This window comes from Sinohyriopsis cumingii, chromosome 15, assembly GCF_028554795.1.
Source record: "Sinohyriopsis cumingii isolate HCF-2022 chromosome 15, ASM2855479v2, whole genome shotgun sequence".
NCBI classification, from domain to species: Eukaryota; Metazoa; Mollusca; class Bivalvia; order Unionida; family Unionidae; genus Sinohyriopsis; species Sinohyriopsis cumingii.
The window spans coordinates 35,207,186-35,279,274 of record NC_142975.1 but is presented as its reverse complement, the minus strand read 5'-3'; the positions used below and the strand labels follow the sequence as shown (position 1 = coordinate 35,279,274).

The 72,089-nt window shown below is 35.9% G+C and overlaps 1 protein-coding gene across 1 annotated transcript; it reads right to left on the bottom strand.

Moving 5' to 3' along the window:
* Positions 1-27,875: 27,875 nt before the first annotated feature.
* On the bottom strand, positions 27,876-61,913 carry LOC149781591 (uncharacterized). Its single transcript, XM_089935644.1, has 7 exons — positions 61,758-61,913; positions 53,782-54,057; positions 48,328-48,501; positions 46,669-46,998; positions 46,080-46,142; positions 43,435-43,513; positions 27,876-37,935 (listed from the first exon to the last, which is right to left on the bottom strand). Exons 1-7 carry the CDS (start codon positions 61,813-61,815, stop codon positions 37,500-37,502), a joined length of 1,416 nt encoding a protein of 471 aa, XP_089791770.1. The 5' UTR covers positions 61,816-61,913; the 3' UTR covers positions 27,876-37,499.
* Between the last annotated feature and the right edge of the window lie 10,176 nt (positions 61,914-72,089).

Sequence of the window (72,089 nt, the reverse complement as noted above, 5' to 3'; positions counted from 1 at the left end):
ATGGCAGCCAGTATTAATGGTGGAGGAAGAACCCGGGAAAACCCCGGTAAGAACCACCGACCCACGAGAAGCTACTGGCAAGCTTTCGCACATACTCACATTGGCTTAATCCGAGACTCGAACCCACGCAGACAAAGGTGAGATAGCAGTGATCCGTAATGGAGAGCGCTGTAGACCATTAGGCCACTCGGGGCCCCGATATGTTTACAGCGCATACAGTATGTATTGCTTACAAGCTATGGTATGTTTACAGCGCATACAGTTTGTACTGCTTACAAGTTTTGGTATGTTTACAGCGCACTCCTTCTATATTGCTTACAAGCTTTGATATGTTTACGGCGCATACAGTTTGCATTGCTTACAAGCTTTGATATGTTTACAGCGCATTCAGTTTGTATTGCTTACAGGCTTTGATTTGTTTACAGCGCATACAGTTTGTATTGCTTACAGGCTTTGATATGTTTACAGCGCATACAGTTTGTATTGCTTACAGGCTTTGATTTGTTTACAGCACATACAGTTTGTATTGCTTACAGGCTTTGATATGTTTACAGCGCATACAGTTTGTATTGCTTACAGGCTTTGATTTGTTTACAGCGCATACAGTTTGTATTGCTTACAAGCTTTGGTAGCAATAAATAATATTCATTCGCTAGATGATTGACTATGTTCATTAAATGCATAACCAAATCACGAAGTAAGAACAAATACCACACGATTCTAACCTTAACCTAACACAGCTTTGTATAACAAAAACATTGAGCAACATAACACGTGAGCAATATTTTTAAATACCAATTGACCGGCTACGTCCATGTATCTTACCAGGTATTTGTTATGTCTCGTTCGATATTACGATACAGTAAGCTAATAATAATTCATTAGTATCCACTGTATGACGTCCATCGATTTGTATTTACATGTTTCCGACCAATAGAAATGAACAAAATAGTATGAATGATACCTTGAGATCAGGGACCGGGAATGCATACAGTCTTGATGGTACATCGATACACTGCATGTGAGAAATAAAGGTGCAGCAAGGGGAATCCATTTACATATCTCGCCTCGTAGTTATTGATCTTTCTTCTGTTTTTATTTTTTCTTTTCTAAAACAAATAAGGAATGCAGGTCAAATGCGATTAAAGATAGAAGATAAAACTTCGAACAGTTATATTTACACGCGGATTTGAATAATTGTACTGAGAGTGAGAAGAACCAAAATATCCTGAGCTATTTAAATTCACAATACAAGTTTTGAATTGCTGTTTGCACGTCTTGTTTTGCCAAATGTAGGATCTTTGGAAAGTAAATATTAATCCGGATTGTTAAACAAAGGTATTAGAATCACAATGACTTTTCCGTAGCAAAGAATGCATCTACGGAGTGGATTATTTGGCAGCATCAATGAATAACCTGTGGACATGTGCTTTACAGAAGTAGATCTCATAAACGCCGTATATAATATAAAAGTGGAATTGGTAGGCCGATTGTGAAGTGTAAAGCAACCAAAATCAACCAAGGTTAATGGTAGACTCTAGCTACAAAGTATGAAGGCGGGTTTTGTGATCTAAACTTAACATTTGACATTTTTACAAATAAAAAAGATGTTTACATATCGACTTACCAGTTTATAGTTATAGGACACTAGGTACTAATTATAAGAAAGAACTGAGAACCAGTCTAGAAATGGGTGAATAAATAATAGAGTATATGCTGGTTTGGTGGTCCAAAATTGCTTAATTACGAAAATTAAAATTTTAGTAAAAATATCTTTTGAGAGCTTATCCTATCTGAAATTTCAAAAAAATATAGACAAAATTCCATTGATGCAATTTTAGTATTTTTACAGGCTTGCCATCGGAGTAATCAATAATGAAAGTAGCACCTTATTCATTTGGTGCAGAATCAATAACACGTGTTTCATGCACATATAGATTCAACAAAATTCCGCGGAACATGTGGTGTTCTCCACACAGAAGCTTGCACCAAGGATAGTTGTGCATGGGGAAATTTAAGTCTGATCATCAGCACACAGAAATTGTAAGTTAATGAATTTTGAATATGATGGTGTTTCCATATGTTTACTATGGGAATTGAATTAGTACCGTGACTCCTACATGTGACCTATACCATAATAGGAGCCTGTTGTTTCTATAGCTACCATGTGCATCCAGAGTATCATTTTGGTGGTTTTTGCGTATGACATTCATAATGGAGTCTTTTTTCATGGTTTGCATGTGATTTTGGAGAAAAAAATCTATTCAAGACAGATGGGAAAGGTTTTATACACTGGACAGTGGCAGTAGATAGCTCAGGATATGGGGAAAAGAGCGTAGTATGGCCTGATGGCAGAATTTCATATGATGGTGCCCACAGACTGGCCTATATAGTTAAATACCATTTAACACATGCAACAATTCCCCAAAAGGGGTGGTGGAGAGATTTTAAATGTAAGCCACTTATGTCACAATCACTTGTGTATCAATACTGATCATTTAACTTTAGAGACACATTCAGTAAATCAAAGCAGAGAACATTGTAAAAATCAAGGACTGTACACAAAACTGCACATGCTGCAGTGTCTCAACCTGTAAATTGCATTAGTATATGTCGAGTCACATTGAATATCAATTATATCTGTCTTATTTCCTATCATAGATTTAAACTCCTTGACACCTTTTCTATGTTCAGCCATGACTCTCATATTGGTACATTCAATTTTTTGGCAAACAGTATTGGAACTTTTCTGCATCCCTTTTGTTGAGGGAGCAGGCAGGGACATTTTCACTTAAAAGAATAGTTTTCAACCCTTCATTCACAATCGAAGTCTGCAAAAGTCCTGTTTTTCTTTTGTGTAGCATGCATGCCATAGAAAGATAACATGAAGATACAAAGGCAGAAAACAATTATTTTAATAACAAGAATAAGCCACTAATAAGTACAATTCAACACAGCAACATGTAATGCGGATGCAGTTTAGCTATAGACAGTGGTATCATATAAAATCTATTGCACTATGTTCCATGCACAAGCATGGCCAATTCTTTCTTACAATTATGCGCCAAAATCAATGAGCAAAATACAACTTTTTCTAAAAAATTTAAATCTGGTTATAGGACACACGGTACTAATTATACGGAAGAACTGTGAACCAGTCTAGATATGGGCGAACAAAAAATAAAGTATATACGGGTCTGGTGGTCCATAATTGGTTAATAATGAAAATTAAAATTTTAGTAAAAATATCTTTTGAGAGCTTATCCTATCTGTAATTTTAAAAAATATAGAGAAAATTCTATTGATTCAATTTTAGTATTTTTACAGGCTTGACTTAGGAGTAATCAGTAATGAAAGTAGCACCTTATTCATTTGGTGCAGAGTCAATAACATGTGTTTCATGCTCATGTAAATTAAAAAAATACCGCGGGTCACATGGTGTTCTCCACTCAGACGCTTGCACCAATGATAGTTGTGCATGGAGAAATGTATGTCTGATCATCAGCAACCAGAAATTTTAAGTTATTGAATTTTGGATATGATGTTGTTTCCATATGTTTACTATGGGAGTTGAATTAGTACCGTGACTCCTACAAGGACAAACGTGCATTCAAATCATATCTGCAAGACTTCGCCGATTGACGTGTTAATCATGCACGTGTACTTAAAATTCGATGATTTTCTTTTATATCTGGGCGCAATGGCAGACACGCAATCAGACAGTTATGATATGATATATTCTGTTTTTAAATAAGAGAAACGAGTTTTTCTTACGTTGGAAAGGTTGATCACACGAGCTGGTGCACTTTCAAAACAAACAGTTTGTAAAGAGAACAACTGCATCAAAATATAGTTTAAACTTTGTAGAGTTATTCCCCTTGCACTGGTAGTGCCACAAACTTCTCAGAGTGGGTTACGTCCCAAGTGTTGATAATGCCTCTCTCATTGCTATAACGGTTGTAATATTCCCCTTGGAGAAAGCAGTAGACTTTGATAACTGCATCACATTCAAAGTAGATTGTGCTTGCTACAGAACGGGAAGATCTTACAATAATACGTATGACCAAAAATTATGGAATTCTTTAGTTGCAGTGATGGGAGCATGATACTGGTATTTCAAAGTAGCGCGCAGGAGACGGAAAAAACATATTGATTACGTAACAATTAAGATTATCTTTATTTTGTCTTGTGACAAGACAATTAAGGTGGTCGCACTGACTATTTTAAATGAATGTTGTGGACAAGAATTATAGTGTCCTGACTGGCTGTTTTAAATGAATGTTGTGGACAAGAATTATAGTGTCCGGACTGGCTGTTTTAAATGATTGTTGTGGACAAGAATTATAGTGTCCGGACTGGCTGTTTTAAATGAATGTTGTGGACCATGACGCTGTAATATAGTCAAGCACAAGTCTTATTAAATCGCAGACAAATGTTCGTATTTGAGAAAATATGCATTGGCTGATCGGAATAGGCTATAATTAGGTAATTGAAGGTACGATTATAAACATAGACAGGTGACCATGCGAGTAATCATTTTAACCTAGATTAGTATTCAACAAAACTTACATTGTGATACTAGTACGCATACTGTTTATAAGGGCCACGAGGTCCACGAGCACGGTGCACGTCTACAGTAATAAAGCCGTAATATTGGAAATATATATCAGACACAATCTTTGAACATATGCGCATACCGAACAATATTTGCATACAGACTTGGTGCTTGTAGACTGATCGATATTTACATACAATGTTGAGTCTGTGTTATTTCCTAATATGTCTTGGACTGGCTCTTATATAAGGATGAGTTGAATTATGTTATATGCATGGCATTCAATTCTTAAAAGAAAACACATACTTAATAACGAAATCAGTTGTTCTGGCTTGCCTACGTCACATGATAAATGTCTTGTCCCTATACAACATCCAGCCAAATAGATAATCGCCAATGTGGAGACTACTCATATTATTGTCTGGTGGATCTGCTAGCAAGTATTTGAGAGACCTAGAATTATTGCTCAACGTATGCTTCTCATTACACGGACCAACTATGGACATGTATATAATTAGTCATGCAATAGTAATGAGTGAATGAGTGAGCATTTTTCAATCAGATTCTTAACTTTCAAGTATGGGTTTTTCATTCACTTAAGTGTGCTTGGTGACCTAGATACTTGCTGTGTTATACTGATAAGCAGGATACACTGGACAACAAATTTTTACAAAAGTCATGTTACTGAAATAAAATTAGTCAATTCTTATCAATTTTTATGTGCTGAACACGAATATGACAGTCAAATTGCAAAATTGGCTCTAGTTTTTTTTGTAATCTGCAAGAAATTAATGTTTACATAACGAAATGCATTCCAATAGTAAAAGGTCAACTGTAATAGCCTACCTATAAAAAATCAAGTCATTGACTACATCTTAGATTTCTTCGCCTGTCTCTTGTACAGCTGTTCGGGAGCATCTCTGAGGAGTGTCCAGCAGTAGTCAGCCAGCATTGTAGTGGACCATTTTCCCTGGTATCTTTGTTCCATTGTTGCGATATCTTGATGAAAACGTTCGCCGTGTTCATCACTAACAATACCACAGTTGCTAGGAAAGAAATCCAAATGGGAATGAAGGAAGTGAATCTTTAGAGACATATTGCAGCCAAGTTTCTTATACTTCATCAACATGTCTTCTACTAGTTCCTTATAGTTTTCTGCCCTAACATTTCCGAGGAAGTTTGTAGAAACTAGACGAAAAGCATTCCATGCTTGTTTCGCGTCACCTTCCAGCAAGTTGTTGAACCGGTCATCTTTGAAAAGCTCTCGAATCTGAGGACCCACAAAAACTCCCTCTTTAATCTTTGCTTCGCTGAGTCGAGGGAATTTTTCATGCAGGTATCGGAATGCTGGCAAAGTCCGGTCAATGGCTTTCACGAAGTTCTTCATCAAACCTAGTTTGATGTGAAGGGGTGGTAGCAAGATTTTCTGAGCATCAACCAGAGCTGGGTGTTGGATATTCTTCTCTCCAATGGCTACATTCTGCCTGTGAGTCCATTCCTTCCTCATGTAGTGCATTTCCCTTGCTCGGCTATCCCACTCGCATAAGAAACACATGTATTTTGTATATCCTTGCTGCAGTCCCATTAAAAGGGCAACTACCTTCAAATCACCACAGAGGTGCCAGCTGTACTTGTTATACTCAATGGAATTCAGTAGCTGCCTTAAGTTATCGTATGTCTCTTTCATGTGGACAGCATACGCTACTGGAATAGATGGAAGAATGTTTCCATTGTGCAAAAGCACAGCCTTGAGACTCAGTTTCGAAGAGTCCACAAATAGTCTCCATTCTTGTGGGTCATGAGTGATTTTTAAAGCATTCATGAGGCCCTCAATATCGGAACAGAATATCAGATTACTTTCCTTTCTGAAGAAAGGCTCCAATTGCTGGTGGCGCTTTCGATATGCAGTAATTGTGACATCTTCTTCTAGAAGATTCCATTGTTGGAGTCTTGATCCTAGCAATTCTGCCTTGTTCTTTGATAAGTCCAAATCAAGAATCAGGTCATTTAGTTCTTCCTGTGTTATTCTGTGTGGGGTTGATGATGCACCACAGTGAAAATCTGGATCACTGCATGCTGATGGACCAGGAGAAGAACAGGTCGACTCACCTTTGTCTTCGTCAGATGAATCAAGAAAATATTCTGCTGGAGGTTCTGGAATAGGAAGTCCCTCACCATGTGGAACTGGTCTCAATGCAGACGGAATGTTTGGGTAGACTATTCTCGACTTCTTTCGCTTCGTTATTCCGCCGGAAAGAGGAGGAACCAAGCAGAAGTAACAGTCATTTAGGTGGTTGCTTGGCTCTCTCCACACCATTGGGACTGCAAACGGCATTGATGACCTTTTGCAATTCAACCACTGTGAAAGCTGTGTTGTACATGTAGCACAGCATATATGCGGAGCCCAAGGCTTGTCTTGGTCACCAACCTTGCATCCGAGGTAAAGATGATATGCCTTCTTCACTTGAGAATTGATACTTTTCTTCTGGTTGGCAAATGTCACTTCCCCACAAATATAGCAAAAATTGTCCGCGGTATTAACACACTTTCGAGGCATTACTGTTCTTTATTGTACGTAAATGGATAAAATAATAAGTTTTATGTAACAGTAGCTTGAACTGTCTCGCACAACGTCTAAAATATTTTAAATGCTGAACCTATCTGATTGGGCTTTATATAGTACACTGCTTACGTCAGCTTCAGCAGCCGCCTGGCATTAGTATAATAGGCCTACACATGTATAGTACACTGCTGACGTCAACTTACTTCAGCAGCCGCATGGCATTAGTATTGCATTGCATCAGAAAATGATGCAATCAACTGTGGATGATGTGAGCATGATGGTATTATGCAATGTTACATCATTATTCCGGATGTTGCTGCAGTCCTACTGGAGAAATTTACACAGTGAAACATAGAAAATGAGGTATATGAATATCTTCAAAACGAGAGCCAATACAAATTTTTCACGGTTATATTCGTGTTCGGCACACCAAAATACTACAGATTAGGGCCTTTTCAAGTCAGTAATGATTTCACTGTTGACCAGTGATATTGTTGGTTTGAGTACCACTGGCGGAACAAAAATAGTTTTCTTAATATTGTGAGAATACATCGAAACTCGATGTCAAGTACAAGTACGATGGCACGCATAATTCTTTGAGACGTACCTAAATTAACCAACCTTTCCGCCTTCTAATATATTGTTTGACACGCTAGGGATTCATCTGGGATTGCATTCTAACCGCCATATGGACACGGACTATGCACATTACCTTGACCGCAAGCACTTTGTGTGTATCAGCGTACAATCGGTAGCGTACATATTATCTCATAGATACTGATTCGCAAGCACAACTTGAGCTTAATGTTTCCTTGCATATTGAAAAATTACTAAGGTATATAATATAATGGTAAAAAGTTGAATGACTGGTGTGTAAAATATTTCCTACCAAGATAGTGACTACGTCACCAGTGATAATGCATATGAGGATCATCACAATTAGAAAGAAACATTCAGCATTGATATAATGTTATCCCAGTGGGAGAGATTTTTCGAACCCTTTCCATGATCCAGAGAAGCGAAAAATATATCCCAGATATGCAAACAATGCAGAACATTTTGAATGATTGGAGTTGATGATACTATGATATTTTCTTTTTTTCTTTAATGATTTGATTACACATTTGAAGCTCGGATGCAATAGAGAATTATTTATCTCAGAAGATATTGATGACATTTCATAATACGTCTACGCTAATGCTGATGCTAATTAAGCAGATACAGTAAAATGCATTCAGAGCTTTTGTAGACATGAACAGAATCCAAATAACTCAATCCATTTGGCAACAGGAAGGTATAAAATATACCTAATAAATGTGTATAACGGGCGAGTTAATGTTTCCACCCAAAGTCAAATTTGTTTTCAAATTAACACCTTCTTTGCAATCGGTTTGCAGCGTTTTACATTTGGTATGTATGGAGAGGTCTCTTGGAATTAACGTTAGCCTTTTGCCGGTATAATGCGTTGTTGTTAATGTAATGTTAGTCAATTGATCCACCACACTTCTAACTTTTAAAGCTTTTTGTTATCTTCGATAAAGAACGTCAACATCTCAATTGCACGATGAATTGATATTTTCATATTTTAGTAAGAATTAGTGACAGTTGTGGCATGTCTGTATCTTAATTAATAAAGTTATAACACACTTGCATATAATTGACATTTAGTATTAGCAGTATGTTTAGTTAGTTTATCTCTTGACAGCGTGTGGACCGGCAGTGTAAACACACAAATCAATTTGTTACCGACAAAAATAGTCATAGCTGTTATTATTATTTCATGCCCCAGTGAATTGGAGTGAATGAAGAAATAACGAAGACTGGGTTAACAAAAGAGATAAAGAGAAGACAGTGAGGTTTAATTTCATATAAATAGATGAGCCATATATGCGCTGTTTACTTAGCAGGATCAAACTTAACCAGTCACATTTGTATCCAAAATGAAAGATCCCGAGAATAAAATGAGAAAGTTTAAAGATATATGTAAACATATGCTACCTCAGTCTGTAGGTTCTGGACAAAGGTTAAATGATACTGGGGAACAAATGCCTGATGAATATACAGTCGAACACAAATACTACCGTGACTGTTAAAAAATGTTGACAACGAGCCTGTTCGATTGAAAACATCACCTGCCCTGTCAAAACTTACACCACGTGCAAATCGAACTTTATGCATTCTTCTGGTGAATTAGAATAAGATTCTTCATAATTCGCGCTGCATGTTTTGCAGCAAAGATAGACGAATGAAACAGAATGGGGTTTGGAAAACATGGGGACTTCACAGTTTATATATGATGAACGGAACTCAGTCTTTGAGAAGATATAATATAATCTGACTAAATTTGATAGAATGCATCTTGGCTTGAAGTGTTTTAAATTTGTATGCGTGAATGTTTTCTCATAAATTCTTAGCACTGCTGTTTTCCATGACCAGAAGGAAACTCAGAGAGCGAGAGAAGAAGACGAAGTTCATGCACTCTTAAAAGAGGTGCCACTCATGACGGTGTAGATGTGGCTGCATCTTGGGGAATATGACAAGCGGAGGTCCGGTAATCGCTGTAACGATACAATCCTCTTTGAGTTCCGATGAAACGGACTAATTTCATTGAAATACTATACATATAAAATTGCATTCCAATATCAATCTACATAACTAAAATTACCGATATAAGAAATGCATATAAAACTACGACATTCCTTCACTTACCAACATCATACATTTGTATAATTTCTGCCTTTTAGAATATAATACAGATAATTAAATATCGAATAGATTCACGATAGCTAAAGAATCTAAAATTCAATTTTTCAGACTAATACGCAATCATTTAGTAGAATTATATTTTACTGAATTTAATCTAAAATGCCAACAGATTAAACTCTATGATTTAAAGAGTATTTTATTTTTTAATTAACTGTTACTGAGTATGAAGTTGGTAGCGACGTCGTCTTTTCCTATAATCAATAATATAATTACAATTAAATATAAGATCTTCAAACAATTAAATTTTTCAATACATTATATTAAAGAATAGTCAAGAAATATTTAATAATTCAATGTTGCAAATGTACCTATGTTAGATTAACATCTTAACACTAAAAATCCCTATACCATATAGAAAATTGCACAGAGATGGTAGCTTGCCTGTAAAGATATAAGCCTCTTTGAGTTCCGACGAAACGGACTAATTCGCCAAGCAAATCTTCTCGTTTTTTGTACAAAGTTTCTTAGGTCGCAGCCAAATATGGTCATTCGTCTAGTTCTTGTGTTGCGCCAGAATCTCAAAGTGAGGCTTCATCCTTTTAAACAGACTATCGTCTGGGTCTATGTACGTCATTAGACAGACAATTTTGCTACATCAGCTTCTTACTCATTCAGGAAAAAGATTTGGAATTCGTTAGTCCCACAACCTCCATAACGTACCAAATGTAATTCTTGCTGACTTTACGATGCAAGAGAAATGTATAGTGCAAGAAAGTTTTGCCTTTGTTCCTAAGGGCGCAATCTTTATTAAAATAGTATATAAATGTAATACCAAAATAAATGAATTTAATCTCAATATATTTTAGTAGAAAATTACTTTCAATATAAATAATGAAGAATTACTTTTAATACAATTTAGGGAAAAATTCAATCGTATTACTTTTACTAAAAAATTATGTCCTAATAATACCCTCCGGGTCGTTTGAGCCGAGTGCTCGATGCTCAAAAGAAACAAATTACATTCAGAAAACAAAGTAAAAGGTGAAAAATGAAAAAAAAATGGTAAAAACATTGCGAGACATTTTGTAAAGTTTAAAAATACAATGAGAAAATACTGCAAAATACTCAGTAAATATAATAAATAAAATGAAAAATACATTGCAAAATATCAAGTAAAATTCAGAAATAAATGCAAAAAAAAACACTTCACGACATTCAGCAAATTCAAAAATACAATGAAAAGAGCATGGCACGACATGAAATAAAAAATTGAAAGAATACAATGACAGAAAAGGTTGTAAAAGATTTCAAAAAATTCTACGCAGTCTACTTCTACGACTAGGCTTGTCAAATAATTATAAACACTAATAGTTTTATTATCTTACTGTGTATTTGTGTTGCGTGCAGGGATAGTTTGAATATCCTTAAGTACTAAATATGAGAGTAACGCGGACTGTTGAGGAAAGAGACATATTCTACCTGGGTAAGCAAGCTGGGGTGTACATGTGTTAGAACATGGTCGAAAACGTCGTGTGCGGTATTGAGTGCACTGGAGACACACACTACGTGGTCATATATAACTCGTTTGGCCAACTATTCGTCAAGATTATGGGCATTTCGTCATAACCTTTTGAATTTGTGATAAGGAATTTGTGGGTTTTGTAACAATGAAAGGGGTAATTTAGCGGTACAAATATATAATTCGACCAGTCCAGTGTAAGTATGGGTTAGAAGTTGATGAGAAAAAACCTAGAAAGTTCGGAATCATAACAGAAGAAGGCAAAATACCCATGAGCAATTGTGCTTATGTTTCGTCAGTGAATAAGAGGTATGCTGCAATATTGACAGCTTGAATAAGGAATTTGGATTATCATATAATATCGTGCCTTTTTCAATCGATAAAAATAAATGCCTTCCCACCTCTGAAGTGAATGTAACACCGGCGAAAGGTCAACCACTTTTTTGAGTACAGAGGATCACAGAACAATACACTTGTTCGTACCAAAAATTAATGTGATTGACTCTTCCATCCTTCACCCGTTGCCTTTGGCTGATCCTTTTCAAGAATATCTTGCTTTAGAAAATTACCAGTAACTGTCTCCCATAGCAGTATCCCTTCGGGGATATGTCCAGTGGTACAGTGCTAGTCTTAACAAAGACATAACGGATATAATTTGTGACCTAATTATTTTCTTATAGAGAAGTCTATTCATACAAAAACATAGTTATCCAAAACAGAATAAGTACGTGCCTTCTATTTTAATTGTCACGCGTGTTTTTTATAGCGGTATTGAATAACCGTACGAGGAAAAATATGTCCGCCTTTATTGATAAGAAGTAAAACATGGACACTTAGATGTGTATTTACGTTAAAATATTGTATGGTGGTAAAGAAGGGTGTGCTTGAGGAGAACATTCTGAAATACTTCTGTCTGAGCGTTGTGGAAACGCAAAATCGTGGCGATGTCCAAATAATATGAACACAGAAGGGCTGGTTAAATATTGAACGAAGTTTGTATGCAGATGCAAGATCAATACTGAACGAGGTTGGTATGGTTAGTTCAGAGTTACTATTTATTTTGGTGAGCTTAAAACCTGTCCATCTGACATGTAATCGAGGTCGAAGATAACTCGTGACATGACGGTTATCAATCATCGATGATCCAGTAATGTTCCAATATGAAGAACATAGACAAAATTGAAGAATATCAGCCATTACACGTTGAAATCCCGTTATGATTTCAAGACGAAGTTTAGTTCGAGCACTGGACTGTGAAATCTATTTATAGATTTGGACGAGGGCAATTGTAAACGTCATGATTGAAACTGAAAAGATCAAATGATCCGAAATGAGTACATCAGAAACAGTAGTAAACCTATCAGGAGGAAAAGTCGTAGGTGCAATGGTATCGACTATTCTTAATGAGATCTTCATGAATATTAAAGTATCGCGAAAACGAGGCTAAGCTAGGCAGATCGAGAAAATATTTGGCGTCCTACTGTACATCGAGTAACGATCTGAGCTGTTTGCCAGATATTTATTTTGCATTCGTTGAGAATTTCATCACAGGTGTCACCAAAAGAAAAAATAAACCAAGAGTTAATCGCAATAATTAGGTGTAAAAAAAAACGAACAATTATTTCAGCAAAGGCCATTGAAATTATATCACTGTTGTAACTAAAAATGCCAGAATATGCAAGAAAAAAGGAAGGAAAAAATCGTATATATATATATATATATATATATATATATATATATATATATATATATATATATATAATGCTTCCCTTTTGGGGGGATTCTCTGACATTATCTTACTACAATGATAGAATTTCAATGGCCTGAGACTTAAGTGTGCATTTTTCCTTACGTTTGCACACATCAATATGTTTGATCAACAGTTTTATTAAGTCTTATCCAGTCACGTTCTCTCTCTCTCTGTCTCTCTCTGTCTCTCTCTCTCTCTCTCTCTCTCTCGTAATTTCATTCAACTTGTCCTCTCATCGTTTTCATTTTACTGGTGCTATCTCTTTTCTCTATCGTGGTCATTTTCATTCTACTGTTTCTATTTAATTTTCGTCGGGATAATAAAGTTCACTTTTTCTGTAATTACTACTCGTACATAAATTCATAATCGCTGATATAAATGCGCTGCGTGGAGGTACGCAGAGATTTCGATGACTCCGTTTTGTGGAATGGCACTAGAGGTAACATTTTTAGAAACCTACCATTATAAAACACACATACATACAATCATTTGCCTCGTCGACAGAACCTATTTTGCGTTTGGATTTCTCTTTATAACATCATTTAGTTGCAGGAAAATACAAACACACCAACAATCATTCAGTTCTTACCTTAAAATTCGGCCCTTCATCACGACGTATTGCATACAACAATCATTTTTTTACGAAGCTCCATCTTCTTCACTGATGGAATATGGTGGAAGCTTAAATCAATGTGAATTCTAGCATTGCCATTGCACAAATGAACACAACAATAATCGTCACGATTTTTTCCCTTGCCAGTATTAATTGTAGCAGCCATGTTTGCGAGGTAAAATGAAGCTGGTGCCTAGCTTAGCCTCGTTTTAGATTCGTTGACCCAGGGTCATAGGAATACATGAATACATTCTGAGAATGGTATATACTGGAAGTGAACTGTAGATTGAGCTCTTGTCGCATGTGAAAGTAACAGTGCAGTCGACAATGCTCTAAAACGCCATATGAGCCAAACAATTGCCAAAGTATTAAGAGAATCGATAAGGAAAAACTAATTATATTCATAATATGTAGGGAATCAAAACAAGAATCGCTGTCAACGATTTCACCACTTAACATTGTTTCTCCCTATGACGAAAAGATGCTTTGATCGCTTTTAGCACGAGCAGCAACTTTCTTAAGAGTTACTTTTATGTGAATGTTTTCTCATAAACTCTTAGTAATGCTGTTTTTGCATGACCAGAAGGAAAGAGAGAGAGGAGAAGAAGAAGAAGTTCAGGCTCTCTTAAAAGATGTGTCACTCATGACGGTGTAGATACGGCTACATCTTGGGGAATATGGCAAGCGGAGGAACAGGAATCGCTGTAATGATACAAGCTTCTTTGAGTTCCGGCTAAACGGATTAATTTTATTGAAATACTCAACATAGAAAATTACTTTCAATATAATTTAATGAAATATTATTTTTTATACCATTTAGAGAAAATTTCATTCTTATTATTTTTACTACAATATTCTGTCCTAATAATACAAATGATGATAATCTTTTATCAAAATTGTTGCAACTAGTGAAAATATAAAACAAAAATTTGTAATAAAGTTTTTCAGAAGAAAACAAAAGTTAAACTAACTTTGACCAAATTTAAAGAAAGTGTCACACCTTAAGGCCTTTCACATTTCATGACACCATCCATACTAACCATCGTATATAACTACTGTTCCTAGATTTAGTGGCATAAGTGTAACTCAGAAAACCACATAACATAATCTGACCAACATTTTCAGGAAGCGTCTTGGCATTTAGATATTTGAACTCTGTACTAGACAAATCGTGATATTGTAGCATCAAATATAGACGAAGATATAAAACGACAAAAAACCTTGAAACATTACTTTTATAACATGAGAAATGAAATTTCATGATTTCTCTGTCAACCGTTCTGGTTCATAGCTCTTTGCGTATACTACATGTAGACTTTTGAACTACTGATCTAAAATGTATACCTAATATAAAATTTAAACAGGGGGATAGATCCAATTTGTATTCGGATGTATAACTAATGAAAACAAATATAAGTTCCAATACTGATAAAAAAGAGTTTCTGTCTTTAGGGTTGACAGTTATGCTCTGTAATTAATGTGCAGTAACTGCAACCTTTCTGTTTTATTTTAAATAATTTTACAGAGCTCTGGCGTCTTTCTCCTTTTACCTTTTAAGAAAAGATATTTATGTTTATATGGAAGGTTTATCTTTCTAAAATTGTTAGCAATTATTAATATATTTACAGCCTTTAAAGATGTTTGTCATTTAATTTCATAAGATTACACATTTACGTTTATTTGGAACGTTTTATATTTTTTTACGTTTTGCACGAATTTTACATTAATATTGTTAGAAATATAGTTGTAATTGGCACATAATATCCGCGATTGTGCAGACATGCAATTAGGTTGGCTTGTTGGTCAAAAATGAAACATGCCATGAGTTGTGATACTGTTGAGTAAGTCAACCTTCTAGCAATCTGCAGTTTTGAGATAACTGTTCAGTTTCATTCAGTTGTGATAATTGCTGGTATAATTTTACCCAATATCTGTAATCAAAAAGTAAGTGCTCAATTCAACTTGGTAGGACATATATCAGCTGCAAAAACGCAATCTTCTCAAGTCACTCTGTGGCTTCGTAGCAACGTATATTATTCCACTGCTACTGAAGCAGTAGTATAGAAATAAGGATTTTGTATTTTTTCTATTGATCTAAGTCAAAGACTTCTACGCCCAATGATCTTGCCTTCATATAACAGGCATGCTAACCCATGCTTCAAATCTGAGTGCGTCCCTCATGCAATAGAAAATGGGAATGGGACAGAAGACGTCAACCTAGATCACTTACTGTTATTACCAATCACTCGATTGCTAAATATTACAAACTTTTACTCGGTTTTGTCCACCTTTAAATCCGCTTCTTGTTTTAGTTCGCCTGAGTTACACGTATGTGCCCAGAGTTTCTGGTGATGTTCCATTTCTACTAATACAATGTTGAACTGATCCGTGCTAATCGTTTTTAATCCTATACCCATAGAGTACAGCTTGTTAATTGTATCGAATATACACGTATTCGTTAATGCAGCCTATCTAGGTTATTTTACTAATGCCGCAATTTAGGTCGCTTACTATTAGTTGCCGTTCTGATTTCCTCAACACCAACGGCAACAGGAGTCAAAGCGACGAGTCGGTAGATAACAACAACAAACGCACACATTTCACAGATGTTTTTTCCATTTCAGTTGATTTTTTCAGGTCGATCAAATTTAGGGTCTATCAGAGTTCTATTGAGAATGAGATTGCAAAGTTTACCTGCTCGACAGTCTTGCCTTCTTCATATGCCAAAGGTACGAGCACTTCTAACCAATTATTCTCTTTTTCAGCTGTCATAAAGATATAGAAACTATCTTAATGGGCAATTCAAATTTTTGTCGATTGCACGTTTTTGATGCCTGTCATTACGTCATATAAAACCGTACAGAATGCGATATTTTATTATGTCTGAAACGATTCTTCTTGTCTTCATCCAAGCCACGAACAACAGCATCCTTTGTGAATAAAAGTCTGTCGTTTTCTCTTTTTGGTTAAAAAAAAAGAAGATGCAGGTGCAACATAGATGCCAGAGAATGTAACCCGAGTTTATTTATCGGTGAATTCCACCTAATTGTTGTACAAACAAATCCTAAGTGTTTTTATAACTGGCGTTCCAACAGTTGAGTTGTACATCAATATATTTATTGTTGAATGATATCGACATACCAGAATCTATGATTCCTCCGACTACGTTTATTGAGGTCAGTGTGTTTGCAAAACTTCTCACAGCTTTAAAATAACATAATGAATGTCCACGTTAGGAGTTTTAAGTTTGATCGTACAAAATCACAAATTCCCTCGTGTCAAGGTGAACAACAAACCGGCTGCTAAAGTCAATCAAATCCACTTTATATCGCAAGCCTTATCAGATCCTCATCAGGAGCGCATCATCGCCTAGTTGAGCGTCAGTAAATGTCAATAGGTATCTACTTTATTATTAACCGTATTTTTTCTAACTGACAATGCAAAATCCATAAGCGTTAGCTCGCTTTCAAGTGCACGCAACGCTTTAGTAATAAGACGCACACATATGGGACCATCCATACAAAGGTAGGGTAGAGTAAAACAGAGGCAGTTGTGCAAGCCTGTACAAATCAAACCATAAAAATATCCAAGGGTTACCACGTATGCGACCCAATAAATTCAAGATCATGTTATGAAATCTAGGTTGATAATTTGATGATGCCGGTTTCCCTTGTGGGGGGATCACTAATGTACGTTTCCACCACATAAAGAAACTTATGAAATCATTTACTAATTTTAACATACCTTGCAAACCAGAATTAGTCAAATGCAAGATCACAACTGGAAACCGGGTCTGTTGTTAAGGCCAGGGGAATAAATCGAAGACCTTTCCGTTTCGCTTAATTCTTCCCTATGTCGTCTCATAACTGCTGTTTAGGCACAACAGATGCATTTCAGACGGACCCTAACGCAGCCACGTTTTCAACCGCTTGAGCTGCAGCCACTAACACTGCTACGAAGACTGCAATTGTGCCACCTCTGACTTTGACAACATTAATGTTAGCAAGGTGTCCGTTTGCTTGGTCTCATTCCTCTGATCAAGCTGAGTTTGGGGACAATGCTATATAATTTTGTCAGAGAAAGCCCTCAATATGATCAACAATCGTATCGTATATCCGCTCTCCATTTGTACAATCTGCCATGGGCTAAGGCCAATCCTAACTTCGTTTCTAACCATGTTACGATTCCATGAATTATATATTGACGCTTCAAGGACCCTCACTGTGCCACCCTCACCATTCAGAGACAGAAACATTTCTGATTGAACGACAACAATGCATCTGTGACCACCTGTAATTGGGAGAGCAACAGCTGCATTGTTGACAAGAATGGGTCCATTTACACAGAAATGAAAGTACATATCTACCATGGACATTTTCAACACTTCCAGGTGGTCCAACTGAAAGAGGTAAATCGGGTACAACGTGGGACAGTTATGCAACGCTGTGTGGATGCCAAATTGCACCGTTGGTGCTGCCGTACAGTTTACTTCGTTGTGTTTTGTCCCTAAAATAACCTTGAAAACATCTCTGCAAAATTCAGATATGTGACTCACGGAATTACAGGTGAAAACATCAATACGTTTTCAACAAGTTTTTGTCTACAAAAATCCTAGGATGAAATTTTGCATCACAGATCAGATTCACCTGCGTTATAGTGTAGTGATATCCTGAATATATAGAGGTGCAAAAATGTATCACGTGTGTAAGATTATATTATCCTCTGGAATCTCATGAATGTCTTCAGGCCAACCAAGTACTGTTATCGGCGACTACTGTGTAATAACAACATCGTACGTTGGAGATTAAATCGAGATCGCAAAGCTGAGTTTGGGCTCGTATACGCATTTGTAAAGTTTATAATCTTTACCGGTCATCAATGTGATCATCGATCAAATCTAATGACTTACTGAATCAAGATGCGCCAGTGGGACGTCCAGCAACGTTCCAGGTGTTATCACAGTCTGATGAAAATACAAATGTGTTATTCCCACTGAAGGCCATAGTTTATATTCCGTGGTGGATATACCTTCGCAAGAAAATGACAAATAAAATACCTCGTTCAGTAGTAAATGAATTTCGGTTAGTTTATCCCAGTCACTCGTATACGGATTAATTCCTTTACGAATCAGCAGGGTAAACATTCCATTACTAACGGGGCCACTGTGCTGACAACTGACATAAACACGATCATTGCCGTTCGCTCAAGGCTGCTCATGGGTTTGTGGAGACTGGAATTCAGAAACCCCAGCACGTCAATATACTGCAGCTGACCTAGTCTAAAATTTAGACTAAATGTTATCTATTAGTACATGTTGGGGATTATGCTTATGGCGCATATGATGCTGCCTCGACTCTTGCATAATCAGGTGAACACCATACCACTCAGGTTACGAAGCAAAACAGTGAGTTTGATTTTACTTTGGTAAATTCACAGTTGTAGATTGCATGAGCTGTGAGCGGTACTATACATTCAAGTAACGTGACAGTTATCGCAAGCGTTTTAATAGGTACCAAAGTGGCCGTCACAGATCCAGCAGTGAGTGGCTGTGAAAACCTTCTGGGTATCGTCAATAGTTAAAGTCATGTCTGCAGTTAGGAGGAGTTGTTCGCTGCTAATACGTGTAATTTAATGAATACCTCTACCAAGTTTGGGACTATAACGCCCTGGTGTAAAATCATCATTGGTGGCTCAGTTTTCCAGTCGCATCTGGCTACATGAAAACAAAACCAGCATGGGTATTTCACACAATTTTCGTCGCATTTTTTTTAATCTCCTTAGCGTCTACTGGAATGCTAATACATTAGACATACATTACATATTGTAAATTCATAATAATTTCATAATGTTTTAACTATTTTCGGGCATAATCGTACTCGTGCTAATTATGGTGTTTGTCGCACTTGCCGTTTATTTCTTGAAAATGCTTTCGGTTGCAATACACGCACCATACATCAGATAATGCAGTATGCTATAGTTACGTATTTCACATAGGCTTCTTTCAGTTATAAATGGATAAGGAAAATACTCTTCTATTTAGTGGCAGTAGTATAGTCAAAGTCAGAACAGCTTATTTCAGCTGTAACCTTGGTTTTATCTGAAAGTTGAACTCTAAGATCATTCTTCATTTGTACAGTTACCTTTCCGGTTGATTTCCAGCATCAACAATTTACTTGCTTAATTTTCAACAATTTCCGTCCATATTGGAAAGGAATTAGCAGTTAATGAATAGACGACTTTAACACTAATTGAAAATTATTCAGCGAGAACTTGCTCAACTTTCTGTCACTCTTTCATCAAGTCTTTTTTCAGGATTAGTTTATCTTCAAACTTGTGGAAGATGAAAGTAACATAATTGCAGCAGTACAGTTTGATTGAAATAAAGAATTTATATTAAATTGAGATCAAGGCATGCCAAAAATGTAACAGTAAAAAGTTATTAATATTCACCTGCTCCTAATGAAAGCCTCAAGATAGGTCATACAGTGTTGGGAGTGGATGCTCTTCAAAGAATGCAATATAAATTCATATTATTTATTGTATTTCTACAACATGGTTATCATTGATTTCTCAACGACACAAAAATTAGACCCAGTCAAACATCATCCAGCACTACCAAATGCCATCAGAGCAATTAGCATAGGTCCATCTGGGTCTGGTAAGACGCAATTCTTGAGCAATCTGATAAAGAGATGGCTCAAGTGGGATAAATTATATTTAGTGGCACCATCCGTAGATGATCAGCGATTGCTACGATGTGCTTAAAGAATTCAATGAAAATGCAAAATTACTGGACGAGGATAGTAATGATATTATTGATTTTAACACCGTTATTGATGAAGCCTCGTCCATAGACGACCTCGATGGATTTATTAATAATCTAGTATATTTTCTAGAGACAGACATGAAAACACAGACTTGATTTATGTTACTCAGCGATACACACAAATACCTAAAGTGATCAGAGATAACTGTAATGTTTTAGTTATGTTTAATAAAGTTAATACACATACTCTGCGAAACATTCATCAGACTTGGAGTTCAGGGGATATGGATATAATTAAGTTCAAAAACCTATTTTCAACAGCGCAAGCTACTCTACACGGATTTATGACAATAAATTTGCATCATCCTCGGTCACAATATCATGTAGGTCTTAATGAAAAATTTGGAGAGAAAAAAAACAGCAGCAGGGAGGGTGCAACCAGTAGTAAGTGTCCAAAAGGTAAACAAAACACACAAATACATTTGGAAACACGATCGACAAAGATGAAGTAATAAAATGAACTAACCCAGTAGATAAAATCTTGGTCAGTTAGAGGCCTCGGTTTGGTGTTATTGACCTTGTATTTTTCATTTTCATAGGAAGTTTTATAATTTGTGAAAAGACTCTTCTAAAAAGAGTTATATTCACCCTCATTGTTGCTATTGGTTTTACAACACTTTGAAGAGTATAACAGTTCATCTCCTTCTATTATTTTTTTTTGTGTGTGTGTATAAAGTGATCACAAACACCTTACTTTTATGAACTTAAGGAAAAAGAAAAATCTGAGATTTTTAAGAGGTGTTTGATGTCGGAGATATACAACACTGACATTATGCATATGAAGAGAAAAGATAATCTGGCATTCACAAAACATCGTTCTGCATAATTTTCATTATTATAGTATCATATCTGTGCTTGATATTCATGTTACATTTTCATTTTATAATTAAAAAATAATAATTTTTTTTGAATTTTAATAACCTTGTTTGTTTGCTTTTGGTGCTATTTAGTTAAATACCAAATATTCGTAATATATAGCATTAGAACGCCTGCATATACATCAACCCTTGCAAGAAAATTAATTGCAGTGCAAGCAAAGAATTAAACAAATCCAGAATGAAGCATTTGTAAAGTTACCACGTCTGACAGACATAAGCTGTAAAACTCCTCTAATCAAAAATAATTAATTACGACCTAAATGACTAATGTTAAACAAATTCAAGTATTCCACCAAAATCAACTGATATATTTAATGAACAGTTTGAACAACTACGTATTATTACTCAAATACTGAAATCTGTGGAGGATAATACGTTTGCAAGATAATAAAGCACACAGAGAACAGTTAAATAGCAAAGTATATTTTTTTAACGGAATGGTACCGACATAAGTAACACAAGAAAAGAGTTTCAAAATAGGCTGATGGTGACAACTGAAAAGATTTTGTGTGCACAATACTAGTTTGGATACATATTTAATATGATGCAAACATTTCAAACTGTTGGATAAAGGGTACAGAAAAAACCAATCGTTAAACAATACTTGTAGCCAAAACTAACAAGATAAACAATGTATTAGATAAGGGATTTGACGTAGATAAAATAACAGACATATCTCGTAGAATAAGGGAAAATATTATATTTTACAAATAAAATTACTGCAGATAAAGAACTATTTGATCAATAAAAATGAGGATAATGTTGCAGATGATAAAATGTGTTTTAATGATTGAACAGATACCGTTGAAAAAAATTAATATAATTCATAAAAATAATACTTTGCTAACAGATAACATGAATTATAACAAAACGTTATAACGAAAACAGTTGGAATTAAACTCTAAATGGATAGGGAAACGACTCATATATTTAGTGGCAGTAGTATAGTTAAGTCAGAACAGCCAGAAACACAGAGGTATACTATAATGAATTAAAAAGAGATGGGTTCAAATCCTAAAGACTTTAGTTCTAAAATGGGAATGTAAACGGCAAATCAATTGACTAAAAAATAAGCTGGATGACAAAACACAGAGGATACCTGGATACAGAGTACTTTATACATTTGCCATTCTTTCAAATAAGGAATGTCCAGGTGGAATAAAATAACTGATAGTGAAGCAAGGGAATCAATTTAAAATAAAAATACGAATAATTATACTAATCATGTAGAAGCAAGTGTTTCATAGGTTTATTGTCATGCGCATTCTTATATATATATATATATATATATATATATATATATATATATATATATATATATATATATATATATATATATATATATATACAAATATCATGCGCATTCTGTTAAATTTAAACAGCTAGAACTTAAAAGATATGGTTTGAAAAAAACTTTGACAACGTGGGATTTTTTGAACTGCAGGAACTGCAGGATAAGGAAATCATTGAACACATGCCATTTTACGCCGAGAAAACTAACCAAACTGAAAAAACGGACAGAAATAGCTCAAGCTCTTTCTGGGTTTCTCTGTCCGCTGATATCTTGGCCAGCTCTTGGTCCGCTGCTATCTTGGCCAACACTTGGTCCGCTGCTATCTTGGCCAGCTCCAGCTCTCGGTCCGCTGCTATCTTGGCCAGCTCTTGCTCTCGGTCCGCTGCTATCTTGGCCAGCTCTTGGTCCGCTGCTATCTTAGCCAGCGCTTTCTCCGCTGCTTTTTCTGCCTTCCATTCCTTGATTCTTTCTTCAATAAATGCTGCCAGGCGATCTCCCTCGTATCCGAGATCTTCCGAACCCATGGCACGGTACTCCTTGATCATTTGCCTTTCTGTAGCCATATTGTTATACTAATAGGAAGTGGCACCTTGTCTCGACCTTACTAACAATGGACAGATATGACGAGTTCCCAGCCAAATACTTACCTGTCGACAGCAACTAATTTCGTTCAGGTAAGATATTTGCTCAATATTTGCTTCACAGTTACTGCAAGTAATTAAAGATCTACCAAGCATGCAAATATCAAATATAACAAACACAAGATGAGAAAATCATAAAAATTCAAAATACACAGGATGGAAAATATCTCACAACTATTTCACACTGTTCACTAATACTCCTAACAAATAAACTTTAGGTCGTAAAAAAATAGTTATGTCTAATTCAAATCCCAGACGAAGCGCCCACTGTGACGGTTCCACGCATTGGGGTGTCACGTTTACCCCGACCCAGAGTAGGCCCAGTTTGAAACATGTATAATCAAGGTAATTCTGACAAGCCATTGTTTGATGTTAAACATTGCCGCAGGCTAGCACTAATCCCTTACGTAAGATTGCCGTAGCTAGAAGTGGAGAGCCAGACCTAGGAGCTGCGAGGCCGCCAGATAATCAATTATCACCTAGATGTGGAAACGTTTGTCCAGATCAAAAGAAGTTGCCAGAAGAAGTGGGAGTGCTTAACTTCTTTTCCCTGCAGACAGACAGCCAGATTGAACTGGCCGCTAAGACGATTGGACAGGGTCACAGCGCCACCCAATCAGAATCGAGATAGGGGAGAGACCCTGATTTGGCCTGAATGATACCTCCGCGTCTTCCGGCAAGAGTTAGTTCGCTAGAGAGATTGGCCAGAGGAGGATAGAGTAAATCCGAACAGCCATTCGTTATTGGCGGGAATATCTTAGAACAGGAAATTCTAAGTACAGACAGCTTCAAATAAGGTCAGTGAGCTAGTTGTTCGGTCTTTGCGGAATGCGACTGCATTTTTAATTGTAGGTCGAATGTATGCTTTATTATTACTAGAATCGTAGTACGAAGAATTATTTTGTGGTGTTAATATGTTTGCATATTTTCAAGAAATGAGTTGATATTTGTGAAGAATTATATAGCTTGTTAGCCGTCGTAAGAGTTAATACTGTAATTTGCTATGTGGGTATTTTATAGTAGACTAGCACATGTGTTCATGTGATTATAGATTTTGCCATTGTTTAATATTTGTGTACGCTTGTGGGAGTGTAATGTACAGACATGCGTCTGATTGTTGTCAAATTGTAGTACAATGAAATTAAATATATATGTGTATATACTGATGTGACGCAATGTATTGATGTCTGTATGACAATTCGCTGATACCGTGTTATTACGTCATTGTTTACTCAGCAAGAAGTGTGTGGGAATTTCAATGTGTACGCATGCGTGACAGAAACCTTAATAGCCTTATCTGATGATTAATTGTTGATCTAGAGTGAGGTGAGATTCGATAAAGCATATGTTAACGCCTTGTGGTTTTTCACAGGAAGCTTTGAGGGACAGACCAGTTACAGTTTGGTCCCGTAGTCTCAGATAGAGAGACGGAGGAAAGGAGAAGAAAGGAGAATAGTCAGGAGAAGTTGAAGTCTAGGAGGAAAAGGGGAGAGAAGGAAGGAAGAGGAAATTGGGAGCGAAATTGGAGGCGGAGATAGTCGAGAGGGAAACGGAGTCGAAGGAGGTGTTGGAGGAACGGAAGGAAGGAAGGAATTAGCGGGAAAGAAAGAGATGAGTAGACGCAAGGACAGGGGGAAAATCGAACTCACACTGTAAATCACGGGATGAATTAGGCTGTCACTTGGTCGAGAGAAAGACGGGTGATTGAGAGTTTATCGTTTTAAATTATCGAATTTATTAAATTGTTATTAATTGAATTTCATCTTCGTGTTCTCTATAATTTAACCGTCGGCATTGCTGACTGGGGGTTCAGAGCTGTAAATCTACCTCGTCACTAATTTAACTTTCTAACCCCACCCCAATGCGTGCAACCGTCATAAGGATAATAATTGATTAAGTACCGTTGGAGAAGGAGCTTTTAATATGAAAGACATTGGAGAGGATTTATCTGAAAGACATTAAAACATGGAGAGAAAAAGCAGGCCATAAATAAATAAATTTTAAACAGAATGGTACCGAAAGAGAGAAAATAGTTGCAGAACTCTTAACAGATTGATGACAAAATACTAAAATTGTTGAAACAGCGATTCGACATGTCTAATACTATACAAGCCTTCTAACAGTAAGACAAAGAGCAGATGAAAATAAGTTGTCTAATAACTATGTAAGCCTTCTAACAGTTAGACGAAGAGCAAATGAAAACATTGTCTAATACTATGCAAGCCTTCTAACAGTGAGAAAAAGAGCAGATAACACCACGTCTAAGAATATGCAAGCCTTCTCACAATAAGACAAAGAGCAGATGAAAACACGTCTAATACTATGCTTCTGTCAGGAAAAATGTCAACATTCTGGTCGTTGATAAAATTAACTATTTCTGTGCGCTTTTCCGAAGGTCCTACTGACTGGGCATTGAATAATGTAATGCGCAGAGATATTTCTTGGATAGTTGACACAAAAGTTGACTAATTAATAGGGATTTGAATTAGGTTACCTAAATTAACGGTCGAATTTTTTTTAATGGTTGTGCCGAAATAAGGGAGATAACATAGATTCTTCTTCCTGTTCTACGCCGGCCAGCTTTGAAACAACGTTTCTTTTTTCGCTTCTGTTTACATTTAGGTAGTGATGCATGTAGTCCCAGTTCGTTTAGTCTAGAGCACAATGTAGTGTGGAGAGCCAAGGAGTGGTCATTTAAAGCAATTAATGAGGGTCCATCGTAGCATAAACGGGTTACGTGATGGCGGTTTGTTCAAAAACTGTGGAGCAAGACAGCTGAGAAAAAGTCTAATTGTTCTCGTTTCCAAAACAAGGAGATGAAGAAACACATACGAATTTAACAGCCAATACATAATGAGCACAATAACGATGATGAAAACATGCAACAAGCACAAATATCATGAAAACGGCCCTAAAAAACGGAGCAGCTGCTTCAAGCCGGTTAAGCGATTGCGGCCATCTTGTCTAGGAATGAGATGACACAAAAGTGACATGCACATGATGACTTTTTATTATCTCAGTTGGAAGAATTACACAACAACCTATATAGAAAAAGCAATACAATCAAACAAATTGAAAAATTAATGAACAATATTAACACAAGTACAAAACTGAGCAACATGATAACTAAATCAATACCATCTCAGAGTTCCAAAAAAAAGAATAACTGGGAAAAACAAAAGGTGACATCAATAAGAACATAATAGATACGCTAGTATTGTAAGAGCCTTGGAAACAACAACATATCATTACTGGTGTGTGTGTGTGTGTGTGTGTGTGTGTGTGTGTGATTTGGTTTTTAATGTAGCTTTAACAATTTTTTAGTCACATCGCTATGATGTCTGTAGTGTGGCAGTTTATAGTGATGCCTAGCACTGGGGCATCATGTCACAGACATGTAGCATGATGTCCCACCCTGTCACTCCAGACCAACCAGTCTTAACACTAACCTCCCTTTACCTCATGCAAGCGTCTTTGGACGCCTCTACTCCATTCACATGGAAGCGCCTTTTGACGCCTCTAATCCATTCGCATGGAAGCGCCTATTGACGTCTGCTGTAAATATCAGCCATTTTGAGCCGGTTTTCCTAGCGCCACGTTCGGGGGAATCCACCCCACCCCCACCCCATTAGATACTACATTTATTTCCTCGAATGACAATTACGTCCGATCACGTGGTTACTGTTTAGGCACTGGTCAATATCTGCTATTTAAAGTAACTGGGTCATTGTCTCCTCTCTCCAAAATGGCGATCGCGGATTTCATTCAGTACTTACGAAGTTTTCACGCTTAGAATCACAACTATGTAAGATTAAATAACTTAGATAAAGGCTCTGATATTGATGTAGGCAGCAATTAGTTTTATAAATTATCAAATTCAGATGACTTAGTGATGTACACGCAGACTAAAAACTTGTAAATTTCTAGTATGAGAAATGTCACCACGGTTGGTCACGCGGCCTCACTGACATGATGGGGAACGAGTTCTCTCAAGATTTTAAAGCACATAAAAAATTCTTCCATGAAAAATAATTACACAGCTAAAACAATCAGACTTTACTCTTGTATTTTTCCACATATAATAGATGTGTACCAAAAATGTAAAATGGTTAAAATTGCTGTTAAACGTAACATACACTACATTGCTTAACAGTTCACAGGCAGGCCTAGGCAAATGGACTCGAATAGGTAATAGGTGTTCTATTTATAGCGCACTGCACTTTGTAACTCTGCTCTATGACGTAAAGGGTTAATGCTGAGCGCCAAGCGAGGCAGCTGTTAGTGCATGCACTATTTTTGTTAGTCTTCGGTATGATAGGGCGGGGATCGAACCCACGACCTCCCACATCCGAGTTGGATGCTTTAACCACTAGGCCACCGGAGAGGTCACATTACTGATTTAAAAGATAAGAACAAAATGATGAAACTTTAGCATTAAGGGGTTAGTCATGACTATACATAATGAAACCTCAGGAACAGTGAGGTTGATGATATTTATTTCATACATATCAAGAACTCATCACACAATGATAACGTTAAAGCAGTTTATTTATATTCAGGCTATATGCTGTATCCAAAGTGGAACAGCCATTTTTTGTTTTACACAATATTAAGAGGCAAAAGAAAACATGACGAGAATATCAGATCAGATTTCTCAGACAGGTCTGTGTCTTAAAACAGGTAACAAATTCTACAATATTAATATTACAGTGAAAACCTGTTGACAATAATAATATCCTGCACACACACACACACACATACACATATATATATATATATATATATATATATATATATATATATATATATATATATATATAACCTGTATCTATAACTGTCAATTACAATATAAATGCATTACTATGGATAGGTTTACAAATCAATTCCATACCATATGGTTGACATTTCATCTATTAAAAGCACATATGAAAAAGTACAAAGTTAATTTCTATTCAGTTTCTACCATTAAGACAGCAAACTAAAATAAAAAATAATCCAAGAATTAAGAATCCTTCCCATATTTCTTTTTCCTCCTCTGGACATGGATGGCATCAAGAGCATGACACCACATTTGGGCAATTGTAATTGTGGATATTGTTATAGGTCCTGTTGGTGGGGTTAGGGTCATGTGATCGGTCAGTACATTGTCTGTCAGTGTTTTTATATATTCTGATTTGTAATAAATATCAATTAAAAAACATTTTAAAAGTTATATCCTCTAATTTTGGTACAGCAAACGTTTTCTTAATAAAAATTTAAAAATTGTTGGAAACTAAGAAAAAAAGACCGATTTTGTTACAAACAATTAATTCCACACCTAACACAAAAATAACAAGAAATCTTATTTAGGTACTATATATACTAACTTATAAGTCACTTCCAACTTAAACAACATAGACCCTGATCTGTCATTGCATAACGCACCAGCAGATCACGGTCTATGCTAATTTTCTACTGAATATTCTTTACAGACTGCATAAACCAAGCTCTATCAGCACATTATGTGGTGGCAGTTCTGGATCTATACAGCTGGCCTTGACTTACAAGCACACACACACACACACACACACACACACACATATATATATATATATATATATATATATATATATATATATATATATATATATATATATATATATATGCATATACATACATACACACACACATTTCACTCTTCCTGGTGGACACTGCAGTCAAATGTACTTTACTAAACTAACAATGTGAGATCTCCTTATTCATTTTTTGCCAGGTGCAATTAAATTACAACCATGATGCATGCCTAATTTTGGTTAAATTACAACCATGATGCAAGCCTAATTTTGGTTAAATTACAACCATGATGCAAGCCTAATTTTGGTTAAATTACAACCATGATGTGTGAAAACTTGGGTTAAATTACAAAAATGAAGTGCGACAAATTTGCTTCAATGCAACCATGATGTGTGCCAAGTTTGGTTAAATTACAGCCTTGATGTGTGCCAAACTGGGTTACATTACAACCATCTTAGGTAAAGCAAAGATGCACAAACCAAAGTTAGTTGGGCAGGCAATCAGGAGTAGTAACTCCAACTTAAAAAACAGAATGTTGAAAATAGCCCATTCAATGTCTCAAAATGTAGCTGAAATCCACCAAATACTTCCTTAAGTAAAGCTGCAGAAACTTAACTCTGGTTGACCACCAGGGGCCATAACTCCTTAAAATGACGCTGTTTAACTCATTCAAGGTTTTATCAATACAATGATGTGTTTAATTTGGTTGAAATAAAATTACTTCTAGCACAGTTATGCCGCAGAAAATGAAGGGGACAGAAATCAGGGGCCATAATTCTAAAAGATTGGCAATGCTGAAAAGCAAAACCATTTACTATTTCATCGATAAAAAGCTGCATATCAATATGGTTGAAACCGAGCAATAATTGGTACATAGAAACCAATATCAAGAAGATGGAAAATTATCTGTGGGGAAGGTGGAGAAGAAAAGGGGACACAACTCATGCATGTGATGTTACAAACTATTTTAAATCAGATTTATTAAAGTCCCATCAATATAAAACAGCATACAAAGTTTGAATAAATTCCAAATGAACATCACAAAGTGATGCTGTGGAAACCAAAGACAACTAAAGCTGATCAAGGGGCATAACTCCTCTTAATGATGTTCAAAATGCTGAAATTTATTCTGGATCAATACAAGGGTAAAGTTAACTTGCAGAAACTAAAATTAGGAGAACAATCAGATGCCATAGCTCACCTAAATGACAATGGGCTGGAAAGAAAACACTGTCAAGATCTCATCAATATAAAGTTGAACATCAAAATTAGCTAGAATCCAGCAATTCCCATAATTTGCAGAAATTACATGGTTCCCACGCTTTTCTAAAGATAAATTTCCAGGTCATTTCCAGGATGAAATTAATTTTCTCAAGGTTCACATATGACCATTACTGAATGGAATTAAAGAACATTTTAGATTATAAAACATGCCTTTTCTAAATCTATACATGGTTCTCTTTCAAGACTCTCCAAAACATCAAAGCCAGAAAAGATGATCGTGTACAAAACCACAAAATGTATCACACGAAACAAGTTTGATTATATTCCTGTAAATTGGCATGTAAAGTCATTTCAATGTACAAAATAAAAATTCTAACTTTATTTTGCTGACCTGCATTATGTTGCTAAGTGGGAACAACATAATGAACATGAATTAGTTTTGTTTCCTTTCAAACCTTTAATTTTAAAGAATTCTATAGCAACATATATATTTGCATCTTATAGAAAGTAAACATTTCCTACTACAGTATTAAAAAACAATAAATGCAAATAATCAGAATCATGTCTTGTAACAAAGAGAGTTTAACCAAAAATTTATCTGTGCCAATAAAATCACAAGAAAGATTTTTCAAACAAACTAATCTCCTTAAGATCATATGGTTAAAAAAATATTTTCAAAAGAGTTGATTTAAATTTTGACAAAAGACCTTCAAAATTATATACTGTTGTATAAACAAGGACTGAATTTTCTGTAAAATAAACTTGTCTTCTTGCAATTCATTAAACCAATCCCCAAACTTGTATTGACACAGGGGCCTAAATCATTTTTTAATATATAATGCAAGGGACGACAATTTCTCATTTCAGCTGAGATTCAACAATTTGGACTACAAATTTGGTTTAAAAGAAATAGCAATCCATTTTCTAATCGGGCTTCCTCCAAATATTCCCACTCCATTTTTCATATTTGGACATTTAGGTTGGTGTGTGTGGTCGTTGCAATTGCATATCGAAAATTTCGAATTTGCCAGAACAATGCAGTAGCAACACATGGTAGTCACTTACCAGTGGGTCTAGAAAATTTAAACTTATGTTATATTAACTAGTACCTGCATGAAATCGATAAGAAAATGGCAAGATTAGAATCATTATGTCTTTAATAAGCTGAAAGACTACATGAAACTATGGCAATGATGAACCTGACCAAGTACTTGCCATTTGCATTACTAGTCATTTCATAAATCTCAAATGACATTGGAAATCCATTAGTCCTGTGATGTCAACAACAAACTCCATTTTAATGTTGTTGTAGAGAAATTCAATTATATTAAATGAAAGTCAGATACTTTTTGTAAAAACTAGTAATCTAGCCAGTCTGATTTATCAAGCAGAGAGCACATGTCAACGTGGTAGTCACGTGTTACAACAAAACCAAAGAAGTTGTTCTCAGAATATATAAATATGGAAAATTTTGTGTTCTTTCGTTTTTGTATTTTTATTACAACCAGTATACGGCTTTCATTTAATTTTTTTATTTTTTATTTTCTCTACATCTGAAAGTGTTAGATTTGTATACTCATGCAACTAGCAATGCAAATAGAGAGTACCAGGTCACATTTGATCAACACTGTAGTTTTATCTTGTCTTTCAGCAGATTATAGACATTACGATTTTAATACTAACAATTTCTGAGAAAATAAGTCATTTTCATATCCATTTCATGCAAATATCACTTTATCTAATAACGTTTAAAGTTTGCTAGGCCAACTGGTAAGCGGCTACACTTTGCCACCATGATGTTTGCCTCTTATGATGCTAGAGTAATGTTCATACCTTCCACGTAAGGAAAGATACAGATATCGAGCGGACTTTTAAAAAAAAGTCTACTAGATGAATCTAATCCAAAGAGCATTTGGATTGACTCAGCATAGATATTTATTGCAAGCACCCAAATGACCCATACTACACCCTTCAAATATTCTGGTTCGAACTCAACAAATTCATCTCATGATCACTTTAGTTAAGACTCAACTATGTGATTGTTTCAGGCGTCAAGTAGTGATGGAAAATTCCTGGGGTTTTCCCGACTTTAATAAATATTTACGAAATTTCAGAACTTTACACGATCGGGAAAAATGTATCATTTCTCCAGATTTTCCGGTAGCGTGGGAACCTTGAAGTTAAACTGTTGATGGATGGACAGATAAAACAGGCAGATGGATGAAGTGAAAATGTGATTATCATCTGGTTTCACCAACTTTGCTGAACAAGACCCTATTTATATGAATTGTCACAACATACAAATAGTATATCATAAGCATTAACATTATTCAACCTGTAATTACTATAAAAAAAATTAATTGGTATTGATCATATAATTTATACAATTGCACATTATATTATTGGCAGTAATCACAATATAGTAGATACTTTGGCACAAAACTTACACTATGCTATATATACATGCTGGGTAAATTATCAGCATATCATGTAAATGAATACAAAAAGACTAGAATAATAAGCCTAGCACATTATACACACACTATATCAATTTATTTTCTTGGGAACCATTGCTCTTCTTTCAGTCATTATAACCTCGATTTCTCACCAATTGAGCCCAAAATGTACATGTACCATCCTGGTATCAAAATGCAAGCCTTGTACAAAGTTTATTCACGGTTTTGCTGAACAGAACTTACTTTTGTGAAAGCCATTTTTCTTCTTGGTTTCCAGCTGACCTGCATCTTTGACCAATAAAGCAAAATCAATGCAACTTCCTGGTTTCAAATACAAACCATCCAAAAAATTTACTCAAGGCATGATGTACGGAACTTAAGTGGAGCTTTCGAAATTATTTTTCCTTCTTTCAGTTCAAGTGACCTTGATCTCTAACCCCAAAATGAATAGGCTTCTTCCTAGAATTTAATGCATACCATCCATAAAGTATGGTAAAAGTACAGTCAAGATATCCTTCTAAAACCTTCTTCTACAAGTCACTGTAACCTTAACCTTTGACCAATGGTCCAAATATCATCAGATTTTTATCCAATCTAATATACAAACAATTTATAATCCTGTCAAGGCATCTAGTATACAAGTGAAGTTATTATCTTGAAACAGTTATCTTTCTTTTGATCCCCGTGATTTGATTGACTGTCTGCCTAACCTAAAAAGCAAGCTACTATCAATGTTTCATATTATCAGTTCATGATAAAAATAAACAGGTAACAAAACTGATGGAGACAGACATCATACTATGGTATGAACAAATTATGTTGGGCATATAAAACATTATGACAGATGGGCATATGAACCACCTTATGCTGGGCATATAATAATATATATGACCAATGAAAATAAGAACCACCTAATGCTGGGCATATACAAATTTATGACAGTTGGACATATGAACCACCTAATGCTGGGCATTACAAATTTATGAGTTGGACAAATTAACCACCTAATGCTGGGCAAATAAAATTGTATGACAGTTGGGCATATGAACCACTTTATGCTGGGTATATAAAAATATATGACCAATGGAAATAAGAACCACCTAATGCTAGGCATATACAAATTTATGACAGTTGGACATATGAACCACCTATGGCTGGGCATTACAAATTTATGACAGCTGGACAAATTAACCACCTAATGGTGGGCTTTACAAATTTATGACAGTTGGACAAATTAAACACCTAATGCTGGGCATATACAAATTTATGACAGTTGGACATATGAACCGCCTAATGCCTGGCATATAAAAATTGATGATGGATGGACATATGAACCACCCTATTCTGGGCATATAAAAATTGATCGATGGACAAATGAACCACCTTATTCTGGGCATATAAAAATTATGATGGATGGACATATGAACCACGATATTCTGGGCATATAACAATTATGATGGATGGACATATGAACCACCTAATGCCTGGCATATAAAAATTGATGATGGATGGACATATGAACCACCCTATTCTGGGCATATAAATATTGATAAGGGATGGACATTTGAACCACCCTATTCTGTGCATATAAAAATTATGATGGATGGATATATGAACCATCCTATTCTGGGCATATAAAAATTAATGATGATTTGACATATGAACCACCTAATGCATGGCATATAAAAATTAATGATGGCTGGACATATGAACCACCTAATGTATGGCATATATAAATTTATAACATTTGGACATGGGCAATGTATAGTAGTACAAGTCTGAGAAGATGAAACATAAAATTAATGACAGATTATTTGCCTCAATGCAAGATCTATACACTTATGCGAAGCAGCTTCCATTGTGAAATCAATATCTAAATAACAGTTGTTAGCCTTTCGCCTTATGTACATGTACCTAATGGAATGAAACTTTCTCAAGGAAATGTGTTGAAATGCTGTAAATAATGACACTATTTACTGCTGAAACTTACCATTTAGAAGTACAAATTTCAATGGATTGATGCTTGCAACAAGCCAGTAATTTAAAGACCCAACCATAATAAGAGGCACATAAAAAAAGAACCAATGCAATTGATTAAAAAATAAACAGACATTTTGTCAATGGCATTATTTTGTATAAAACAACATAAGATACCAACACAGTAGTTCACAGTTCTCTTTTTGGAAGAAAACAATAAAATATGAATGTTGGCTTGACTTTGCCTGCAAAGATTTAGGAAAGATTTAGTCTATTGCATGCGTGCTGGTGGCTGACAAGCCCAATACATGACAGACATGTCCATCCGCAAAGGCTGCAGGGAAATGTCTGGGTTTTGGTGGGTGCTGCCACTGGTTCCCAGTTTTTTTCACCCCCATCTTTTTCCTCCAATCTGGCCCACCTGTTTTGTTCAAAAGTGGCAATGACCTATTGAACTGTACATCACCAGCTTTCACGGTCAGCAGCTTGTGATGCCAATTGGCGGGGATCGATGCCATGGGTGGTGAGGGTCTTTTCCAAGGACTCTTTATATCTCTTTCAACGTGCCAATCTATCACAGTGGCCAGTGGACAGCTCACCATACAGTGTGATCTTTGGCAGGCGATAATCCTCCATCCTGGAGATGTACCCTGCCCAGTGTAGCTATATCTTCATAAATGTGGCCTCAACTCTAGTAATCCCTCCTTGATTGAGGACTTCAGTGTTGGTGTCAACGTCACTAAAGTGGATGTTGCAGATGGTGTGACGGCAGCGCTGATGGAAATATTCAAGGAGGTTAAGGTGGCGGCTGTAGGTGACCCAGGATTCTGCACCATATAGGAGGGTGGTCAGTACAACAGCTCTGTAGACTGACCTTTGTATCTCTCTTGAGACGGGTGTTGTACCACACTCGTTTATAGAGTCTGTCAAAGGCGCTCTTTGCTTTGGCCAGTCTGTTATCTATTTCATTGTCAATCTTAGCATCAGAGGATATCACACAGCCCAGGTAGGTGAACTGGTGGACTACTTTCAGCTCTGTCCGGTCAATGAAGATGCAGTACTCTTCCTTGGGAACAGGCTGGTGAAGAACCTCAGTTTTCATTGTTTAAATTGATTAGAAATAACATACCTATCACAAAGCGGCATTCAAGTCATTTACTCGTGCTTTTCCTGCCTATTTGCCACTTTCCATGCATTATGTGTGTACTCACATATGAAAAATATTAAATACAAGAAAAGAACACAGAAATGTACGTTCAGATAGATCTAATGACATTTGGACACAATTTGGTGGCAGATAAAAATATATAGGAACTTTAAACGTTTAATCATTTTCCACAACACACACAAATGGCAAATATTTACCAATATAAAGATTAGTTCTTTGCTTAACCAATGACATGAACCTCATGTAAAATAAATAAAATAGATAGTTCAATCTCGTTATTCTTATATATGTTAGAATTTGTTTAATTTCAATGTGTATCAAGTATAAATGTGCCTGTGTTCAAAGTAAGCTGCTGTCTTCCACTTGGAATAAAGGTTTCCAAACAAAAGACCCTGACACTAGACAACTCAGTACAGACATGATACAACTAAATACAAACATTAAACAAGTCAAAGATTCTAGACAATACAGACTCTAGAAAACTCAACAGAGACATTAGACAACCAATTATTTACACTAGACAACTCTATATAAACATGATACGACTTAATACAGACTTTAAACAGCTCGAAGACACTAGAAAATATAGACTCTAGACAAGTGAACACAGACAGCAGACAACTGATTAATGACACTAGGCAACTCAATATAGCCATTAGGCAACTCAAAGATACCAGAAAATATGGACACTAGAAAATATAAACACTAAACATGGTGCTCATTTACTTTACTGTATATCAAGTAATTTGTATAATTTTAAATATTGCACTTTTATTCCAACAAAGAATTTCTTTTATAGTTTTGCAATGTCATATATTATTTCATTTTTACTTGCTATAATGCGAATTTTAGGAATTTTCATGGATATTGCATTTTACAAAAAACACTAAAAGTAAATATTGCCAAAACACAACCCCTCTCACCCACAATAATCTGCTTTATAATATATATATGTTTTTGCCAAAGATCATGGAACTCAAGCCTGAATGTAGTTACCATGTGGACATGGAAAAAAAAAGCTGCCTGTTCATCATTTCTTAGAATAAACAGTGAAAGAATGAGAAGAGACTATTGCTATCAAAACCACAAACACTTTTGTGAAAGAGCAATGGACTAACACTGCATTCATAGTTAACTGCTGGCAACACATGAACATTTGACAAAGCAGATATTGACCTGATACTGATCCTAAAAACCTGCCACTTTTCAAAGACTACAAGGAATACATCACAGCTGACAAATGTCTGCCATGTATGAATGTCAGCATTCATGACCAAGTTGCATTCCCTTTTGGGGATGTGTGCTTGGACAAAGAGAGTACAACAGTATTTTGGTTGGTGCTTGCAGACAATTAGTGAGTGCCGTAATCAAAGACCTAATTTCAGTTCCTAGTAGGGGTTATTCCCACATCATTAAATTGTTCCAATTTCCAAGTTGGAAAACTATGTTTGAATATTCAAATTTCAAGTTTTCTGTTCTTATGGCATTTACCTGATGATGGTTAACAACAATTTATGCCAGGCTAAATTGTTGTTCTTTTTAAGCATACTTAAAAAATGATGAAAATTAAACTACCTGGAAATTTTCACATATACAGTAACAAAAACCAAAACAAACAAAAGATCATTAACAAGGAAGAGTCTTGTAAAAACCATCACAATAAACACACTTAAAGTAATTTCCAAGGTAAGTATATTACACTATTTTCATTAGCTGTATAATTATGACATTATGACTATTCATGTTGCTTACAGATAAGCAATGTTTCCAAAACTTTCATGCCTTCATGCTGTACAAATTATTAGAGTATGTCAGTGCAACAGTTGTGTCTTTCTTCAGAAATTCTGGTGTAAAGGGAGACAACCCACTGGCTCCAACATGGGCAGAGTCATCAGAGTTATCTTCTCTTGACATCTTAACATCTGCATGGATTTCCTCATATGGTGACTCGTCCATTTTTTGACCACTGTCACACACACATGCTCCTTCCTTTTCTTCAGGAAGCTCTACACTACAGCTTGGTTTAGTGTCATCAATTTCAGCATAATGGACCGTTTCATCAATGTCACTTTCATCTGTTTCATTGGCTGTATTAAGAAGCTGTCTGGCATTTGTGTTCTTTATCCTGCTGGATTGCTGCTTTGGTTGTGCAACATATGTTATGTTGTTAAATGCTACAGAATAATCTTCCGAATAGCGCTTCCTATGTCGTCTGAAAAGAGATCACACAATTTGAAAACTCATTTGAAAACAGATATTACCATATATTTTACTATGCTGGTTATAATTTTGTTGGATTTAAATACTATTTACACCTATCTCATGGATTTTATAAGAAAATAGGAAAACGTTTTGCAATCTCTGAATAAGTCAAGGCAACATTAGTTACTTCTTTATCTGACTATAAAGTAACAAGAAGGGGCATTATGGTGGTCAATATTTTGTGTGGATCTGGGTGAGGAGGATACCTAACTTGACTGTCATATAAAGCAATTAGCAGTAAAATATGTGACATGTACACTGTCATCATATAAAGCAATTAGCAGTAAAATATGTGACATGTACAGTCGTCATATAAAGCAATTAGCAGTAAAATATGTGACATGTACAGTCGTCATATAAAGCAATTAGCAGTAAAATACGTGACATGTACAGTCATCATATAAAGCAATTAGCAGTAAAATATGTGACATGTACAGTCATCATATAAAGCAATTAGCAGTAAAATATGTGACATGTACAGTTGTCATATAAAGCACTTAGCAGTAAAATATGTGACATGTACAGTCATCATATAAAGCAATGAGCAGTAAAATATGTGACATGTACAGTCATCATATAAAGTAATTAGCAGTAAAATGTGTGACATGTACAGTCGTCATATAAAGTAATTAGCAATAAAATGTTTGACATGTACAGTCATCATATAAAGCAATTAGCAGTAAAATATGTGACATGTACACTCATCATATAAAGCAATTAGCAGTAAAATATGTGACATGTACAGTCGTCATATAAAGCAATTAGCAGTAAAATATGTGACATGTACAGTCATCATATAAAGCAATTAGCAGTAAAATGTGACATGTACAGTCATCATATAAAGCAATTAGCAGCAAAATATGTGAAATGTAGAGTCATCATATAAAGCAATTAGCAGTAAAATATGTGACATGTACAATCGTCATATAAAGCAATTAGCAGTAAAATATGTGACATGTACAGTCGTCATATAAAGCACTTAGCAGTAAAATATGTGACATGTACAGTTGTCATATAATGCAATTAGCAGTAAAATATGTGACATGTTCACTGTCAGCATTTCCTTAATTTAAATGAAATCTTACTTGGGGAAATAATTATATAACCTTTTTATTGAGGAATGGATGACTGGAATATAAAAACACATTAGACCAACACATTAAAAAAAGAAAAACAATTAACTCAGTGGGATTCTATATTGTTTGACAAGAATTTCCAGGTATTCAAGATGAGACCATTTGTTCTTTTCTACTGCTGACTGTTGGTACCAAGTCTGACATTTTCAAGCTGCTAGGGCAGCAGTGTGATTGGCACCATTTTTGTTTGCATAAACTAGACACTATTTGGAGACTTTTGCTGAAAACCATGTACCAATATGAGCCATTCATTCAGGAGTAGTCGTTACAAGATTTTTTTATATTTTCATTATGGCAGCCATATTGGATATATCCGATGCACCGTTTCCATTTAGCACCAACTAAATAGCATGAAGTCGTTTAGTGAAAACACCCTAAATTCTAGAAAAGTAGCAACAGCAAGATTTTCAAGATGTCAGATCAACAAGATCAGCTAGATACCACAAGAAGTCTTCAACTGAAAACCCCATGATGACATGAGTTTCCATTCAGGGGAAATAGCGACACCAAGATTGGCATGATGGCTGCCATGGTGGCCATACTGGATGTCAGATCTGCACAATTTTCATTCAGTACCAACTAGAACAACCAAATTCTGATACGACTTTCCATCTAAAGTAGCAACAATGCGATTTTCATGATGGCTGTTATGGTGACCATATAGGATATCATAAAAAAATTATTTAAAACCGGAAAGACGCCAAGAGAACTTTGGGTGAAAAAAACACTCCCATGCTCAGATGACTTCCCATTCAGGAGGAGCAGAAAAAATAACAGTTTGGTTATTGCATGTTAAATCAGCACCAATTTCACCTAAAAACCAAACAGATATCGTTTCACCAGTCAGACATTATACGAAGTCTTTTAATAGAAAAAACACCATGTTCATAACAACCATCCATTTAGGTGGAGTAGCAATTAGATTTCCAAGATGGTCACTGGTTACAATATTGGATGTTCAGTTGGCACCAGTTTTATATAGAAGCAACCAGATATTATAGGGAAAACCCTATACTTATATGACTTTCCTTTCTAGGTGGAGTAGCAATGACAAGATTTTCAAGATGGTCAGTGTGGTGATGATATTGGATGTTCAGCTGGCACCAATTTTATTTAGAAGCAAGCAGATATTATAGAGCAAACCCTATACTTAATATGACTTTCTATTTTAAGAGGAGTAGTGATAACAAGATTGTCAAGATGGTAACTCTGGTGGCCATTTTTAATATCGTGGTGGCACCACTAGTACCAACACACAAGATGTGGAAACCCCATGTTGATATGATTTTCTGTTCATGAAGAATAACAGAAACAAGATTTTAAAGCTGGTTGCCATGGTGGCCATATAAGACACAAAACTGGCATTAGTCTTTCTGTGAAAATCTTATATTAATTGTAATACTCCATTCAGGAGTAGCAAACTGAATTCACAAAGATCAAATATTAGTAGTTTTCATAACCACTGAGGTGATCTGGAAATACAGAATTTTGCAACATTTACTACAACAATTTTTTCTGCTGCCAGGTGAGGATGGATTAATATGCCAGAATAATCAGAGAACACTTTTTGGTCTGAAATCCAAATCTATGTTTGACATGACTGCTATTAATTCCAGTGCATTTTGACACTATCTATGAGGTATCTAATGTGCAAATGAAAAGTTAGTTTACAGTAAAAAGTTAAGTCCAACAAATTTTGGTCCATTCCACAAAAGGGGGAAAAATAACTGTCAAGATAGAGTTTAGGTCATAATACATTGTATGTAATTGGCAAAAGTACACAGAATTAGAGTTGAAAAGTTGTAAATAGCAATTGCAAATGGACAGATGATGCATTACCAATGATGCCTTGCAGAATAAGGACAATACCAGAGTATCTTATGGCCAGGGGCCTTATATAAGCAGCCATAGCAGACCTGATATTGTTCACCTGTCTTATATAACAAATGATCATTCCATTCTAACATATTAGATGACTGCTCCATTAGCCAGGATTGGGCAGAACAGCTACGAAAAGAAAGAACCTGATGTAAATCATCTCCCAAACTTTATATCACATCAAATTTTACTTGCTTTACAAAAAAATCATGTTCAAAGATAAAGGTATAATTATTGAGTCTCTTGCTGAAATACAAACTGTAAGTTTAAAATAATTGGCAAATAATGGTATTTTAATATATTACAATGCATGGGGTAACAATGATACTTTAACATGACAATACAAGCAAACTGATAAACATTATTTCACCATCATATCAATCTTGCTTCTAAATATTTCAGACTTTCAAATGGTGCAAAGTTTTAGATATAATTTGCATATAACTGTAGACACTTGAGACAATGTTTTGACAATAAATATTTTCTTACTGGAGTAAAATCAATATTAAAACAAAAAGCATTGTGTTTAAACAAAGGTATATATATATATATATATATATATATATATATATATATATATATATATATATATATATATATATATATATATGCCTATGTATAGAAATTCTGATCCCAAAAAACAGCATGGCAGATCAATTTTTGTATGCTAACTGGCAATAGCTCAAATTCTCTAACAAAATTTGAATCAATACTGCTTCTAAAGTTCTGAATTGCAAAAAACTTTGTTATTTAGGTAAATTTGGAATACTGGCTCATTGAAATTACACTTCTTATATTGTAAAACTTATTTGCTGTCATGTTTCCCTATTTTATGCAAGGGGAAGAATTCTGCAACCATAAACATGTGATTCTCAATAGTCAATATTATGGATTACTTCCCTTGCTTTAGTTAGAGAAAACAGGTGGTTTAAAGCTGCTGTCAATATCATTAACACATTAAACCCTTGTAGCTTGTTGTCATTTTTGTCTAAAAATCAAATAGGAAACACATTTTGAAAGCTATTTCTGAATAGACTCAAAAACACCTAATCCCCAGTCATCTTTCAATAAAATACTGCCTAGTGGTGTTAGAAACGTCGATTTTTGTTGGCTATTTGACTCGTGCATGAGCAGAAGGGTAAAAGTTGGACTTGTTTTGGGGTTTTTTGTGTTTTTTTTGCTAAACGGAGCCATTATTTTTGTATGGAGACCACTCTTTATTCCAAAAGCCCATCTTATCCTACTTTTTGCAAAGGCTCATCTGTCTGTTTGCAGTTCATTCTGGTTTGCCTTCGATCTGAGACCAAAAAGTCTAAAATCCAGACACAAAATCAGATTCCGACCACGTGCAAATTTTGGGTAGTAAAAAGCGGGGTCAAAAATGAGGGGTTTTTATCTGTATTTTGTAGTGCAACTATATATTCCAGATTATTTAGCATCACTGTAGCTACATCTGTCTACCTTTCTATAATACCACCCACTTTAGTGTATCATACATGACCATGACGCTACAGAGCTCGGCAGTAGGCTACTACCTCCTGCCCCGTAAAGTCGTTGCTAGGGGTTAATGTGTTAATATACTCAGATCTGACTCATAAAAATAAATAAAGAAAATGTTCAAGATTTACATTTGTTTAAAATTGTTACTAGAATTCCAACAGAGCTGAAACAATCTCAGCCCATCAGGTCCATGAACACCTCATTAATATGCATGAAATTCGCGTTTTATCAAACTCTTCCAAAATCTGGTCAGAAAATCTGGCTTACAGACTGCTAACAAATTCAGCTAATAGGATGCAAGATCACCTCATTATTATGCAAGGAAATTATTTATCTTGGAGCTCAGTAACAGACTGATGATGTAAGTTACATTCTAATTGGAACAAAAATATATGGCTGCCAAAATGGTGACAAGCTCAGCCAATCAGATGCAAGATCACCTCATTATTATGCAAGGATATTATTCATCTTGGACCTCAATAACAGACTGATGATGTAAGTTACATTCTAATTGGAACAAAAATATATGGCTTCCAAAATGGTCACAAGCTCAGCCAATCAGATGCAAGACCACCTCATTGATGAACATCTCAAGTATCACTGAACTGGACTGATATCTTGACAATAGTTATACAGTTTCACCAAAATCAGATAAGAAATTCATACTCCAAAGTGCCAACCAGCTTAATCTTTTCTCAAATAGTTTTCTCAGGAGAAGGTAATAAGACCTTTTTTATCATGTGAAAAATGTGGCATCCAAAGACATTTATAGTAATTGAGCCTGCTACCTAGTGTAGTATTCTGTAGTCATGGTGAAATGCATACTGTGATAAAGTAATTCATTGTAGTTAGACCTGAATAATTTTCACATGATGTAATAATTACATCAGAAAGCATATTACATGTGGGCAAATACATCAATGTAGAATACATACCTCCTGCATATTAGTAAACCAATGATGATGCCAACAATGAACACCAGCACAAATGTAACTATTATACCAATAAGGCCCTCTGAAACAAAAAGTAAATTTATTTCCTATATAACATTATAAGCTAATATACAACACAAAAATTAATCTCTTCACAACTGTTATTTTCACTTTCTTTAATTATGTACATCAAAAATGTATTAAACTGCATTTGAATAACACTTATTTAAGTTTCACCAAGTATTTCTTGTCACATTTATGTCATATTTACAAAAACAATATATTTTTTTTCAATAAAATCAAATATCGGGTTAAAATTAAGGGTGTGGAAATCAAATGCAAGAATTTCCCATTTTGTTAAATAAAAGTGCTGGGCAATACAATTTTAAATTTCAGTTGTCAGAACAAGTGATAATTTGCCTGTAACTCAAACTCAATGTGTTATAGTTGTAAAATATTATGCAGTATTTCAAAAAAGGCCTGAATTTTGTTAGGGATGAGTCGTGAATGATCATTTCTGGTGCTAAACTAAACAAAGAACAATTTGATGGTGCTTGAATCACAGGCTAGGTTTTGTAAAAACTTCACTAACTGGTCAGATCACTGATGGTTGACCTGCAAGAATAAACAAGTGAGAGTCCCTTGTAAAAACTAAACTTGGGAGTCCTTCACCTTCAAAAGGATGAAAAAGTATACAAACATAATTTTATTATATTCTAACCTATTTATAACATCACACTAAAATGACAATATTTTTCCTTAAAAAAGAATGTTCATAAAGAATGATGTGTATTTTTTTCTCTCCATGTAAACTTGCATCTTGATTCACACCAAGGAAATTTTCACAATTAAACATCTGGCATTATGACGTACTGTATATGAGAATGTAAACTACCATCATTAACTAAACAATCAAGGAATGAAACAATACACCTCATTCAAAATGAATACATTAATTAATACGTTAATTAGTAATTAGTAAACAGTTTTAAATGCCTTATGAGCTGGCCCCAAGGAATAACAAGGACTGTATATAAGAGATAAATTTTTCTTGGTATTTGTAGGGTGGCAAAATATCCCAAGACGGCAGATCACCTATTAATAGGAACCTTCAATTTTTTTTTGCCTTTTGCTGGTATTAGTGTCATTTTCATCACAAGTCAATGTCCAGTAAAAAAGAAAATGACCTCTGCTAACCAGATTCTGTAGTGCCTGATACAAATAACACATACTTCAATACCAGTTATAAGTACAATGGCATGTTGATGATTTGACAATATTGTCCAGATCAAATTGAGAAAGCTTTGATTACTTCATGTCAACACCTATTTAATTTAAAAACAGTTACAACAAAACAGGACATTATTTGTTTGCTAACAATCACAGGTGCTTATTTACACACTCAACAAAACAATGGTTTCTATGAAATCAGGCGAAAGTAGTCTTCGGAGGGACAGTTCTATTCACAAGATAATTACAGTGGTATGGAGTACCTGTTAATCAGCCACACTGGCTTCGTGCCGTTTACTTAATAAGTCTTGCCTTTAGCTATACTGCAGATTGGCCATAGCAGAACACGATATAAAAACTGGTAGTATCCGAGGGGAAAATGAGATACGTCATTACGACACACAAGGTAATGAGAGAAAGGACACATTATTTCAGAATTGCATGCATATTTTTCCCAGAAGCTTAGGTCCCTAGCAGCCTTGTATACATTAGGGCTTTGTAAATGCTGGTCATGACTGTTTGAAGATCTGAAATGTCCATTTTCAGAATACCCTATCAGGACATCAGTATACACTATTTTCATTATTTACTGGGTACTAATTAGTTTTGTGAAAATAATGAAAATGGACAGTGATGCAAAGAAAGAAAACTTGACACACACATGCACAAGTATCATATGAATACGCTGAGCCTGAGACTTGAACCCACATAGGCAGGTGAGATAGCAGTGATCGGTAAAGGCGAGCCCTTTACACCACTTGGCCAACTGGGTCCCTAACTGAGAGAGCAAATGATTGATTGGAGGGACTGATATACAAAACCATAAAAAAATATTAAATTAAAGAAGCGTGAAAATTGAAACAATCAGTCCAAAAAGTGTGCAAAGTTAGCAAAAGACATCTTGAGAAGTTTTGGATCTGAGTACCAAGTTTCATAATCATATCTTGAATGGTACTGGAGGTGAACTCTAATTAACAAAAGTGTGACTGAAAGAGGGGACTGCCCAAATGATGGATGTCTGGATGGATGTACAGACACAGCACATTTCTATATTCCCTACCAACTGTAAAAGCAATTACAACAGACACCTGATTGCTCATCTATCATCATTGGTACCCATTATGCTTAGTGAATTATATTTCTGAAACACTCAATATATTTCATTCCTCTCCATAAATTATTATTATACCTCACTTATGGGATTTCACAGAATAATACCTGTCATAAGATATAGCCATCATCATATACGCTAGCCTTGCTTATAACCTGCTTCAGTACAAAGTGACTGTTTACAACAGGAAATGCCAGCATTGCTCCTAGTGAGTGATTAATGTAAATTCAAATGAATATTTTGTTTCATCAAAACCACACTAGCACATGCACAAACGCAGGATCCTCCTATATTTCTTTGTTTATACCTGTTTGGACACCTGCATCCACTGCTGCTAAGTGATGATGTTCCACCTTCACATCAACTGAATCTAGAAAAAAAACTGAATATAAATTTTTTTATAAAAAACAGCCATGATTTAATGCAAAAATATCCTCCACAAGAACTATGCTTTTGAAAAGTGACCTAAAAATGTATTGTCCTTCAGTAATGATTTCCTTAATTTAGATGATTACACTTGAAAGATTGAACTTTGCATTAAGCAAAACAAGCAGTTGTCTCCCTTAGGTCAATTTTTGAATCTACCGTTTGTTGATGTAAGGATTTCCTTTTCTGCAGTCTGATGAAAGTAACAAAAAGGTTAATAAATGGTCCCATCTATTCATGCCTGGGTCAAAGCAAATGCTGTAAAATAGCAAACAAACCAATTTGTAACTGCAATTATAACATCTGAAAAGTGTTGATACAGATCAGCTGCTACATAACGCACTGGCAGGTCCAAGTCAATTATATCAGTGAGTTATGTGTCAAACATTTGCAAAACATGTTAGTATTTAATAAAAGTTACCTAAAATGAATCAATTCCAGCAATATGTAAAATGCATCTCCATTCTTACCCAGCACTTCACCTGTAGAATTCTTGTCTACATGTAAGACAGAACCTAACTCCACAGACCAAGGGGAACTTGTGTTTTCTATTCCAAGAAGTGTTGTAGAAAATGGCTCAACTGATGACTGAGTTGATTTCAAAGCTGCTATTGTTGGTGTTGTTGCCACTGTTGTTGTTAACCTCAGCAGTGGTCGAAGTGGCTGCATTGGCAATCGTGTTGATATTCTTTTGCTGGTGGTAGCAGTGGTACTGGTAGTGGTGGTGGCAGTGGTGGTAGCAGCAGTGGTAGTGGTGGTGGCAGTGGTGGTAGCAGCAGTGGTGGTCTTTGGCGTCATTCCTAGATTGTAAGTAACAAATTTATTTATGACGGCAATAGACAAGACCTGTACAGAAACCAGTCCTAGCTTGCTCTGATTTGTTGGTATTTCAACTGCTATGAATTGACCACATTTTATGCCAAGTGAGTAAATTGTTATGTGATAATACTCTGATATTATTTACACATTGGTAAATTCAAGAGACCACTTTTCCGTCTCAATCGGCTTCCAATTAAGCTTGGTATCAGCTCCATAATAATAATAAGAAAATGTCTCCTACCTATGACCTCAAATCATAATTTGCAATCCCAGCAGTATTTCAAATTAAAAGTTCAAAATGCACTCACAGTCTTCCTGCACTTCGATACTCACCTTCTGTAGTTTTCTTCATAGGAGATATGGTTAATGGTTTTTTAAAACCAAGTGTTTTACAAATTTGGATTGCAATTTGCCTCATTAATAAAGATATATCTCACTAATTATCCCAACTGTCCACAATATTCATTATATAAACCCTTATACAAAGTTTAATGAAAGCTGGATCAGCTTTCAGAGTGATAGCAAATTCACTATGACTGATGATGTACGATGCATGATGAATGCTGGGCCATACCATATGCTCATAAGACATGCAACTCCGTAGAGCTCAATGTTGATATGATGTGCTCTATAAATAAGTCTGTCTTGCCTAAGTTACTATCCCTTTTGCCATGTGTGTGTGAAGTCATTGTTCCAAAAGACGACCATGAAATACACTGGTCTTCATCACACCAAAATTATATTCAGAGTTAAGAACTGTCATGGCCCCACAAGAGTACACAGAATACATTTTTTAAAACTTTCTGATCATAAAGGTAAAAAACAAATGCAAAAAAATATAATTAATAACTACTATGCAAGTCCAACTACAAACAAAATATACCCTTATCTGCCATCACATAATGCACCAGTAGTTCAAGGTCTTCTCTGTTCTACTGATTACTGTTAGCAAACTGCAGAGATGCATATCTGATAATGCATTGTACAATGGCATATCTGACAACACATTGTACAATGGCATATCTGACAACACATTGTACAATGGCATATATGACAACACATTTTACAATGGCATATCTGACAACACATTGTACAATGGCATATATGACAACACACTGTACAATGGCATATCTGACAACACACTGTACAATGGCATATCTGACAACACAATGTATAATGGCATATCTGACAACACATTGTACAATGGAATATACGACAACACATTGAACAATGGCATATCTGGGTCTATGCAGTTTGCAGTTTGATTCAACTTACAAGTGAGTACAAGTTGGAATTGAAACAGAACGTACTAAACTGACAGATGTAGGAGTATTCGTATAAGCCAGGTGTATCACATGGGTAATCATGCCACCGGTAGCCATCACTTAGCCGTAGATTTGCACAGTCTTCATGACAAGGGGTAAAGAAATAGCAACTAGGCTGATCTGGAGCCCACTTTCTGTAACCTGATGCAACAGCTTCACCTAGAAACAAATAAATTAGAAAAAGCTATAATTAAATACATAAGCAAATGCTAAGTTAACATCACAAATGTATAATGATATTAGCTACCAGTAAAGTATATAGTAAATATGACAACTTAGAAAATGTATCTGCCTTATAACATGTAAACAAATTTGGTTAGTTAGTCTGTCAGTCAATTAATATATCAATGAATTCTGCATGAATAAATATATACATTCAAGTAAATTGTTTCTTTGATAATACTTACCCAATTACCTTAGGAGAACTACAGCTACCTTGCAAATCCAGCCTTCCCAGATCACAATATTTTGGTTAAAAAGCTAAACGTTATCTGCCCACCTCAGTAACAGCTAGAGTGAGTGATCTCCCCTTGATACTGGTAACTTGTAATATTGTCAGTTACTACTGGAGTGGAAGGCATGCTCTCTACGGATGTAACCATGGGGAGGCTGGGAGGGTGTATGTGTATAATGATTGGGTAAGTATTATAATACAAACATTTTACAAGAAACTTTCTTCTTCAAATATGTTACCCAATCATAATACCTTAGGAGAATAGGTAAGAGGTGGAGAAAGATATATAAAGATACATACCCCTACCCTGAAGAGACCACCTCTTGTCCCCTAGGGTAACTGAGACAGCTTCTTGATAACCAGACTGGAAAATAGACTCCAAATATCTGGAAGCAGTTTCAAAGGGAAAATTTATTCTTCTTGCAAATCCGATGGAAATCATGAAGCTGTGTCCTCAGGAAGCTGTTGAATGACATCAAAAGGTAACATTTTGCACCACAGCTATAGATACCAGATCAAGTTGAGCCTTTCAGAATGAACAATCTTTGAGGTAAAAACAGGAGAAGACATCTCCATCCCATGGTACAGATAATAATAGAGAACAGTTTCACTCATATGCAATATTTGTGGTGACTGCCCTAACTTTCTCAGCTGAGATGCAAAGCTAATTCATTTCTGTGGGTGTTATTTCCAATATTTGAAATAAATAATCCACTTTATCCAGGACAATAGTGTCTCTGTCATCCTTTCCCTCCATTAGGGCAAGAACAGGCATGATCTCCCTCAATGCAATGGCTTGCTCAACCTTAAGTAACACTTCAGTTTTCACACTGGGTCCTGTAGATGACCTGGAGATGAAGTGTCCGAAGTAGACAGGAATTATTACCAAAGTCTGATCACCCATTAATGGGAGCCTGTTCATGGCTGCAATGAAAGCAAGGGTTGTCACAGGTGATACTGACCTCTGTTGTCACAACTGCATGTAGATTGATGCACCAACTGGACATGTATTCTCAGATTCTTCCCACCATTTACCAATCCAGTGAGGAATCAAGGTTTATATGAGAGGTCAAACAATGAAGCTCTTAAAAGCAATTCTATGGTGTTCTGTTCAGCCAGGTTAGTACCAATAACTGGACCTGTGTATCCATGTGTTATCCAAATGGATAGAAGATTGGATAGGTCTTTGATTTGTCCAATAAATTCTGTTCTAAGATAACAGTGTATCAGTGATTGTGTTTACTTGAAAATTGAGTTCCAGATCTGGACGACCAAAATCTTGAAATGATATGAGGTCTAAGATGTTCTTGTTGACAATGAGACTGAGAATGAGGAGAATAACAAGTGATTTCAAGCCCTGCTCCAAGGCATAACTACCCTGCTATTCTGTAGTGTGTTGTTTATGCAGGTGAATCACATGATTTATTAAGGTTGCGAGCACAGCTTGGTTTATGATGGTCTTTAAGAATGTGGAGGTAGACAGCACTGGATCGTGTTCAACTAGTCGTAAGTTCACAGCTGCTGTTATGGCCATGGCCATAGTATGTTTGGCCTCTGTCATCAAATGGGCCATTTTATAACAGGCTCCCCTGCACGTTAGGGTGGGAGAAGGTACACTGTGTTCAGCATATTAAATGATCGCCATTGATGGAGATCCAATGTTAATCCCATGATCATGACATTACAAAAAATCTGATGGATATCCCAATAGAAAACTGGTGTGTGGGGCTTATAAAACTGGCAACAACAATACAGGGGAAGAGGTCTATGAGAAAAAGCATCTGTAGATGCTTGGGACTTGTAATTGATGATGTAAGCAGCCCAAAATGTCAGGAACTCTGTCAGATTGTTGAAGCAACTGAAAGAAGATTCTTCCTTAGTCAATGATCATCTGATGTTGGAACTGTAGACAAGGCAGGTTTTGTTGATGAATGATGACATAACTCCAATGGGAGTGGTCAGAAAACTTCTTCAGTCCAAGCCTGTAAGGCTAAGTCTTCACTAATAAAAATAAGATCTAATAACAAGAAGAGAGCTTGTGAGCCAGGTTTTGGATTAAGATAGTGAAGCTAATGTCTTCTGTGCTACCTGTTTACTTCCAAGGGGTTGCTAAGCAGAATCTCCCTTTGGGTGGCAAAGACTTGAGGACAAGTGAAGAAGCATCTCTTGGAAACTGAAGCACCAAGTTGGACATCGTATGCCACAAATGTCCAAAAGTACTATGCGGGTTCAAATGATCCATGAGAGTGCATGCAGGATTGACTGATCCATGAAAATACCTGTTCAGACTGGACATCGCCCACAAAAAGTACCTGGCATCACTATGCAAGATTGACTGATCCATGAGACTGCCTTTATAAACTGTATGCATACATGCCAACCCCTGGTGAGGAAAAAGTGTAATCCAATGGACAAAAAGAGTAATCCGAGCTGAAAAAGAGTAATCCACATTTAACATGACAAAAATTCAATAAGCAATATGTACAAAATGATTTATTTATCCCTCTGGGTTTTTAACATCAATTCTTTAAAGTTTTCATATATAACACTTTGAGCTTTAAAAGGCAACAGATTCTCATACCGTATTTCAAAACACTTTGTACCAGCTGAGACTATAAATGGTTTGCACACCAGTAGAGCACTAAGTGCTGGGTTACAAAGCCTGGATATGAATTCAGTTTCAGTTTTGTAATGTAATTCATGTATTCATCTCTGAATTGATTTTTCATCTTTTCTAATCCATCTGTGAAATTATTTGAAAAATATTTTTGCTCTAACACACACATTGACTAGAATAAATCTGACTTGACTTTTAGCGCCAAATATCTAGAGACTGGTTCTGTACCAGATATGAATATAAACAAAGAATCTGCAAGCAATGATTACAAGTTAGAAAACCAGTCTGTTCTCCCCTAACTAAGCCATACAGCTGCTATAAATAAAAACTGAGGTCAAAAGTTTGAAAGTAGAACCAGCCTGTTTTTAGGAAATAGGACAGTTGCTATAAACAGAACATAATGCTGTTAGGAAAGTGCATATAAGTCTACGGACAAGCGTACTCTTATGTTGTAGTTACATAGAAGCTGTCTTTTCTAGAATACAGTCTGTGTGATTAATGGGATGTTAATAAAAATGAGAAAACAAATTCATTTTGTTTAGAGGGTGATATACCGAAAAAGGGCAATCTGAATACATTTACACGCAAGGCATAATTTAGTGGAAAAGGGCGTAATGATTAAGCCAAAAGCATAATGGTTGGCATGTATATGTATGTCATCCACTGGAAGTGACTGTAAACACTATGTAGGTTAGATTACTTAAAATTGGGTTCATGAATTGGATTCTTGGGTAATGAATCACAAAGCTTGCTATTGTATGCAGAAGTGCCAAGTGGCACTGTGATTCATAAAACAAGACTCTGTGACTGATAATGTATGATCAACTGCATTCATGACCAATTGCAAACAATGTTATACGGCCAAGTCCAGTTGTGAAGGAACATGGCCACCTTGGATAGCATGACACTGTCCAATTCTGAGGTTTAGATGGGGTACAGGATACTGATCCACATAGCTCCATCTTTAGTTCTGATATGCAAGATGGTAACTTAGGCTGTTGTTGCTCTCCATCTCCCAACCCAGTAAATGCTATGGTTTATGATATGTATTTAAAGAATGAAATCCAGAGTATGCTACACATGTATAGTGACTGTTAGTCTGTTCTCACCCATGGTCTAAATCTGTAAGACAAAATAGGGAAGACTATATACTGTTGATGCCAGGTTACACCCTATCACAAATACTCGTAGAAGGGCACACATGGCCTGTAGAGGTAGAGAATTAGTATGTCACTATTAATACATACAAAGTGGATGCTAAATAATTAATTCTAGTAACAATGTACCACCTGAAGGAAGGCTGATTATTTACTGCCGATACAGGTAAAATCACTGAAACATCACTTACAGTAAATATGAAGTATCTATAGAAAACTTACCTGTATGTATCTGACCATGACAGAAGCTATACATTAATATAAATGAGTTTTCTATTGTACACATCACACCGGCATATAAAAAAGGCACTGAAAAACTTCAAATGATACTTATAAAGTGGACTTATGAATATCCATTATAAGACAATGTTACCTGTAGGAAAGGCCCAATGATGTTCTATACAGGTAAAATCTGTAAAGCATCATGTATTTAACTATGAAGTGGATGTTAAGACAATATAAAAAAACTTACCTGTGTTTATCTGGATGAAGCAGAAATTATACAGCAATATTAAGTGAGTTTTCTATACCATGCAACAGACCTTATTAACATGGTTATAGCAATGTGAGGGGACTCCATCGTGACCCATGCAGGTACGTACCACAGGCGCCTAAGTGTTTGAAGACAGCAAAGTGATGACACTGAAAATCAGAAACTTTGTCATTGACTACCGAAAGAACAGAAAAGTTGCAAATTTATAGCTGGAATATACTTCCCTTTGAATATGAAACTCCTCCAACTTGTTATAAAGTAGAAAACTTCCAAACTGTTTGCATCGATTTTGTGAGGCCTCTCTGTCCATAGAGAGCATGCTACTTAGCGTGAGTGGAAGCAGTAACTGACGATATCAAGGGATTCGGTATTTCCAGTGTCATGGGGAGACCACTCTGTATCTAGCTGGCACTAAAGTGGGCAGATAACTTTTAGGCTTTCTACAGCTAAAAGGTCTTAATATGGAAGGGCTGGATTTACATGGTAGAAGTAGTTCTCCAAAGGTATTATGATCAGGTATTATAACTGAAGAAATATACATATCGGTACATAAGCATATACATAAAATCAAAATTATTTTCTTCTGATGTAACAGTTGCCTAAATTAAAAAAATTTCAACTTGTAGTAAAGATATGATATACAGTAAAAGTTATTATTTTATTATGAACTTTTATTATTCATTTTTCGTTTATTGTTATTTATTGTTCTTGGTCTTACCAGTAACCCACACCCAGTGCCATTCTCGATTTCTATCATTTGCCCCAATCCAAAGTCCATTTCGTTTCCAATTCAGTGCCTGCAAATTCCTTTCCACAAATGTCTGTATTCCGGCTGTCTGTATGGTTATTAGGTTACCCCCTCTCCGGGAACAATCATTTTGTGCATCAACCCATGTCCTCTCTGAGTTGATGAAAAGGTAGCACATCTCTCCATATGTCCTTGTGTACCAGTTCATCTGGATTTCGGATGGGCATCGGTATATATCATCAGTGTCTAAAACAACACAAATGAAAACATGAATTCTGGAGATCAACCATTAAATATTTTAAGTCCCAAGTTTGAATCCTATTAGTGTAGGTTAACAAGGTTAATGGTCACTCATCCTGTGATCTCTCCAGAAATGCTTCCTGGCATCAGGGTAAGCATGCAACAGCAGCTTAAAATATTTCCAAAAATGTGTATTATCATTGTGAAAATCAGAAAAATTAATATCAATGAAATATAACAGGGTTATATATATTTACAGTATTTTTTTTCCTAAATTATACCATTATTTTATGTCAAAACTCATTTGTTTTTTTTATTTAAACACTTTCAAATTATCAAAATTATATTTATTCCAAATGTCAAAGACATAATATGGTTTTAAGTTCACCCGAGTCAATTATGAAGATTTGAAAAGACCGCTCATGCATTAAGGGGATTATACTTTAATATGTAGCTCTAACATGAATAAGGAATATATATATATATATATATATATATATATATATATATATATATATATATATATATATATATATATATATGCATATTAATGCAGCAATATAATCATTAAATGATTAAAAACTATCACCACTTAGGAATATGTGTGTGTGTGATTTGGATTTTTAATGTAACTTTAACAGTTTTTCAGTCATATCACTACTATGTCTGCAGTGTGACACTTTGTTGTGATGTCTAGCACTGGGGCATCATGCCGCAGACATGTAGCATGATGTCCCACCCAGTCACATTATCGTGACACCAGACCGACCAGTCCAAACACCAACCTCTTGATGCTGAGCGCCAAGCGAGGTACCTGTAAGTACCATTTTTATAAGTCTTTGGTATGACTCGACTGGGGATTGAGCCCATGACCCCCCGCATCCGATGTGAACACTCTAACCACTGGAGCGGTCTACTTAGGAATAAGCATACTAATGCAGTGATATAATGATAAAAAAACATCACCCCTTTATTTATAAATGTAATACATGCGCATTCCAATTGCAAACTAGTGGCTAAGTGTTTAAGTAATTATCATCAATTATCGTAATTACAAACTCAATAGGTACATACATGTACATCCAAGTGTTTGAGTTCTGAAACCGCTTGTATGTTTATTTACCAGATCAATTTTTAAGAGTATTGGAAAACCTTAAACATAAAAGATTCAAGTCTATTAACATTGGCACATGGTGCATTGGAAAGTTCTAACGCCCTATAGGTTGAATTGATATCAAATCAGGACCAATTCTATAAACGTCCCCACAGAAGAACACTGTTATCCATTATCTTCACTCTCATTTTTTTCTTTCTTTCATACATCTCCAAACAAACCATGCTCCCTATGGGGTAGTTATAATTAAGTCTTTTGAGGCTAATAAAAATAAAATAAAATGCTGCAGACAGCTTAAATTAGTGGGTATTTAATATTCATTATCCGACTTGTACAACTTTCTGTAACTGTTACTCTGTTAATATAGGTACTGCATACATAGACACAAAAATCACAGGGAAGAGAAACCTTAATTAGTGAGCCACACTAGCTAAAGAATGCTATTCCATCTGGTAAATTACATGTATACACATGTAGTTTGATACACTCAAACTTATCCTACTGAACTTTATCTATTCATTACTTTCAGACTGTATGTGAAGAAGACAAATTCTCAATTCAAAAGTGATATATTTTAGTCACTTTGAATGTTTTATGTTCCCAATGTCTGACTATGCTACACTATGTCATGTCTTGCAAAGAGAGACTTCACTATCATGGCATCTATAGCAGTACCAGAAGATCTAATTATAACACTGTGCATAAAATACTTCAGTAGACAGTAGTAGATGACTAATACAAGTACTGTGTATATAAATATATTGTAGAAATACATTGTAGAATAAGTACAGATACTTATATACTGGGACATTTACTCTAAAAATACCTTAGGTCTGAATCTTTGTCACATGATTAGAAACAATATGAACCATTACTGAACTTGCAACTTAAGGATGCTCTTCACTCGAAACAGAGTGTTTGAGATCAAAAGTTAACAGCAACATCAAGGGTCATCTTCCACCTTTACAATCAAGATCTATTCTTTCCAAGTAGTTTCAAATTTACATTGAGAGGCCTAGTGAATCTGCTGCCCTATTTGCTCATAAGTACATAATCCGGTGGAGGAAGAGAAAATTTATTTTGTAGATTGCACTTGTCTTGAATTTGAATGTGTACTTTCCTGAATGGAAAGATTAAAAGAAAAACAAACCTTTGGTACAGAAATGAATCTCTTGAAGGAAACAATGCTTTACTGGCTGGAGCTGAAGATACAACTATTCCTTCATTTTATCTGTTGCGTGTTGAAACCATCTACAATATTCTTGAGCAATAGCAAGCTTTTCAAGATGGCCAAGATATTGGTCATATCACAAAAACGACCAGTGCCATTTTTATTTAGGACTAACTAGAAATCAAACGTTTTCTTTTGAAACCCACAAACAACGGCCATCCATTTAGGAGAAATAGCCATAACAAGATTTAAAAGATGGCCAACATTGTTGCTATACTGATGGGATGAATGGCATCAGTTTCAGTTAAAACTAGACACCATTGGAAGTCTTCAGGTGAAACCCAATGTTGATATGTCTTTCCATTTAGGGGTAGTTATAACTAGATTTTCAAGATGGTTACCATGGTGGGCATATTGAATATCAGATTGGCACCATTTTCATTTAGGATCCACTAGAAATCAAACTGGTCTTTCAGTAAAAACCAATGTCAATATGACCATCATTCCCAACAAGTATCTAAAATATTTTTAACATAGCTGCTATTGTATCCTTATTGGAGGTACCATTTTTATTGAGGCCCAAATAGTCTTCATAAAAACCTACGGTTATATGGCTTTCCTTTAAGAAAATTAGCTAATCAGAATTAGAATTTAGCGAAAATTTGGGCCAACTAGAAATCATAAGAAGTCTTTCGGTTAAAACCCCATTTCAATATGACAATCCATCCATGATCAGTAGCTATAAAAAGATTTTCAAGATAGTGACCACATTGAAGTCAGATTAGCACTGTTCTCATTTAGAAGTAAGCAGCTTCATAGAAAAAAATTCCGGTAAAAGCCCCACCATCAATATGACTTTCTGTTCTGGAGAAAAATCAGTTACAAAATTGTCAGACCACTCTAGTGGCCTCAGTGGTTAAAAAATCTGCCTCAGATACAGTAGGTCATGGGTTCAAAACCCCGGCCAAGTCATCCGTTCCCTTGCTTGGCACTCAGCATTAAGTAGTTAGTATGAGGAAACAATTCCAGCAATAAAAGTCTGAGACCAAATCCCCACAGGAGTCTGGTTCTAATCTTCTATCCTTCAGAACTTGTGTAACCTTTGTTGCTTAATTAAAAAGAAAAAAGTTTTCAAACTGTCCCTTTGCTGCACATTAAAATAATTAATTTTGTATGAATTTGTGTATTAAAATTAGTTACATAAATAAAAATGTATGTGTTTAAATTAATTACACAAATCTGTTCCTGTGGCTATAACAAGCAGGGCAAGAAAAGGAGGGAGCTGGGGATATATCCCCAGCCGAACAACACTTTTTAATTTTATGAAAGAAAAATTATGTTTGAACAAGAACTAGGAAAGGCCTGGGTGTTTCTTATCCCAGAGCCCGTGACCACTCTCTACGGACCTGATAACAAGTCTTTAATGCAAGATGGTGTAGCTTCAACCAACAAATACATGTTTATTCATCTGACAGTATAAATTTAGGCTGCATTTCAATATATTCTGTTTGTAAGTTAAAGGCATTATTGGAAAAAAAGTGCTCTATTCTCATAAAGCACCTTTAGGCATTTAGTTTCATATCAGATTAAAGTTCTGTTCCATTCTACAGGAAGGGAAAGGAATGTGTTGCAGTATATTTACCAAGCAAAAACATCAACATAATAATATTGAACACAATTTAAAACTCTATTCCCTTTTAATTATAAAAGCATGAAGAATGTCATGAAAAACAAGATTCAGTTCAACAGAAGTCAAGACACGAAAGAGGTACTTAGACCTCAGGAGTCAAGTATTGTAAAATTATTTTTTTTACTTTACTTTGATAAAATTCGACAAATCTCAGGTACTGTATTTAATTATAAGCAATTAAAAACAAAATCCAAGTTGTTTGATTATTACAAGAATGTCTTGTCAGTGACCAGAAAAACTGTTTTTAAAAATCGATCCAATTACGTAAGCAACACCAATCCATCACTGTGAAAATGGAGGAGCTGTCTCCTATCTGTTGCACACTTGGATACGTACATAAACTGGAGAATGTCAACCCTTATTACACTTTAATGCAGTAAGATGCAATGCTTGGTTTCCTATGATCAATATGACCTTCAGTAAGAAAAACAGTCAAATTTTAGAAACTAAAACTGGATCTAAATGGAATGCAGGCAAAATTCAAGCAAGCAACATTCGCTAACTTTCAAATGGGATATTTCAAAATAAAAATATGGTGGCCACCAAATATAGTAGAATCATCCCGGAATGAACTATAAAAAATTGGGGCTCACAACAAAAATGTAGAAATGACAAACACCACTGAAGCTAATATAAATGAAAAAGTACATGTAGAAGTACATGTACATGTATCTTTTAACAAGTGTTATTCTGACATTACTAAATTTTGCAGAAAGAAGATTATTTTAAATGTTGAAAACATAAGAAAAGAAAACAGCAATAGAACGAGCAAAATTAGAAACAAAAGAGAGAAAGATAGAACAACAGAATATATATGATAAATATAAATGCACATTACCCCCATCTTATTATAGCTGCATGTTATACATATGGCAATTTCCATTTTTTTCATTTCACATCTATTAAACCAGAGGTCAGAGGATAAAAAAACTATTGTTTGGTAATGGCACAGCCCACATCTATCATTATATATATATATAAAGAAAAAGACAGTACATGTATCTACACAAATTCAAAGCAGAAAAAGCAAACAAGAGTCCCTATAAGAGACTCATGCTCTACTTGTTGAAAAGAAATTCTAAGAATTGAAGACAAGTCTGGTTTGTTCTATCCTTAACTGCCCTGTATTGAACCCATTTCTAATATTCTTCAGAAATTCAAACAGACCAAATCTGATCAAACATGTAGGAAATCACTGATCATCTTCACTGTAAAGAAACACCCACATGTCAAATCATTAAAATTGTGTCTGGAAACATCACTTAAGCTCAGTGAATTATCAATATGCATGCAATGACCTTTGACTTAACCCCAATCTCAGTTAAGTTTGTTTGCAAAACCTGGTCACAAAAGAGATATGCAGTTAGAATGAGTTGTACCATTTTCAATTATAACCTTTTAAATACAATTGTTTTAGTGAAAACCCGAAATAAATAACACCTGTTCAGGAGAAGAAGTCATTGAAAGATTTTTCAGTATGGCTATTAAGGCAGCCATTTTGCAGGTTAGATCAGCATCAGGAACAACTATATTGTTATATAAAAAAGAGAGAAGCAGCTGTTGCAAGGTTTTCTACGGTTTTGGAGGTCACATTTTCATTTAATGCTGGACCATCCCTTCAAACGTAGTAGTGCTAAAAAATTCAAAATAGTCATCACTGATCAGCACAATTTTGGAACGAACAAACTAGATATCGCAAGTAGTCTTTCAGTCAGAAAACGCCATAGTTCAGACGAAGCGGCTTTAACCACATTTTCAAGAAGGCTACCATGGCAGCCATATTGTAGGTCTGATTCACACCTACATGAATTGGGTCCAATTAAATTTTCATAAAAAGTCTTTTAGTGAAAACCTCATACCACCCCAACTATTAATTCTGGAAAAGTAACCACAAAACAATTTTCAAGATAGCCACCACATGAGCTCTGATTAATTTCAAGATGCCCAACCAATTGGCAGCCATCCTGGCTTACTGGACATGATACTGGCACAAGATTGTCAAGATAGCTACCGCTGTCATGATCATGTGGGATTTACTTAAGTAATTTACTGGGCAACCAGACAAATGTGCTGAGCAACAAAACTGGTTGGCTCACCATAGACAATCACAGATATTCAAACAAAAATGTACCCCTGAAGTTCCAGGTTTTATAAATTGTATCAGTAATCACTTTACAGTGCTGTCCTTGTCTTACCTACTATTAGTGTTAGCTTCTTCCTTTTTAAGTAAGAATATGTTGCATCGCAGCATGCTTTTTGTCCAAATATTGGTGCTTCTACAATTAATAAATTTATACTGTGCCATTAATTATGGGAGTGGGAGTTCGGGGGCGTTGGGGGTGTTCAAATTATCCTAATTTTTGGTTTTATCAATATACTATCACTGCCTTCTAAAATGCTTTGCTTATTCATGTTTCCAGGTATGCACTGCGTGTTTTGTCCGATTTTATCTATGTATCATGCTGTAATTTAATGTTTTGCAATGATTAACCATTAAGCTGTGCACTAGGCCAACAGGGGCACCCGAAAAAATTCAAATGAATTGTTGATGATAAAACTGAATGAATTATATATGATCATTTCGATCTAAATGTAGGAGTAAGGAGTATTTTAATTTGAAATGATGGCAATGCTGGTATTTTCCCACCTTTTTTGCATGTAATGTTTTATTTGCTTTTCTAGTTTCACATTCTGTAGGAGGGGGGAAGGGCACCATAATATTTTCAGTGCTTAGGCCCTGGAAGGCCTTAATCTGTACTGCTGCAAATCATGCTTGTTTTAATGACTCATCTGTTTGTGTAATTGGAGCTATGCTGCATTGTTATTTTAAATCACTAAGATACTAGAGAGGGTCCTATGTCAGAACGGGTCAGGGGGGGTAAGCTAAGGTATTTTTTATCACTCTGTAAGATATTTTTCTTTCAGATTATTATTTTGCTGTTGTTGTTTTATTCTTTCTTCTCAACATCAAGCTCGCGTCAAGCACCTGTGGACTAGAATACTTAAGTATGTACCCATGCACGCGTAATCGACTCCCTCTCCCAAACGCACCCCTCACTTGTTAGGATAGCCAATAGCCTGAAGTCCCATACTTGTGAAGCGTTGGATACAGGGACTCGTATATTTGCTTACAATGTACCTGTCACACATGTACTATATAATAACTACTGTATGACAGGTAAATTGTAAGTAACGGTACGAGTCCCTGTGCGTTGGTCAGATTTGGAGGGTCTTAGCGGGGTGGGAGTGAGGACTATGTCCTAAAACGGCGAGACTGAAGAAAATTTTCAGTACTTTCACTTTTTTTCTAACCATCTTATCCAGTGGATAACCTGGCAATAATCCGTGAAATATACGCCTATTATTAATGACAAAAAAAGTACTCGAACTCCGACTCCACCGGAAGGTTTCCATCATTTCAACATAACCTCACCAGATTGTATGCGAAATGACAGTCTCTTTCTATTCAACGGTTTTTTAAACCATTTTGGTCTTATTTTTGTTACCGATAAATAAATAAAACCTTATTTATCTAACGAGTAAACGATGTATTTCTCAGTCCATGTAACTCAGAAGAGCAGTGTTTACAAGCTTCCTTATTCTGTCTCAACTATAAAAGCATCCCTAGGCTGTGTTTATGTCGGAATTTAGACACTTGAGAAGCGTTGGACAATTTAGGAGCTCCTATCGTTGCTTACAATTTACTTATCTAAAGAGTAATTTTTACTTACCAGTAATTCCTATTCCAACATGAAAAAGAGCAATTATGATCAATGGTGTTGCAAACATGTTTCACGGCAAGCTTTTCAGCAAATGAGCATCGAGTCGTATTGTGATTGTAAACAACCAGTTGATGTATTCAACTCATGCCACCAAATCTAGGGGTTTCCCATGGGGAATTTTCCTGTCGCGTATCCACAAGTATTGCCAACCAACAGATTAAAAGAGGTATCTTAGAGGGACAGTTATTTTTAACCTATATTCTACTTCATGTCACACCCTGTCAAGTTAGTCATCATATAACAGTCATGAAGTAAGACTGACAAATGTTTTGTCCCATTCTGTGCTAAATTCTTGGAACAAATGAACGTCGTTTCCTCGTTCAGTTATTTAAAAATGGCTACAGAGCTCTGTCCTTCCGATCCGATAAGCCACCCACAACTATGAACAGGGAAGAAGAGGAAATGTATTGTCAAGATGCAGATAACGATCAAAGTCTACAAATGCAATATAAATTTAGTCTCATATTTCGACATATAGGTATATATCTTTAAACTCATTTTCGTAAAAGCTAGAACACGCAACGTAAGAAAATTGTATGCACGCACTAACGTACTTAAAGATGGTGACCCATTTGGTTTCATCACGAAACTAATGCCCCTTGGAGACCTCCGTGTATATATATATATATATATATATATATATATATATATATATATATATATATATATATATATATATATTACATGGTTTCACAGCATGAACTGCTTACCACGTGCTATTATTTAGTTTCCAGTTGCACATTGATACGCAAAGACTCTTACTACTAGCAGTAAAATAAACAATGAACAAGAAAAAAGGCACGGACAAGTATGTACAAAAAAGTAAGCAATGAAAATAAGTTAAATTTCGACGTAAAACTTGTGAAACAGAATATTTACAAATATCGTGCCACAGGCTCACAGCTATTCAAAATTTATGTTGCAATCGTAAGAAATCAAGTAAAATGAATTGGCACAAAAGTATATGTGACTGCGGGACCTGATGGAGATTTTGGATCCGTGGCACGTTTCACACAGGTTTTGACACACGCTTATGACCAGTGCCGGATTTTCATTAAGCACACGAAGCATGTGCTTTGGGCACCAACCCAACAGGGGTACCAGGAAAAAAATCCAGTTAATTGTTGATAATAAAACTGAATGGATTATATCTGATCATTTCGATCTGCATGTACGAGTAGTTTGATTTGGAACGATGGCAACACTGGTATTTTCCCACCTTTTTAGCTTTTAATATTTGTTGTTGAGAAGGGTGTTGGTTTGCTTTTTTTCTTGATTTTCACATTGTGTGGTGGAGGATCATAATATTTTCAGTGCTTAGGGCCCTGGAAGGGCTTAATCCGGCACTGCTTCTGACTCGTGTCAGTAAAGTCTCAACTAGGCTCACCAGAACACAGAGGTTCTTAAGTCCTTTATCTCGTGTTGTCTACTAGAATGGCAGCAGTTTACCTAGGGAAAAAGGAACAAGAAATTTTTTGGCAAGGAGCGGTATTTTTGTCATCTAAAAGGAAAACCTATATCGCAAATTTCGGTGGAAATTTTTTTTAATGAAATATTAAACAGCGTCTGTGGAAATGTACCTCGATCCCAGCTATCCTTTGTCGGCTGCTTCCGTGTGTACTTGTAATAGAAACTTAACTCCCATTTCCTTGGTTTGATATATCCAATAATGTGTTTAAAGTGCAATCATAAAAAGCCCAACACAACCAATAACGATTTATACATAAAATACTCCTTCCGAAACAACTACACAACTACAGAGCTGAAACCAATGTCGCAACATTCAAAGCTGGATAATTTTTCGCGAAAATATTAAAAGAATGGTGGTACTGGAATCTGACCATGACAGCATTTTTGTACAATAAACAAACAATGCCAGATGTAATGATGCAACGTTAAATTATTTTTATTCTGAAAGGTCACATTGCTTATAATATCGTCATTTGCACCCATTGCAGTGCTGTAAAGAAACATGATACAGACTATTCTAAGTTGACGAAGAACGCGAATAGATGTCACATCAAAGCCAATAATGCTTTTAGGTCATTATCACTGAATTTCGGGGCGGGGGGAGCTTGCGTTTTATTTTGAGACAGATAGCCTTTTTTTCTTCTACCCTAAGTACTTTTTTTTTCTTCAAATAATGGTCATACTACATTTTTTATTATCTTCTAAAAGTCAAGAAAGAATATTTTCCTCAATCTATTTAGGGACTGGAAATTTATTTTTCAAAATAAATTCAAACCCACCCCCACCCCCACCCCCGACAAAAAAAAACTTAAAATGGTTGGTCCGCTATGTATTTGCCAACCCGAGTTATAAAAAAAAAAAAAAAACGCGCGAATTGTTGGAAATTACGGTTTGTCAGGAGAAGTTGTAGTCAATCCCGCATACAATTACCCCCCACCCCAACCCCCAGATCATCGTACTTCGCAAAGTTAGTTAAACTGTATTTCCGTGTTTTTTCATTTATTCGAAATGTGTAGGTCATTCCATGGCTATGGGATTACATATATGCTCAAAATATGACACTGTGCATTTCCTTCTTTTGTTAAAATTCAGTAATTCACATATCAGCTTCCATATCGATATACATGAACAAGTTAGACTTTGGAACAAAGTCATTGAAGCTTTAGGGGAGTTTGCAGATACAAGAAACGTTTGCATCTTTTTGCTTTTGCTGTACATCATATAAAACGGTAGCTATTTTCAAGCTTTTATCCCTATGCCTTTCTAAAATGAACTGTTTGTTCTAACTTTGCCTTTGAACCATCAAAGCAAATGGTCTACTCATACACTTGGTTAAATCAGATACCTGCCCTGGTAGAGGATACCATAATGTTTAGAGAAGTTACAAGGCCATTGAACGTCTGTTGCTATGCGCGATTTTCGTACAACTGTGATATCAAGACATTTACAAGTATGTGCTCTCTTGTACGTGTATAGTGGTTGTTTCTAATTAACTCTGAAATGTCAAAGTTTGAACATAGTTTTACAAACTAAAATGTACAAAAATATTAGACTGTTCTAGTGAGAGCTTATGACGTATTTATACATAGTTTCTTGATTACCACAAGAAAACTTAATTGCTACCAGCAGTTAGAATTCATTGCAACACAGAGAGAGAGAGAGAGAGAGATGACAAGACATTTAGCTAATTTGCTTAATAAAATGACTCGAGTGGTATAACAAACTCTTTTACTCTTTAGCTGACAGTCACTCCTCTCTAGTAATATATGGCTAAAGTGAGACATAACAATAAAGCATTATGCACTAATTGACGATTTCATCGATAAAGTAAATACTGTTAAACTCCGTGCTCTGTTTTCTGTTTGTATTTGTTTCTTGTTGTTGTTGTTGTTTTGTGTTGTTTTTTTTTTGTTTTGTTTTTTGGGGGATGTCTTCTTTCTATTCATTGAGCCCCATGCGGAACCTCTCCATTATCCATGAGCTGACATCGTTGAAGCCAATGGAAAACCACATATCAAATCACATCGGCCGGATGCGAATTCATATGATTGTGTTTCGGTTATGAACTGATTTGACTGTGTTTCGCGTTTTATGTCACCTGATGTAATGACTAAACTAAAACGGCTTTTCGCACCAAAATCTTGCAAGTTTCACCATTAACATTTAAATTGGCGCAACAATGTTCTGTTCTTTTGGTGGGGGTGGGGGTGCGTGCGTGTGACGGTTTGGGTGTTTGTTGCAGCTGTTGTTTCTCTTTAGTATGATGTGATTTCTTCTGTCATATAGTCATTGAACTGAATGTTGTCAGTGTAATAACTACTGTACTCAGTATGCATTCCACAAGTTTAGATTTCATGTGTGGAATTTGGAACTCCAAATTCTTTTACACAAAATTATCCTACTTTAAGAAGAAACGCTGCAACGTGTGTGTGTGTGTGTGTGTGTGTGTGTGTGTATATATATATATATATATATACAGTCGCAATGTTTAAAGATAAATAGATAGTTGGCTCATGTAAATTTCGTGGCTTGTTAATCCGGTATAACAACGATTTCCAAATTCGTGTTTTTCTTTTGTTGTTGTCGTTTTTGTTTTTTTCTTCCTATATGGTCGTTTGAGCCACACCTTATTGGATTTGCAATTCGCTTGGATACGCTTGGGATTCATCATAGCAGAATACTTCTCGATACAAAGGAAATGCAGCTGTAAATAGGATTGGCCGTGCCTAAATACACTCTTGCGTCAGCTTTGTTATACAAAGTTATTTAAGTCCCAAGCATAATAGTCATGTAGGGTCACCATTGAACTTTGACGACAGAAGACACTCTGGAAGGAAGCTGGGTGTATATGTATTAGTATCTACCAACTCACATTATATATATATATATATATATATATATATATATATATATATATATATATATATATAGAGAGAGAGAGAGAGAGAGAGAGAGAGAGAGAGAGAGAGAGAATCACAATAATCCATCATGATCAATTATAACGAGTAACATTGTGTATAGAACTAGAGTCATCTTCACTAGCCAAGGTTCCGATAATCCTACCTACATGGATAAAGAGATAGGGTTATCAGAACCTGTAGCGGGAGAGACGACCACTTTTTCTTCCAATTGTAAGGTATCTACGTTAACTATAAAAAGAAACAAAAAACACAAGAGCATGAAACATACAGATGGGGATTATGACGTCTTAGGGTTTAACGCCATTTTTCAGCGTCTGGTAGGCCCCTTACATGGCGGCCAGTATAACTAGTGGAGGAAGAACCAAGGAAAACCCCGGTAAGAACCACAGACCCACTTGAAGCTACTAGCAAGCTTTTTCACATACCCACATTGACCGAGTCCGAGACATTAATCCACACGGACAGAGGTGGGATGGCAGTGATTGGTAAAGGAGAACGCTTCAGACCACTCGGCCACCAGGGGTCCGCTGATGTTGTTGTTGTTGTTGTTGATAATAATAATAATACATTATTATTATTATTATTATTGCAACACGGATGATGACAACTACGATGAAGAAGAAAATGACTACCATTATCGTGTTCCCCATCATAAGAGAGAAATTTTATATTATTGATCCAATACCAGAGAAGAGTCCATTATTTTGCAAAGACTCTGTCGTCATCACGCTTTCTCCTCCAACGTTAGGTGGGATCCAACACTAAACTTAAAGAAATCCTGTCAATTGCATCATGTTAGCGTTTGTAATTTTTTATGAATTTCGTAAATTTGGACGATTTATTAAAGAAATAAATGTCAGAAGCAAAATACTTTTCTTGCTAATTTAGTGAAAGTTCTAATCTTGTAATAAAAAGTGTGCATAGTACAGTATAAACCACAAAGTAAAAACAGATTGGGTGAGGAGGGGGGGGGGGAGCGGGATAGACGTGATGATAAAATACATCTTCAACCCCACCACTTTTACAGTTTGATGTCAGGAGGGTCGCATTTGATCGTATTGTATATGATGGTGATGTTGATGCACTATTTCAAATATTCCCGATTATGTCTTATATAACAATTGAGACTGCATAATTGGTAAGGAATCTCCCTTCCAATAAGGTATATGATAGTGCTTTCGGATGATGCGACGTCGCCGTTGCTACAGTTCGAATGTAAATTTAACAACAATATTACAAAATGCACGTTTGTGGCGCAGTAAAAATTCACTAGAAATATACCATCGACAGAGCGAGAACACTCAATTTTACACAAAACAAAATACACTCGAGTTTCTTATTGGCATAATAATCGATTTACTGTACTCGGGGACAAATTTAATGATGTTATGGCAACAGCAAATAAACACACTCATCCCAATCATACCTTGTATCAAAGCAAAATGACCGAATTATTTTCTTCAATGTTTGATGAAATGTTTCCAAAGTCCTGGACTTTCAGGGTGATAGGCAGGATACTAAACTGTTGGAAGCCTAATGTATGCATAATATGTTGAAAAATTCCAGAAATAATATTTGACCCTAGGATAAACTGTGCAAATTTTGAGAAGGCCAACAAAAAAAAAAACAAAAAAAAAAAACACACTTTACCAAAGCTTTTACAGTGGTTTTTCTTTCAATATTTCTCAAAGAATTGGCTCTGAAAACCTTGTGCACGCACACATAATGGTCAAACAGTATTGGTTGCCGAACTTGGTCTTAGGTAACCAGCTCGAAACAGTCTATCATTATTCTGCTAAATGGTTCGTCAAATGCAGGGATACGTTCAAGATGAGCTTTATATATCTTCTGATTGTGTTTTCCTATCATTCAATAAGTGTGACAAGATCTACAGTATTTAGGAACATGACTTTAAATTTTCAGCGAATAAAAATTATTCAAGATCTTGTGATAAGTCTTACTGAAACAAAAGTAGCAGCCTTATGGCTCATCCACCACTCGTCACCAGCTTGTACCTCAGTTTGTGTCCTTTTCTCACGGGGCCCCAGGTGGCCAAGTGGTCTAAAGTGCTCGCCTTTACCTATTACTGCCATCTCACCTCTCTCCGCATGGGTTCTAGTCTCGGGGTCTGCCGATGTGGATATGTGAGAAAGCTGCCAGTCGCTTCCCATGGGTCAGTGGTTCTAACTGGGGTTTTCCAGGGGTTTTCTTTCACCACTTATACTGGCCACCATATGTAGCCTATCTTGCGCTGTGAAATGGCATTAAGCTCCTAAAATTCATTTTCTTGTCAAGGACCCTACTTTATTTTTACAAAGAATCCAACTGGGACTTGTGTGGCTTCAGTTTCGCTAATAACCCCCGAAACAAACAGTAAATCTCATGATCTTGTTCTTGTTAAGCAATGAGTCATTATCTTTTGTCACCCTGTTTACAATAGGGAACGAGTAGTAAAATGAGGATCACTGTGATCAATACCTCTTGACTAATCAGTACCAGGAGCAAATATGATCTCATCTAAAGACTAACCAATAAATGTGTCAGCTAAGGGTATATTTTCCTGATCAACAGCATTTTCAATGGAATTTTTTGCTTAGCACAAGCAGGATGCAAAGCAGAGATCTCACTCTCAATCAGATGAACTTTTTGATCCAAACAAGGCTTGTCAGTTACTAGTGGATTAACCATAACATTATCTCAAGCTAAGCTATTGTTTAGTAAGAAATGAATACCTTCGTTAGGTTAATAACTCACTGCTCCGACAGTCACAAGTCCCGAAATTAAGTCTAATGCCAAATGGATACAATGGAGAGGAACATCAACAAAACCGCATTTTACTCCATTGGCGTAATAAATTTAAATTATGCTCGGGGCGACGAAAGTAGTGTAGTGGGATACTGTAGCCTCAATGGGAATTAGCATTGCAGACCCCCCCTGGGACACTATAGCCTCAAAGTTTATAGCCTCAATGGGAATTAGCATTACAGACCCCACCCCCCACCTCCGACACTATAGCCTCAAGGGGAACTGAACATGGGAAATTTTAACATGGACGGGACCGTATAGCCTCAAGGGGAATTGAACATGGGAATATATCGTGGGACTGTATAGCCTCAAGGGGAATTGATCATGGGAATATATCGTGGGACTCTATAGCCTCAAGGGGAATTGAACATGGGAATATATCGTGGAACTGTATAACCTCAAGAGGAATTGAACATGGGAATATTGGGTCTGTTTACAGACAAGGAGTTTGTATAGCGTCTGACGTCACGGTAGGGGAGATTGGTAACCATGTAGCAACTAGGAAAGGTGACGTCACAGTATTGAGCAAAAGAGTGAGTGTACAGAGATAACACAGACAAAACTTACATTATACTTACACAACATTTGAAGAAAAAAAATTGGGGGAGGCAAGAAAGTCAATTTATTTTCGAGACCTACGTGTGGCCCTGAAAAGGGCCTTTGGGTTTATGTTAACATTATTTCGTTAACATAGAGAGCATCGTATAGGTCTTCTTCTTTTCCTCAAACTTTGACTTCTAGTCCGTAAATCACAACCCTCTTCAAACAGCCTTGTCTCTCCACATACATTCTTCTTTTCCAAACGCTTGTATCCGTGATCTTGCCAATGGTCCACGATGATCTGGCATACATGGGTAAGTCGTACGGAACAGCACTGAAGATACGAGAGTAAAGGATTCTACGTCGGTCCACATCTTGTGACGAGAACAGGTGAAGGAATGCAGTGAACTGCGGTTATTTATAGGGGAAGGGAGGATCGAAACGGATTGAGTTCATTCACCAATCCAAACACGCATCACAAAATTCAGTCACAACACGGAGTCAGTCGTCCAATCCGAAGAGAGCAGTCTGTGACGTCACATTCCTATATAGAGGCGCAAGCATCTGTGCGCAGTCAATCCATGCGACACTTTTTAAAGATGACGGAAACTAAGAAGACGATGAATTGGGGTGCACCGGCTGTGGAGACGAAAAGCGATGGAATAGCAATAACTACCCAAGTCAACCCAGACCTACTTCCAGAAGAGGTTAATTTTAATTGGGATTTTGTCGATTTTCTTTCGCAAGAATTTGTTCCGAAACCAGTACCTTCGCCACCTTCTCCTTCTTTACCACACGTGGAGAATTTTAAACAGAGACCGAAAGAAGAATTGGAGAAATGTTTACAGCAGCAAAACGAAGCAGAACAAGCTTTTCTCCTTCAGCAACAACAGCAAGAAGAAGAGACAAGAAGGAAACGACAGGAAGAAGAAACAGCGAAGAAACAAGGTAGTGAAAATCAAACGGTCACGGTACTTTTAGACATTTTAGCAGAGTTAAGAAGTCTGAAACAAATGTATCAGACTTCTTTATTACGACCGAAGAGAAAAAGACTTCCCGAGCTAAATAACCCAACCCTGTGACTACGCCTGCCGTACCACCCTTAGTGATTTCTACCAAATCATCACCGACAGGAGGCAGTTCAGAAGTAGGCCTTGACCGTGGCAAAGGCTTAAGGCAGTGAAAGTTGACTGGTTCCCATTCCTAAGTTTGTTGTTTAAACAAACAAATACCCAAAGGCCCTTTTAGGGCCACCCATTTCTCTCGAAAAGAGATAGTATTTCAATTGCCAACATCAATTAAAACTCAAAAAATCCTTTAAAACCCATTATGTACGTGTGTAAATGCGTGAGTCTAGGTTCTTATTCTAAAAAACAAAACCAAGAGACACTTACGTTTTATGTCTGGTATATTCTGTTACAAATTTTACAATCCAATTCACAATAGAACACTTTAAAAAGTTCTTAGGCTTCTTCTCTGTCTCTCTTCACTCTTTCTGTTTTTAAATTTCTTCACTTTCACATTTTTTTTCTCCACTTCTTCCTCACTTTCTCCCCTTCTTTTCTTCTCATGTTTCTCTTTCTGCACGTGTCTGGGTTCTTCCTTGGGGGAGGCTACCGCTTCTTCCTCTCCAGAATCCCTCTCTTCTTCTTCTCCTTGCTCCTGTTGTTTCTTAGGGCAATCTGAAAAGCAATATCCTTTTTATTGACAGTGATAACAGGTATCTTGACTTTTGTCTCTTCTAGCACCTGTTTTGCTTTTTGGATGGTTTGGACACTCTGAAGACCAATGCCCTTTCTTCTTACAAATATAGCAAGTATCTTGCCTTTTATCTCGAAAGGAGGTTGAGTAGTACGTCGGCTTGTCTGAATAAAATTTTCTGATGACACCTCGCAAAGCTGTGATCAAAAGTTCGATCTGTGTAGGCTCTTCCATCGTTCTGCTCGGTTTAATAGTGAAATGAATATGGGAAGGCCAGACACACACCATTTATATATACGCTGGTCTGCCATGGATATAAAGTGACCTATGGTGTTTCAATGCATCAATTCGAGAAGAAAGAAGAACAAGAAAGTAAGAGGCAGAAACGTGATTTATCGCCTCGTACAATAGCTGAAGTCTTGGCACAAATTCATGCCAGTGATTTTGAAGATGACATGAGTGAACCAGAATCCAGACCCAGAGAGTCTTCACCTAATCGAAGTTCACCACCCTTAGTAAACCCTTAAAAGAGCCATCACATTCCAGAGACGGAAAAACGCTCCTCTAGAAAATTTAGAACAACGGCTTACACGTACAGGATGAAGTTTAAGGATTTCAAGTCCGACGTACCGCTGAAGAAAGCAGAAGAGTTCATCACCGAGGTGTGGGATTCTTTGCTAACCACACTGAAACGAAAATGTGAAGCCAAAGAAGACGATCGCTTGAGACTTTCCATCCATCACGACAGTTTAAAGTCCCCTGTTTGGATCGAGTTTAGCAACCCAGCAGAATTGACACCTTCCAAAGTCATCGACAAGATTCAACACGTGCAACAATCCAATGA

Bases quoted from the DNA above. Each gene is read 5' to 3' on its own strand.
- LOC149781591 (XM_089935644.1), bottom strand. From the start codon at position 61,815: ATGTTTGCAACACCATTGATCATAATTGCTCTTTTTCATGTTGGAATA. The intron at 48,502-53,781 runs GTAAGACCAAGA...ATTTGTTTCTAG, and splicing joins GCACTGGGTGTGGGTTACTG to GTGAAGCTGTTGCATCAGGT. The intron at 37,936-43,434 runs GTATGTATTCTA...ATCTCTTTTCAG, and splicing joins GGTTTACTAATATGCAGGAG to ACGACATAGGAAGCGCTATT.